A 72,089-nucleotide genomic window follows, 5' to 3' on the forward strand; every position below is an offset into this window, starting at 1 on the left:
CAACTTGGAGTCCCAGCAGCTTCCTGGTAGGAGGATGCTTCAGCCAACTGCTCCATGGGGAGCATGTCCAGCAGGGGTGAGAGGGCGTGGCCTCTTGGGCACAGAGCAGTTTGTTAACCCTTGCCTCTCTAGTGCGGGCTTGGTACACCTCATCCCAGTGATCTATTAGGAAAAAGTATAAATATGTCTAGCTCATGTAAAAAACTAAGGGGTATAAGAATTACCTATATATTTTGCCATGATGTAAACATCAAGAAAGGAGAATTGTTCAGAGTGGTCCAAAGAGGCATGTCTGTCCTCACCAGGGATAATGGGATAATATTGAGAAAAAGGAAATTTGAGATGAGCATCAGGAAGAATTTCCTATCAGCAACATCTATTCTGCAGTAGAATTAACAAGATGACCTTGTCCGCTTTTATTTTATTTGAGTCTGTCTCACTATATAATCTATCTATCCATTCTCCATACACCTCAGTATCACTAATATTCCAAAACTGTAGAGGGTTTTCTATTGTTGAGCATAGTGTTAAAAATGGATAGATTTACATTCCTTTAAAAAGAGCCTGTTCACAATCTTTTCCCAAAATGGCAATCATTCTAAACAGGATGGCTGGCCAGAAAATGACTGTCAGTTCTGTTTGATTTTAAGTGCCCAACTGATGCACTATTGGCAAGTAGAATTAATAGTTAAATTTTGACTTGGCTGCCATCTTATGTAAGGGCAGTACATAGTTGTCCTGCTCCAAGAGCAAACCAGAAATGAAACTGTAACTGATTAACACAGTCTGGTTCCTGGTTCCCCTTTGTTTGGGTTCCACAAGCGGGGAGAGGATAGAACCAGAAGATGTCTGCAGTCTGTGATGTCTGCTCTCCCCAACTCAGCAGTGGTTCTCAGCAGAAGTTAGAGCTCACTGCATCAATACTAATCTCAATGTAAGTTTTGCAGAGCCATGAGTGCAATGACAACCTAAGGAGCCTGTGAGATGTGGATGCTGTTTGGAAACATCACATCTACTCACATAGATGGCCCAGGTGTACATACATTTCCGAGGATCTACAGGGTGTTGCACCTCCTGCCAGTTCCACATAGGGAAGGTTGGAGTGGGGGGATTTGATGTGGGAATAGATGGAAAATCCATGAGTCATAGCTCAGTCTCCTGTTCCCTGTACTGCTTTAGTCCATGCAGCAGATGATTTGACCGAATAGTCTGATGTGTTCATCTGGTGATGTGTTCACCTGATGAACCAGGTACCGACAGCAACAAAACATCAGAAATCATATATATATATATATATATATATATAAAGTATTTTCAAATAATTACTAAGGAAAAGGCATAGCCTTTAAAAGGAGATCATTAAAATGAAAAATAAAAGCTGTATGATGCTTACAGCATTTGAGAGAAGATGGAGTACTTATTGAATAAGCCTGAAAACATACAATAGGCTATATAAAATGCATAAAAATTTAAATCAAGGGGGTACATCACTGACAACAGAATAAATGGATCCCAAAACTGAACATTTATTTAAATGACCTAAAGTAAAAAACACTGTGAAAAGTTTTGGGTTTTTTTAGCCAGTAGCACAAAGGGTGGACAGATATTAGAGAATAACAGTGCTTACTTGGTCCTTTATTTATTTATTTTTACTGTGATGGAGAAGTGTGTGGGGGGTCTGATAGCAGGATGCTTATCTTCTTAAAAGGGTAATTGTAAATCCATTTCATTTTAGATGGCTAATCTGTTTTCATTGTGTCAGTATTGGCAAGTCAGATAACTACCAGGCTCTTGTTCCTCAGCCATCAGATGGCAAGTTAGGAGCTGCAACATAGCCAGATTTTGCAGCACAGAGGAGACAAGTGTAAAGAAGTCCTGTAACAAAATGTACACTTTCTAGGACATACCTTAGACCCTGATTAGTGTTATCAGAAATGGCTCAGGTAAAACCATGTGATGAACATAGATCTGTAAAACAGGAAATGAATGAAACGAAGAACAAAGTTAATATATAATGGCATAATACCCCAATGTTATGGGCAGAGCTGTGCAGAGAATTGAAATTCTGTTTCATGAAAGATTTCGAGATGTCAGAATCTGGCTTTCTTTAGAAACGGAATGAAACCTGAAAATTTCAAAAGTTCCTAAGTAGGAAAAATTTTTAAAAATGTTTTGGATTGATCAAAATGTTTCATTTCAGTTTGAACTTTTTACAAATTTACTATTATAACATGTAATATAAACACAACACAAATTTTAAAATGAAAAGTCATTTTAAAAATGAAAAATCAAAATGTTTCATTCCAAATATGTCAAAGTGGGACATTTCAACACTGTTGGTGTTTTTTTAATAGCTTTTCTACTAAACAAAACTTCAGCAAAATTGACACCCTTTAACAACGTTTTTTTTATTTTGATGGAAATGCATTTTCTAAAAGAAAATGGTTTGGCAACTTTTTTTCCCAATGAGGGCTAGTTATGGGCTAGGTTCAGGGCCAGCTCTAGACCCCAGCGCGCCAAGCACGCGCGTGGGGCGGCATTTTGCCGGCAGGGCGGCAGGCGGCTCTGGCGGACCTTCCACAGTCATGCCTGCGGGAGGTCCACTAGAGCCGCGGGACAGCGGATCTCCCGCAGGCATGACTGCGGAGGGTGCGCTGGTCCCGCGGCTCTGGTGGACCTCCCGCAGGCATGACAGCGGAAGCTCCACCGGAGCCACGGGACTAGTGGACCCTCCGCAGGCACGTCTGCAAGAGGACACCCGGAGCCGAGGGACAGGCGCCCGGCAGCGCGCCCCCTGCAGCGTGCTGCCCTGCTTGGGGCGGCCAAATTCTTAGAGCTGCCCCTGGCTAGATTGTGACAGAAAGGCACAGGTCTCCATTAAGGACACTGTGGAATGGTACTCCCCCACCCACCCATTAGGATTGTGTCTGAGGATCCAGGTTATGGCCCCTTTTCAGTCCTCTGTTCACAGATATAAAAGTGTCATCCAAAGTGAAATTGGCAGAGGGAACTGAGGCGCAGGAAAACAGAAGAGAATAGTGAAGAAGCCAGGACAATGAAGATCAGGGCACAAAACAGCAGTATAAATCAAAGAGAGATCATCTAAACAGGCTAATTAGTACATAAGCTAAAATTTACTATGTAAGAAATGGTAGGTTTAAAATAAGATCTGAAAAATGAATTTTAAAATAATTTGTAACTTCTTTGCTTCTAAATAATTAGAGTTTTTGAACAAAAAGTGTGGGGGAAATAAATCTGGATCACAGTATTATTTATTATGCAGCAGCCTTTGAAAAATGTAAGACACTTTACAGTTGACCTTCCAGACTGCTCCTCAGATAATTCTTGTTCTAGTGTTAGTCTCAATGTTTAGTGTCCTTGTAAAATGTTAAATTGTTTTGTATTTGTTTCATGCATTTATTATTCAGAAAGTTAAGATTATTTTTTAAAATATGCACACAAAGTAATTGATTGAAGACAAGATCTTCAACAATTGGAGCCTAGAATTAGGTCCTACATCCATATTTAGGTATCTAACTAAGTGACCTGATTTTCTAAAGTGAAACCTCCTACTAATGTCTACAAACATTCAGTAGGAAACTGTTGGGTATTCAGCACTTTTGAAAAATCAGGCCATTTATTTAGACACCTGAACATGGCTTGAGGAGCCTAACTCTAGCTGCTGCTGCTTTTTTTTTTTTTTTTAATCTTGGCATTAACCTTCCCTCCCTCCCTTGCTCTATGGCAACCAGGTACTATGGAGATGACGGTCATATCAGATAGACAGATAGATAGATAGATTGATCTAATCTGGCAAGTACTCTCTAGGAACAAAATTCATGCAAGGCCTGCAGGCTTGGGCTTAGAATCTTGGCAAAGCTTCATTTATGGCTTTAAAGCTAAATGCCAGAAATACCTGTTGAAACCAGAAGCTTTAACTGTGAAACATGCAGAATTGCACTTATAGCAACACAAACAGCTCTTTTGAACAACTTTTCCAGCTCTACTAAAAATATGAGAACCATGTGGGAAGGATTTTATACTTCAGACGGATAGATTTGTAGCTGAAGCTAAATCTGTAAGCTCCAAGTTCAGATTTTCTCCTTCGACCCATTTTGATAGGTCAGATTCCCATATTTGGTACCTTTTTTATTTGAAAGATTAATACTGTTTCAAAACTAGGAAGCCAATTCCTCTACCTTGTATTGAGTCATCCTCATTCAGTGTGGGGTTCTGTTGGAATTAGTGGAGGCATTTGTGGAGTTTGTTACTACTAATCAGTGTGACAGAATTGACCCCAGCACAGCAGCCATAGAATGTCACCCTCGGACTGGAGAACTGTTTCAATCTTCAGGGCCAATTCAGCAGCAGTGTGAACAAACAGTGCTGTAAGTTACATGTTGTTGGCAGAAGTATAACGTTAAGTTAGCATATAAAATAAGTGGGTGTCTTACATGTTGAGGGAACAAAAGTGAGGGGTAAGGACAAAAAACAACCACCACTCTTACAGGAGAGTGTAAGATAAAAGACTCAGGATCAGCAGCTGCCAGAAGCATCTGGAGGCAGGAGAAGTGGATTAGCCAAGTCCATTTCTGCTCCATCATAGAACCAGAACTCTGGGAGGACAAGACCCCAACAGTCCTTTCAGGTCATTGCTACCTTCAGAAAGGTGAGAAATTTAGGCCATGTCTACACTACAAAGTTTTGTTGATGCAAGTTACGATTGCATACAACCTGACAGTTAGTATATCACTTGTGCACGTGCATGCCTGTCTCCCTGTATCAGTGCTGAGCGTACTTACTAGAAGTGCTTGTATCAATGCACAGTGAGGTGTATCATAGGTAGGTATCCCAGTGTGCAACCTTTCACTATTCAGTGCACTGTCCTTTGGGTAGTTTTTGCAATGCATGGTGGGGCAGAAATGACTTGAGCAGTAGTGACTGACAGCAAGGGAGTAAACATTCCATAATGCAATTTTCTCCATCACACAGTACAGGGGTAGGCAACCTATGGCACCCGTGCTGAAGGTGGCACACGAGCTGATTTTCAGTGGTACTCGCACTGCCTGGTTCCTGGCCAGCGGTCCAAGGGACTCTGCATTTTAATTTAATTTTAAATGAAGCTTCTTAAACATTTTAAAAACCTTATTTATTTTACATACAACAACAGTTTAGTTATATATTATAGACTTATAGAAAGAGACCTTCTAAAAACGTTAAAATGTATTACTGGCACGCGAAACCTTAAATTAGAATGAATAAATGAAGACTCGGCACACCACTTCTGAAAGTTTGCCAATCCCTGACATAATATAACCCCATAATTTTTGCACTCATTTTCAATTTCCCACAAACCGGCGTGGGACTTGTTGCTGTTCACCTTCTCTGATAGAAGCATGGAGCCATTACAGTTATGCACTATTGTCATGAGCATTGCAAGCACAGGAAGTGCTATCCTCTATTTGCAAAGCCGCAAGAACAACCATGTGCAACATGATGGTTTCATGGTAGTCAGTTTGCTGTGGGATGTACTGAGAACAAATCAAGGTTGTTGGTGGCTTTCACAGAGCAGCTGCAGATGGTGGAATGCCACTTCTGCACCCGAGAAATGAGCATTAACTGGTGGGATCACATTGTAATGCAGCTTTGCGATGATGAGCAGTTGCTGCAGAACTTTCAGCTGCACAAGGCCAAATACCTGTATCTGTGTACCTAGCTTGCCCCAGCCCTCCAACACAGGGACCCTAAATTGAGAACTTCACTGACAGTGAAGAAGTGAGTGGCAATTTCACTTCTGGAAACGTGCAATGCTAGATTGCTACTGATCAGTGGGGAGTCATTTTGGAGTGGAAAAATCTACTGTGGGGGCCATTGTCATGTGCAGGGCCATTAATCATCTCCTGTTACACAGGACTGTGACTCTCAGCAATGAAAGGACATCATGATGAATTTCCATCAATGGTGATCCCAAACTGTGGTGGAGCAATAGCCAGCATGCCCATCCTCATTTTAGCCGGAGACCACCTTGCCCCAGAGTACATCAAAGGAAAGGGCTATTTTTCTATTGTTATGCAAGTGCTGGTGGATCACTGACATCTGTGTTAGCTGGTCAAGAAAGGTGCATAACGCTTGCATCTTTAAGAACACAGGACTGTTAAAAGAAGGTTACAAGCAGGGACCTTCTTCCTGACCAGCGGATTACCACTGGCAATGTTGAAATGCTAATAGTGATCCTGAGAGACCTCCTTATTCCCCTGGCTCATGAAACTGTACGCTACCCACCTTGACAGCAGCAAGGAAAGATTCAGCTACAGGCTCAGCTTGTGTAGAATGACAGTTGAATGTGCTTTTGATAGATTGAAAAGGAGCTGGCATTGTTTACTCACCAGATTGGATCGCAGTGCAAAAAATAACCCAATGGCTATGGCTGCTTGTTGGATGCTGCATAATATTTGTGCCAAGGGGGAAAAGTTGCCACAGGGGTGGAGGTAGAGCGGCTGTCTGCTGAGTGTGAAGCACAGAGAAGCTCAAGGAGCAGTGAGGCTTAGAAAGAGCTCTTTAACAGCAAGCCACAGTAATGTGTTGTGGTGTACTGTGCTCAACCTGGGGTGACAGTTTGAGGGCCTGTTAGAAACTGCGTGGTGCTTGCTGCACATCTGTGCATATATCAATGGCAGCATACCTATGGGTTTGCTGTACGTTTATGACTATTACAGTGTTTGGCATTGAGCCAATGGGTTATGAGTGTACAAGACCACTACTTTCACTGCCAGCAGGCATTATACACCATGTGTTGTAAACTAATAAAGATGAATAACTTTCGAAACAAAAGAGTTTTATTCACTATGAAAACAGCTGCAAAAAATAATCTGAAGAACTTAAAACTACATTTCAACATTAAAAACATTTAGGAACCTTAATAAATAAATCAGAGGAAGGAAGATTGATGTTCATTGTAGCTACAGATACATCAACCATAGCTCTCACAGGTCAGTGTAGCTGAAGCTGTAGTTGTCCATGCTTTCCCCTGGTGTGGAGCAGTAAAGTAGGTGTGCTGGACAGGAGGCCACGAGGAATGCTGAGGGGGTTTTAGAGAGGGACTATGCCACAGTTCTCCACAGACTGCAATGGGAGTCAAGCCCAGGACTGTTGAAACTGGAGATCCACAAGAGTCTGAAGCATCTGAATTTGCTGTTGGAGAAGTCCCATTATGTCCTGGTGGATCTCCCTTTGCCTCTCCTTCGCTTTTTTCCTGTCCTCTCTTTCCTTCTTTATACAGAGTGCAGTATCCACCCTCCAGGCCTTCTGTTCAAGGTCGGATACAGCACTGTCATGCAGGATCTCAAAGAGCATGTGCTCCTGCATTTTCTTTTTTCACCTCCTTATCTGGGTCAGTCATTCAGGTATGTTGAGGGAGTCCCCCTCAAGACCACAATGGCCTCAGCTACAGATAAAACACAAAAAGATAAAGCACATTGTCAGCATAGTAGGAATGAAAAGCAAAACTTAAGGTTCAGAACCTCCCTTCTCTTGCTCCTCTGAAGTGTATAACAAGACATGCTTATTGACACTTTGCTTTGGAGTGCTTGTGCCCAGTGCCACTCTTAGCTCAAGCCCTGGTAGGTATGACCCTTCCCAGGGGTGAGGGAAACAAAGAGGGAATTGCTCAGTTGCAGGACACCATGAGTACAGGGCACTATCGTGGAATACTGGCACCATTTTCCACAGCTGCTGGTGGTTTTAGCTGATATCTCCCTCCTGAGATAAAAGCAGAGTGGGCACAGCTGTTGTTGGTGTCCTGAAGCCGCTCAGGCCTGTATGTTGCTAGTTTGTTTACTGTAATTGTGCCTGCAGAAGTTATCACTGCCTGGTGTGGGAAAGTGTACTGTCACAGAGGAAGAAGTAAGGCTGCCATCCCTAAAAAATCTTTGGGACAGGATTGCACTGTACCTGCATGGACGTTTCATTGAGAATCTCTCTGGAGGATTCAAGGGATATCCCTTTGCATATCAACAAACTGCTTCACATGCCCCAACCCCACCTAACTCTAGAGAGGAATGAAAACAGATAGCAACCCTACATCTCTTGTCTGTACCACTTCTTCTAGCACAAGTAAATTAATGAAAAGTCAAAAGCTGTATCCTGCTCATTTTGGGGGTCCATCCCTATATAACACTTCTGCCTGTCAGAGTTAGCAGCAACAAGGGCCGGGTTCAGTATCTAGGGGTTCCATTTCAATAACACAATGCAAAACCAGCTCGAGCTCCCACCCAGTGACCTGGGACAATTACATACCACCCCCCATGGGCACCTCTAAGGCCTGGTCTACACTAGGACTTTAAGTCGAATTTAGCAGCGTTAATTCGAACTAACCGCTCAACCGTCCACACCAGGAAGCCATTTAATTCGAACTAGAGGGCTCTTTAGTTCGAATTTGGTACTCCACCCCGACAGGTGGAGTAGCGCTAAATTCGACATGGCTAGCTCGAATTAGGCTAGGTGTGGATGCTAATCGAACTTAGTAGCTCCGGGAGCTATCCCACACTGCACCACTCTGTTGACGCTCTGGACAGCACTCCGAGCTTGGATGCTCTGACCAGCCACACAGGAAACAACCCGGGAAAATTTGAATTCCTTTTCCTGTCTGGGCACTTTGAATCTGACGTCCTGGTTGGACATCGGGGCGAGCTCCGCAGCACCTGCAACGATGCAGAGCTCTCCAGCAGAGGAGTCCGGGCAATCCAAGAATAGAAAGAGGTCCCCAGCATGGACAGACCGGGAAGTCATGGATCTGATCGGTGTGTGGGGCGAGGAGTCTGTGCTCTCGGAGCTGCGCTCCAGCAAGCGGAATGCAAAGACCTTCGAGAAGGTCTCCAAAGCCATGATAGACAAAGGATACAGCCAGGATGCGATGCAGTGCCGCGTGAAAGTCAAGGACCTGAGACAAGGTTACCAAAAAGTCAGAGCGGCAAACGGACGCTCCGGAGCACAGCCCCAGACATGCCGCTTCTACGAGGCACTGCATGCCATTCTCGGTGGGTCTGCCACCACTGCCCCACCAGTGACCGTGGACTCTGAGGATGGCATAGTGTACCTGGACAGTTCCTCGGCGATGTTCGCTGATGGGGAAGATGAGGAAGGGTTTGTGAGGACGGCGCAGGCGACAGCGAACACAATACCGCTTGCCCTGACAGCCAGGATCTCTTCATCACCCTCACAGAGATCCCCTACCAACCGTCCCCGCCCGTTAACCCGTACTCAGAATCAGGGGAAGGATCAGGCGGTAAGTGCTATAAACATGGAAACATTTATTTTTTAAAAAACAGGTATAGAAAAAATAGAAATACTATATAAAAAATTGTAAATGTCAAACTATATAAATAGTAGGTCCACACATATAGGGATTGAACAATAATCCTCTTGGGACAGTTCAACAAAGCTCTCAGAGAGCTGCTCGAAAAGCCTCCGCAGGAGGTTCCTGGGGAGAGGTGCCTTATTGGGTGCTCCGTGGAAGCACACTCTTCCGCGCCAGGACATCCTAATGTAGAGAGGAATCATCGCCTCCACCAGCATTGCTGCATATGGTCCTGGTCTGTGCAGGGCTTCCCTTAGCATCCGCTCTCTCTGACTCCGAGTGACCCGCCTCAGGGTGATGTCGTTCTGGACAGGCTGCATCTAAGTAGGGCAATTAGTGTATTGTTACTATTGTTAATGGTTTAAAATTAGGTTGCATAACAACGACCCTCGCTTAACAGCCACGTGCTGGAGGCCACAGAGAACAAGCATACATTGATCTCTCCCGTGCACTGGCGGGAGGGGCTGGAAAAGGCTCAGCTTTTCTGCTTTCCAGATTGCCTTTAGCAGGAGAGCACAGCTATCCACTAACTGATAAGCATTATCTACTTTAAGGCTTACCAGGACTGTCTGCAAGACGGATTCAGCTGTCTCTCCCCGCTTGTCCGCTCTCCTGTGCAATGGCGCCGCCAATGAGAGCGTATTCCGAAATCTCGAACTTGTCCTGAGATCTCGTGGAACTTGGTGCCCTGTATGGTCTTGTTCAGAGAAACTGACTAGACTGTGTTCACTGTTCGCAAACATGTATCTGTTCAAGGAAATCACTTACTGTTTCCCATCACACAGCTTCTGCTCTTTCCCGGACTGCCCCGGCATCCCCCTCGCAGAGGCTGGCTCAGATTAGGCGGCGAAAGAAAAAGACTCGGGACGAGATGTTCGCGGAACTGATGGCCTGCTCCAGAGCCGAGGCGGCCCAGCAGAGCCAGTGGAGGGAGACCCTCTCTCAGCAGCAGCGCTCACACAGCGAACGGGAGGACAGGTGGCGGCAGGAAGACCAGCAGGCGACTCAAACGCTGCTTGGGCTAATGAGGGAGCAAACGGACACGCTCCGGCGCCTTGTTGATGTTCTGCAGGACCGCAGGCAGGAGGACAGAGCCCCCCTGCAGTGTATCTGCAACCGCCCTCCCCCGCCAAGAAGTCCTGCCCCCCCCTCACCGAAAATTACAAGACGGAGGGGCGGTAGGGGCCGTGAGAACTGTCACTGCACCACTGCATAGCGCTAATATACCACACACCTCTCACGCTATAAATTTGTAGAAGTGCTTCCCTTACAGGCTCACCCAGTCCCAAATCCAAGTTTCATCCCCCCACTGTGTATTAGATTATTAAAAGCTGTTTGCTGTTATTCACTGTTTCGGTCACATCTTTCGTGTCAGAGGATTTTTTTGTGTAGGGGGAGGAGGGGATTTATAATTGCACGGTATAGCCTACATTACCAGGGTACAGACTTGGGGCCATGATCAACTGCAGGGCACACACACACTGCAGTCAGTAGGCACCAGGGTCACTCTGTGTGGTGTATGCTGCCCCGGGTCATTCTGTGATGTGTATGCTTGTCCAGGGTCCTAGCGCCTGCCACCCCCTTAATGTTAAGGCACGCTGCCCTTACCATGAACTTCCACCATAGCACCGAGCCTCTCCGCTGCCCTGAGCCCCAACAAGAGCCCTCATCCACGGACAGATACTCACCCTTCCCCCACATCCCTCACCCCTTCCTATGCCCAAACCCACAGCCCAATGCCGTCATCCAAACCCCTATCCAAAGAAGGCACCACTCGCCCCTTCCTGCAAACCCAACCCTTCCTGCAATCCCTCCCCTTCATGCACAACCACTTGCAACCGTCCCCCACCCCAGAGACCTATGTAGGAGCAGGAGGATGTCATTCCTCTATGGAACAAGCGGTCTGTACATCAGTGCACACCGTGCCCAGCACAGTATGCGTCCATGTTTCAACACCTGAACAGAAATGCAAAGTAAAACAAAGATTTATTAATAATGAGTGTAACAATTAATTTGCTTTAAAACGTGCTTTGGAAGTGGGGGAAACTTGGAGAACGGGGTATGTAACCGCAGATCGAAATCGACACATAGAGACACAGGCCCAGGATCAGCTTCTCTTAAAATCAAGTGGAGAGTCATAGGTTACTCTGATCTCCGAGGAAACTTGCTTTCAAAGCCTCCCGGATACACAGCGCTTCCCGCTGGGATATTCTTTCGGCACGGGTGTCTGGCTGAGCGTAAACAGCAGCCAGGCGATTTGCCTCAACCTCCCATCCGGCCAAAAAGGTCTCGCCCTTGCTCTCACAGACATTGTGGAGCACACAGCAAGCAGCAATAACTACGAGGATATTCTTTTCGCTGATGTCCGAGCGAGTCAGTAAGCTCCGCCACCTCCCCTTAAGACGTCCGAAAGCACACTCCACCACCATTCTGCACTTGCTCAGCCGGTAGTTGAAGAGTTCCTTCTCACTGTCCAAGGCACCTGTATAGGGCTTCATGAGCCAGGGCATTAGCGGGTAGGCTGGGTCCCCGAGGAGCACTGTAGGCATCTGCACATCCCCAACCGTTATTTTGTGGTCCGGGAAGAAAGTTCCTGCCTGGAGGCGTCTAAACAGACCAGAGTTCCTGAACACACGCGCGTCATGAACCTTGCCTGCCCACCCAACGAAGATGTTGGTAAAACGTCCCCTATGGTCCACCAGTGCTTGCAGCACCATTGAAAAGTAGCCCTTTCGGTTAATATACTGGCTGGCCTGGTGGGCTGGTGCCAGGATAGGGATGTGAGTCCCATCTATAGCCCCACCGCAGTTTGGGAATCCCATCGCGGCGAAGCCATCTATGACGACCTGGACGTTTCCCAGAGTCACTACCTTTGAGAGCAGTTGCTCAACGATTGCGTGGGCTACTTGCATCACAGCAACCCCCACGGTAGATTTGCCCACGCCAAAGTGGTTCGCTACTGACCGGTAGCTGTCTGGCGTTGCAAGTTTCCAGAGGGCTATGGCCACTCGCTTCTGCACACTCAGGGCTGCTCGCATCCGTGTGTCCTGGCGCTTCAGGGCAGGGGCCAGCAAGTCACAGAGTTCAAGGAAAGTGCCCTTACGCATCCTGAAGTTTCGCAGCCACTGTGATTCATCCCAGACCTGCAGCACTATGCGGTCCCACCAGTCCGTGCTTGTTTCCCGGGCCCAGAATCGCCATTCCACACCATGAACTTGACCCATTGCCACCATGATTTCCACTGCGCGGCGTACCCTGCTTTCTGAGAGGTCTGCGCCACTCTCCTCACCGCGCTGCCGGAGCCTCCTCGCCCGATTTTTCAGCAGCTGACTGTGGAAGAGGTGGACGATAAGGTGCGAGGTGTTGACAACGGCCATAAGTGCAGCGATGATCGCAGCGGGCTCCATGCTCGCAGTGCTGTGGCGTCCGCGCTGTAACCGACCAGAAAAGTGCGCGAACAGATTTCCCGCCGGCGCTTTCATGGAGGGAGGGCGTGATTGACGGTTCGATGACGACAGTTACCCAAAACCACCCTCGACACATTTTTTCCCCCAGCAGGCATTGGGAGCTCTACCCGGCATTCCAATGGGCAGCGGGGACTGCGGGAACTGTGGGATAGCTTCCCACAGTGCACCGCTTCGAAAGTCGATGCCGGCCCTGTTAATGTGGACTCGGAAATTCGAATTAGTGTATTTACTGTGGATACACAAATTCGACTTCATAAGGTCGAATCCACAAATTCGACTTAAGTAGATTCGAAATAGTAGTGTAGACAAGGCCTAAGAGGCAATTCTTTCCCTCTCGCCAGCACAGAGTCTGAGGCCTGGTCTACGCTACAGGTTTATACCGAATTTAGCAGCGTTAAATGGAATTAACCCTGCACCCGTCCATACAACAAAGCCCTTTATATCGATATAAAGAGCTCTTAATATCGATATCTAAACTCCTCCCCAACGAGGGGAGTAGCATTCAAATCGATATTGCCATTTTGGAATAGGGTTAGTGTGGCCGCAATTCGACGGTATTGGCCTCCAGGAGCTATCCCGCAGTGCATCATTGTGACCGCTCTGGACAGCAATCTGGAGTCGGATGCACTGGCCAGGTAGACAGGAAAAGCCCCGCGAACTTTTGAATTTCATTTCCTGTTTGCCCAGCGTGGATAGCTGATCAGCACAGGTGACCACGCAGAGCTCATCAGCGCAGGTAACTATGCAGTCTGAGAATCGAAAAAGAGCTCCAGCATGGACCGCACGAGAGGTACTGGATCTGATTGCTATATGAGGAGAGGATTCCATGCTAACAGAACTCGGTTCCAAAAGACGAAATGAAAAAACATTTGAAAAAATTTTCAAGGCCATGATGGAGAGAGGCCTCAGCAGGGACTCAGTACAGTGCCGTGTGAAAGTTAAGGAGCTCAGACAAGCCTACCAGAAAACCAAAGAAGCAAACGGAAGGTTCGGGGCAGGGCTGCAAACATGCCGCTTCTACGCTGAACTGCATGCAATTCTAGGGGGGTCCGCCACCACTACCCCACCCCTGTCCGTGGATTCTGAGGTGGGGGTAATCTTAGCCTTGCCTGAGGATTCTGCGGACAGGGAAGATGAGGAGGAGGAAGAGGAGGATGAGCTTGCAGAGAGCACACAGCAGCCAGGAGCTTTTTCTCACCCTGTCGGAAGTACCCTCTCAGCCTTCTCAAGCCACTATCCCAGACAATGAAGCCATGGAAGGGACCTCTGGTGAGTGTACCTTTGTAAATACAAAACATGGTTTAAAAGCAAGCGTTTTTTAATGATTAATTTGCCTTGAGGTCTTGGGATGCATTCGCGGCCAGTACAGTTACTGGAAAAGTCTGTTAACATGTCTGGGGATGGAGCGGAAATCCTCCAGGGACATCTCCATGAAGCTCTCCTGGAGGTACTCCAAAAGCCTTTGCAGAAGGTTTCTGGGCAGGGCAGCCTTATTCCGTCCTCCATGGTAGGACACTTGACCATGCCATGCATGTAGCAAGTAATCTGGTATCATTGCATGACAAAGCCTAGCTGCGTATGGTCCCGGTGTTTGCTGGCATTCAAGCAACATCCGTTCTTTATCATGCTGTGTTATCCTCAGGAGAGTGATATCATTCATGGTAACCTGGTTGAAATACAGAAATTTAATTAAGAGGACAGAGATGGTTGGGCTGTTTGCCTGTGGCTTAAAAGAAATCCTTCCTTGCATTTAGCCAAGCGGGGGGGCGGGGTGATTGGCACTGAGCTTTTTCGCGTTTGGCTAGCAGCCATCTTCCATGATACCAGCTACACGGTATCAGCAGCACTTAATGGGCTTTGCTTGCTATATGGGAAAGGAGGGCGCTGGATATATGAAGGCTGCAGAAGCCGAAAGACAATGGCTTACCATGGCCGCATGCAAGCCGAATTCTGATGCCCGGACCTGCGTCTGTGATCTCTAACACCAAAGCTGCAGGCACTCAGTATTAAGAGGCAAAATGCTACCTTGTAGTGAGATTACTTGTGCAATGTAAGGTGAATAGTGTTGTTCACTGTGAAAGAGTATAACCATTGTTCTGTAAAATGTATCTTTTTAAATACTTCTCTCCCTTTCTTCCCTCCCTCCTGCAGCTGCAAATTTTTCAAGTCTCCCTCCTCCATCCCGAAGGTTATCTCAGATAAGGCAGCGAAAAAAGACGCGAGACTAAATGTTCTCAGAAATCATGGAAGTGACCCGCAATGAAAGAGCTCATCTGAATGAGTGGAAGGACGTAGTATCAAAGTACAGGAAAGATGCCAGTGACCACGAGGACAGGAGGGACCAACGTGAGGAGAGGAGAGTCGCTCGAGATGAGAGGTGGCGGCAGGAAGATCAGCGGTGGCGGGATGCAACTCTGGGGCTGCTGCATGATCAAACTGACATGCTCTGGCGTCTGGTGGAGCTTCAGGAACAGCAACAGGATCACAGAGTGCCGCTGCAGCCCCTGTATAATCGCCCTCCCCCCTCACCATGTTCCTTAGTCTCTTCACCCACCAGACGACTAAGAACGCGTGGGGGGAAGCTCCGTGCACCCGCCCATTCCACCCCAGTGGACAGCCCAACCCAAAGGCTGTCATTATTTTGAAATTTTTTTAGTGGCCTTTTCCTTCCCTCCTCTCCTCCTCCCAAACCCCACCCGGGCTACCTTGTCAGTTCTCTCCCTCTTTTTATAATTAATTAATAAAGAATACATGATTTTTAAATGAGAGTGACTTTATTTCCTTAGGAAGCAAGCGGTAATCGAAGGGGGAGAGTGGGTGGCTTACAGGGAATGAGTCAATCAAGGTGAGGGTTCATCAAGGAGAAACAAACACAACAGTCACACCGTACCTTGGGCCGTGATGAAACTGGTTTTCAAAGCTTCTCTGATGTGCACCGCTTCCTGGTGTGCTCTTGTAATCGCCCTGGTGTCTGGCTGCACGTAATCAGCGGCCAGGTGATTTGCCTCAGCCTCTCACCCCACCATAAAGGTCTCCCCCTTACTCTCACAGAGATTGTGGAGCACACAGCAAGCAGCAATAACAATGGGGACATTGGTTTGGCTGAGGTCTGATCGAGTCAGTAATGTGCGCCTGCGCGCCTTTAGACGGACAAATGCACATTCTACCACCATTCTGCACTTGCTCAGCCTGTAGTTGAACAACTCCTGACTACTGTCCAGGCTGCCTGTGTATGACTTCATGAGCCATGGCATCAAGGGGTAGGCTGGGTCCCCTAGGATAACTACAGGCATTTCAACATCCCCAACTTATTTTCTGGTCTGGGAAGTAAATCCCTTGCTGCAGCCATTTAAACAGAGCAGTGTTCCTGAAGACGCGAGCGTCATGAACCCTTCCTCGCCATCCCACGTGGATGTTGGTGAAACGTCCCTTGTGATCCACCAGTTCTTGCAGCACCATGGAAAAGTACCCCTTGCCGTTTATGTAGTGGGTGCCCTGGTGCTCCGGTGTCAAGATAGGGATATGGGTTCCATCTATTGCCCCACCACAGTTAGGGAATCCCATTGCAGCAAAGCCATCCACTATGACCTGCACATTTCCCAAAGTCACAACCTTTTATAGCAGCAGCTTAATGATTGCTTTGGCTACTTGCATCACAGCAGCCCCCACAGTAGATTTGCCCACTCCAAATTGATTCCCGACTGACCGGTAGCTGTCTGGCATTGCAAGCTTCCAGAGGGCTATCGCCACTCGCTTCTCAACTGTGAGGGCTGTTCTCATCTTGGTATTCTGGCGTTTCAGGGCAGGGGCAAGCAAGTCACAAAGTTCCATGAAAGTGCCCTTACGCAGCCACTGGGAATCGTCCCACACCTGCAACACTATGCGGTCCCACCAGTCTGTGCTTGTTTCCTGGGCCCAAGATCGGCGTTCAATGGCTAGAACCTGCCCCATTACCAGCATGATCTCCAAAGCGCAGGGGCCCGCGGTTTGTGAGAATTCTGTGTCCATGTCCTCATCACTCTCATCGCCGCGCTGCCGTAGCCGCCTCCTCCTCGCCTAGTTTTGCAGGTCCTGGTTCAGCATAGACTGCACGAGAATGCACGAGGTGTTTACAATGTCCATGATTGCTGACTTGAGCTGAGCAGAGTCCATGCTTGTCTTGCTATGGCATCTGCCAGTTCACCCAAGGAAAAAGGTGCAAAATGGTTGTCTGCTACTTGCACGGAGGGAGGGGTGAGGCTGTACCCAGAACCACCCGCGACAATGTTTTTTGCCCCATCAGGCACTGGGATCTCAACCCAGAATTCCAATGGGTGGGGGAGACTGCGGGAACTATGGGATAGCTATGGGATAGCTACCCACAGTGCAACGCTCCGGAAATCGACACTAGCCTCGGTACATGGATGCACACCGCCAAATTAATGTGCTTAGTGTGGCCGCGTGCACTCGACTTTATACAATCTGTTTTAAAAAACCGGTTTCTGTAAAATCGGAATAATCCCGTAGTGTAGACATACCATAGTGTAGCAAAAGCCTTTTAATAAAGGAGGGAAACAATGCGGCATTATGTTGGGGAAACACCACAAACAGGATTCATAACACAAACCATGAGCAAAGACTCACCCCCAAGTAAGTTTGGCAATGTCCTTTTTCCCTCAGGGTCTTAAGACCAGCAACCCAAAAGTCACCCCTCTCACAGTTTCTGTCCTTTGGTCAGTGCAGCCCCAGAGTTCAGAAGTTCATCTTCAGAGTTTACCTCCCAGCCTGGGTGGAAGGGTAGGGGGGCACCTTACATGCTTCGCTACATGCTTCAATGGCCAATTGCTGCACCTCTCCATATGGTTCTGCTGCAGCCTTCATCACCAGACACACCACTCCACCAGCTGCCCACTCTTCTCTGCAAGCCACTCACCAATATCTATTCACACACCCCCCCCACACACACACTTAAGACAGCTCTCATTGATTTCAGCTCTTAATAGGGGAGCCTTAGTGCTGGTGCACTGAAAACCACTAGCCCAAAGTAGGTCTAATGCTTAGACTTAGATATCAGTGATTTCAGCTCTGCAGCATGTAACAAGACTTCTAATGGAATCAAAATTAGCTCTATTACACACTGAAGAGAGTCAAAGTGGTATTGGGGCACTCACTGGCAGGTACAAATACCTATCCCCAACCTCTCTCAATTCAGCAGACTTTGGAATCCATGTCCCTTGCCTAGAGAGTACTACTTAGTTGAGAGCAAGTCCCACAGTCATAAAATGCCAAGTACAGTTCTATTGTCCTTGATTCACATAACCAGGATAACAACACTTTATTACTCCTGCCCCAATAACAAAGAGACTGGAGATCCCACAGCAGCATCTGGGCAAGCTGTCCCATCATGCTAGATAGGGTGGGTGTGCCCATGCAAACGAGATCAGCCCCTGAAGTCCTTTTCCACAGTTCACCACCAGATGTCAGGGTAGAGCTCATTCTGACTCTGCTTACACCTATTATTAACAATTAAACTACACACTTACCTGAGGTTTCTTCCCCAGCATCGGGCTCGCCCAGATTTTACTAGCAGAACTGGCTGGAGTGCCAGGTCCTGACTCACAGCATAGCTGGACCCCCAGGTCACCTGTCCCAATTAACCTCCTCCTCGCTGTTCACAACAGGGACCTCTGACTCAGGTTCTTCGGAGGTATCAACGGTGTTGTGCATGGTGGTGCTGGTATCTCTGCCAACTACGGCATGCAGCTTGTTGTAAAAGAGGCAGGTCTGTGGCTTGGCACCAAACTGACAGTTGGCCTCCTCATACGCCTATTGCAGTTCCCTAGCTTTCATGTGGCAATGCTGCTGGTCCCTGTTGTACCGCCCCACCCTGCTTTTTTTTTTTTGCATCCGCTGTTCAATTTCTATGGCTGGTTCATAGCCGCGTCTTCTCCTCCCCACAGGCCCAGGAGATCCAATATCTCCTGTCTACTCCAGGCATATAGCTAAAATCAGGAGCTGGGCAGTTGTGCACAACAATGTAGAGCAGATAGAGGTGGGATCATCAAGCTGGACAACTAGGAAAAGGTATTTCAAAAATTTGCAAGACTTTTAAATGGGGGGAGGACAGATTTCAGTCTAGGTGACCCTTGGGCCGTGGAGTTCACAACTGTGGCCAGATCAGTCAGTGTCGAGCATTGTGGGACAGGTGCTGGAGGACTGTGCAGGTCAATACAGGTAATGCAGTGTGTACATTCATACCCCATCAATCTTCAAACATTGAACTTGGCTCAATGCTGCTTGGGGAGGTGGTGTTACTGTCTTGGTCTAATGGGGCACTTACATCTGTGGGAGACAAATTTAAGTGTAGACACATTCACAACTAGGTCAACCCAGGGTGGTTTACATGGACCTAACTTTGTAGTGTAGACCAGGCCTGAGTACTAGCACCAGCAGCTTCCAGGGACAACAGGGAAAACAAATGTGTCAGGAATCAATAATGGAAATGGAATTTGTGTACTGTTCATTAGGAGACTGACTTGAAAGGGTGGTGTGAGACCTAGGGGACAAACTAGAAAAGGTTATGACATTACAGCAATAATAACTATTGTTAAGTTTACCTATTAGACACTAGGAAACTCTTGTCATATCCGCCCCAGGAGTAACTCCACTGACTTCAACTTGTGTCAGAGAGGCAGCATGGTCCAGCGGTTAGGGTTCTAGCCTGGTACTTGGGTTACCCAACCTCATTTTCATGCTCCACTAAAGACATCCATTGTAACATGAGAAAAATAATAGTTCCCTACCTCACGGGGTTATTGTAAGGATAAATACATTAAAGATTGTGACATGCTCAGACAGGCCAAGATTTAGGGGTAGGTGACCCAGACGACTGTTGGGGGTACTAGGATCGGGGGGCACCAGGATTGGGGTGCTGCTGTAAGATATTCAAAAATTTAATAAATGGGGGGGGCACAAGACGCTCCTCACATGAGGTAGCATTTGGTCTAGGGCCAGCCCTGTGCTCAGATACTACAGTATGGGGGCGGGGGGAAGGAGGGGAGGGATACAAGTATCTAAGAGAGAGAAATTTCATTTGAGTTCCACCAAGGGATGAATTTTGTCCCTAAAATTTCTTGCAAATTCAAGCTGCAAATCCTATTCTATTTGTTCAAAGTACTGGCACTAAGCAGACTAAAAAGTAGTGGGCACTGAACAGATGGATTGAATTAAGAGCAAGTTCAAAGCCAAGTTCAGTCATGTCTGTGAATTGTGAAAAGAAGTATTCATCTCAAATGGCTTTCCTATTTCTTTTTTCCCCACTCTCTTTCTCTCGTCCCTATTTTCTTTCTTGTTTTACAATAAAAATCAATATTTTTACTTAGCTACAAGACACTCTGTCTTGTTCTTAGGAAAGTAAAAACAAGAAGCTAATAATAACTGCATTTATTCAGAGAAAAATAGTGGTTTGGAAAGTCTGCAAGAAAAAACACAAGTAACGTTTATTTCCAAGCATGCTATAAATCAGTAAAAAACCTGTATGTATATTCTGTATATACTAACCCAAAATAGCACCCATCATCTTAAACCTTTGTCACTTAGCATCCCACAACTGTAGATTAGCCATGTGACCAAGCTACTTCTCAACAGGATGGGTGTCAATTGTGTTATATATGCCTGGAGCCCAAGACACTGTCATCTCTGGATCTGTTCTTCTGACTGGACCTCTCTCATTCATTAATGCATCTCATGAACTAAAAACTAGCAAGATGAGGTGGGTCACTTCATGGGCTCTGGTCAAGGGCCAGGGAAGGAGTAGGAAAGAGGTGGGCGGTGGTGGTTGGGGAGGAAGTGTCAATTGGCCCTTGTGAGGTGGGTTTTTTTCCCCTTGGGAAGGGGGAAGAGCATTCCGGGTGTGAGAGGATTAGAGAGGTGAGGTATTCATTTTGTTGAGAGGAGACAGAAAGTTCTGCACAGAGGACAAGACAAAGCATTGGTTGGGAATGTGAGGGAGGGAGAAGCAGCTAAGGAAAGCTATCTTGAGTTTTGGGGTGTTCTAAGGGTTAGCAATTAGGGTGATACCTTCAAATCTAACAGCTTGATAACATGTTTCAAGCGTGTGTATCATGTACACTTGAAAAAAATATGTTCATAAAAATTTCTGTTAGTTCTTGAAAAAGAGCTCTCCCCATTCTTAGTAAATCAGAGAGAAATTCAGTGGTGGACACTCACTGCAAGACAAGTATCAAGACAAGTGTCTCTTCTTCATTCTTTTTCAGACTGAAGGAATAATTAAATTTTATCCCTTTCCTTTCAAATGAAAAAGCTCTTAAATGGAATCCAAATGGAGCAAAAAAAAGTTTGACACACCGGTATTATGACATACTAATATGGTTTCACATAGTATTGTGTAGTCATGGATTATGGGTGTCTGTAATTTTCATGTTACTCTCCTTGTATTGTTTGAAAATCTTCCCCAGCTTCTATATCATGTGCATGCTGCTGTTGGTTGCCTACAACTGTAACACAAACAACAAATTGTTCTTGTTTCTTTTAGACCTGAAATACTAGGAAGAAGGGAAAATTTCCAGTGAAAATAGATGGCTTGTGCATTGGAAGACTGGTCACCCTCATTAATCTAGCTGTTGCTATATGCAATGATTTTGAATTCATGCCATGCTGGAAATGTCAGGCTTGAAATCATTTCCTTTGGTGCCCTTGATGTACCTACAGTGCCAGCTGTAGTTTTTGCCTTTTAATTTCAGACTATGGTTGCAAACCATGTTACAAGGAATAAGCTCAGAAACTATGAAACTGTGTTATGTGTTGGCAGACACAGGCTCCAACAGGAATACCTTATAATAACTCTGATGCTAGGCTGTATTGATGACAAGCCAGATGGGGGTTTTATAACTGGGCTAGATTCAACTGGGTAGATATAGGAATTTTCATCAAACTAGCCTGCACTGTAGAATTAATGCGACTCCTCCCGCCTCTGACATTTTCCTAACAGTGAGCAATGGTTCCAGGGTTATGAAGTAAGTGCAAGATCTTAGAAGCCCACAAAGGTATCATTTATGTAAACAGTGCTGTATTTTTAGTTATTATGGCTTGCAGTTCCATAGTTAAAATCTAGTTTTGCACTTAAAGCAGGGATTTAACCACTGTATGTTGAAGAATACAGAGTATGCTTCCCAAAATTATAGCACTTACTCTTTGGGCCCAAGATTAAATTTGATTATTAGTTTATGAGTTTAAATTAATTAAAACATTGGTCTTGTCAGACTGTTTCTTTCTCTTGCATGAATAATATACACACTTATCAGAGGGGTAGCCGTGTTAGTCTGGATCTGTAAAAGCAGCAAAGAGTCCTGTGGCACCTTATAGACTAACAGACGTTTTGGAGCATGAGCTTTCGTGGGTGAATACCCACTTCATCGGATGCATGTAGTGGAAATCTCATGGGGCAGGTATATATATGCAAGCAAGAAGCAAGCTAGAGATAACGAGGTTAGTTCAATCAGGGAGGATGAGGCCCCCTTCTAACAGCTGAGGTGTGAAAACCAAGAGAGGAGAAACTGGTTTTGTAATTGGCAAGCCATTCACAGTCTTTGTTTAATCCTGAGCTGATGGTGTCAAATTTGCAGATGAACTGAAGCTCAGCAGTTTCTCTTTGAAGTCTGGTCCTGAAGTTTCTTTGCTGCAGGATGGCCACCTTAAGATCTGCTATGGTGTGGCCAGGGAGGTTGAAGTGTTCTCCTACAAGTTTTTGTATATTGCCATTCCTAATATACATACTTCAAACTTTCCTTACACTTAAAACTCACTGAAATTTTAAGCATATATTTGTTTAGTGTTAATGTTCATTTCTCCTCTCCCCTACCCTCCTCCCCAGTTATTCTTCATAATTGAAATGTTCCTCATCCAGAATTAATAACTTTCGCAAGATGGCCAATCCCAAGAGTTCAAAAAAATCATGAGTTAGACCTCAAAAAATCATGATATTGACTTAAAATAATTAGATTTTTAAAAATAATAAAGTTGGGTTCTCTTTATTTGCCTTCTGGCTTTGGAACATTTAGGATTCACATTTTAAAGTTTTCCTCTACAATCCTGAGGGCTTACAGATGAAAGCTTTGCTTCTCAAATACTCACCTTAAAAACATCCAATATCACATATGAGACTCACAATACAAATCACAAAAGTTGCTGCAGAACAGCCTTCTCTCAAAATGGCAGCCGTTTGCATTGTTTTCAATGGGACTGAGTTCATAAATTGCACACAGTTAAGTGGTCATTTTGAGAAGATCCCCTCTCTCCCATTATTTTCAAGAGGGCCTAAAATGATGCCTGCTGCTTTCCCTTTCATTGGGAAAAGACAATGGGAAGCAGTAGTTATTTTGAAAGAGGCCATCTTAACTGAGGGCAAGTCTCGTCTCAGTCCCATTGAGAACAATAGGAGATCGCTGTCATTTGAAAGAGGGCCAGTGTGTTTCTTTGAAGCAGGTACTTACACACAAGCTTCTGCTGAGAAATAAACTTTCAGTTATGAAAATAATGGCAGAAATTACTATGATTTCTAAATATTTCTTTTTAGAAGCTGTTCTTTGCACCAGCTCTACTCAACAGGGAAGGCAGGAGGGGGAAAGTAGGTGGGGGGATTATGTGTAAGGGAATGTGGGGTGCAGGAGGAAGAAGTGCAAGTGATGGGGGGTAGGTAAAATATGTCCCAGTTGCTTTGTGCTAATGTGGTGATTCATTTTGATGGTCCAATATACTTTTGGCCAGTTGTTTTGTGCTGGTTCAAAGTGGCATAAAGCAGCCATAACATACCAATGAATCTGGCATAAAAGATGCATTTTTTGAAAGAATGCTTTAAGGTTGATACTTCATATCTTTAAATCATTAGAAATATTACATGGTAACATTCTTTTTGGGGTTCCTATTTGCTTCATGTATGCAAATTATACCTTACAAATAAGCACAAGGAAATTTGCAGACAAAATACGTTAGGATGGAATTGAAATTGAGTGTACATATCTGTAATTTAGGGTGAAGTACATTACAAGGATGTTGCAATTATCCCTAAATCAAGTGTTACAAACTCAGGAAATTCAGAGTTGAACAAATTCAAAATTACATGGTTAAAGTAAACACATGGTGCCTCTACAGGGCAGCCACTGATCACAGAATCCTAAAAATGTAGGACCAGAAGGAACCTAGATGAGTCATCTAGTCCAATCCCTTGCACTGAGGCAGATCTAAATATTATCTAGACCATTCCTGATTGGTGTTTGTATAAACCATTGTTAGAAACCTCCAATGACAGAGATTCCATAACCTCACTAGGAGATTTGTTCCAGTAATTAACAACCCTTAGAGTTAGGAAGTTTTACCTAATGTCTAACATAAATCTCCCTTGCTGCAATTTGAGTCCATTACCTCTTGTCCCATCCTCAGTGGTTAAGGAGAACAATTTATCACCCATCTCTTTATAACAACCTTTAACATACTTGAAGACTGTTATGTTACCCAAGTCTTCTCTTCCCCAGATTAAACAAACCCACTTTTTTCAATCTTTCCTCATAGGTCATGTTTTCTAGACTCAATCATTGCTGTTGCTCTCCTGTGCACTTTCTCCAGTTTGTCTACATCTTTCCCACAGTATGGTTCCCAGAACTGGACACAATACTTCAGTTGAGGCCTTACCAGCACTGAGTAGAGTGGAAGAATTACTTCTTGCTTATAATACTCATGATAACACATCCTACAATGATACTGGGGGGGGGTTTGCAACAGTATTACATTGTTGACTCATATTTAGTTTGGGATCCATTATAACCCCCAGATCTTTTTCTGAGGTACTCCATCCTAGGCAATCATTTCCCATTTTTTATTTGTGCAATTGATTATTCCTTCCTAAATGTAGTACTTTGCATTTGTCCTTATTGAACTGCATTCTATTTATTTCAGGCCATTTGTACAATTTATCAAGATCACTTTGAATTTTAATCCTGTTCTCCAAAGCACTTGCAACCCCTCCCAGTTTGGTATTATCCACAAACTTTATAAATGTACTCTCTATGCCATTATCCACATAATTTATGAAGCTGTTGGATAGAACTGTACGAAGGACAGATTCCTGTGTGACCCAGCTTGATATGATCTTTAAGCTTGATTGTGAGCCATTGATAACTACTCTTTGAGTGTGCTTTTCCAACCGGTTGGGCATCCACCTTATAGTAGGTTCATCTAGGCTATATTTCTCCAGTTTGTTTTAAAGAAGGTCATGTGAGACAGTATCAAAAACCTTACTAAAGTCAAGGTATATCACATCTCCTGCTTATCCCATATCACAAGACTGTCAAAGAAGGATATTACATTGGTTTGACATGATTTGTTCTTGACAAATCCATGTTGACTGTTACTTATTATCTTCTAGGTGCTTACCCTATCCTTGATCTTCCTCTTGCTTCTCATGTAATTAAATATATAATTTAATACTATTTCTACATTTGTTATAAGATTTGACCAAACATTTCTAATATTAGTACATTTCCAAATGATGCATGTGAAATTGCCACACTATTTCCATATAGCCAATGTACCTCATTGTGCAACAGACTACATTGAATAAGATTGCAGGAATCCAATACATTATTTTTGTATTGTTTTTCCTTAGATTATACAAACAAAGCTACACTATTTATTTCAAACACATCATACTGTTGGCCATACTTTCAAGCCCACTGTTGGCTGATAATGGCAAAAAATAAATGAACAGAAATAGATAAATAGGATATACCGGTAATTACTATTAAAAATATCAAAAATGTTATTAAATAAACCACAGCGATGGAGCAAAAGTAGTTTCCCAATAGATTTGTAGATTTTAAAAAAACCAACCAACCAAAGACCCTACCAAAAATGTAACATGACACTTCACACATAATTCTCCTCCCTCCCCCATCTCCGGGGGAAAGGGTGAGAAAAGAAATGAACCACACATGTGAAGGTGCTCAGATACTACGGAAATGAGATGATATAAGAATCTATTTAAAATACAGTAGAACCAAGCTTCCATTATCAGGTCCTATTTTAGCCTCCTATAATGTTAGCTGGGAAATTTAGGTTGGCGCCACTCATTTAACTGAATAATCTGATAACCCCATCTGATTCCATTTACTTACAAAATGGTATGTGTTTACTTGAACAAAAGAGGACAAAGAGTTCTCTTGCCTTCTTATTTAACTTTAGGTGGAAGAGTGACCTTCCCCTGAAAAGACAGAACCTGTACATCACAGTTACACTACTCACTGCTTCATCCCTCAAATTATTTTTAAATGGGGGAGTAGAGAGGATTGGTTTGACAAAATGAATTTCCCCCATTGGTGGGAAGCAGCCACACTACAGGACCAGCACAGAGCAAATAGATATCTTTCCCCTCATCAAAAAGTACTTCTTTTATATTATACAGATATATATAAAAACACACACACACACACACACTCAATTCTCTATTGAGGGGATTTTCCAACACAGTCTCATACTATCCTTAGGAAGTAAAGAGCAATCATTTCACAGTGCAATTATTACAGTTAATAAAAACACAGTGAGAAAGCACAATGTGATAAATATTTTAAACTCACTGTATTTCCTGCAGGGTATTGAACATTACATTATTTATAGGATACATGTTCTAGAAAAAACAAACGTCTAAATTACAGCTGGGAAAATCCCAAAGTCATTTAGTGTGCTGAGAGGTTTTCTTTTTACTTTATTGCTTTAAAATGTACTAGAGTTCCTTTCTCAAAACTCTTGTAATGAACACCTGCTTCCAAGATTCCACAAGATATATTTTAACTTTGCAGCTGCCAGACAACCTGAATAGGTGACTATCAACATGTGGGTAAAATTCTACCTTACCCTGTTTGAGAGCAGCAATACAGCTGAATCAGGATGTGTGTCTACAATGGGGAGAATTCTCCAGTAATTCTAACCAGCTTTAAACCTACAAGTTCATCCACTACTAAATCAGTCTTAAAACTAGTGGGAACCAAAGTCTAGATCAGAATTAGTGTAGGGACCAGGCCATGGGCCGTCTGGCCTAGTGCTCAGAAGCCAGGAACCAAAGCCAGAGCTGGAGTGAATCAGCATTGTGCCACACACTAGGGCTGGAGTCGGGGTACCATTGGTTCAACACTGGAGTCAGAGTCAAACAGCTCTGCCAATGGTCACGCTGGAGCTGGGAATCAGGGAACAGTGCCAGGGATCAAGCTGCAGTCAGAGTCAGACAGAAGTATCAAGGGTCAAGCAGGAGTCAGGGAACAATGCTAGGGTCAAGCCAGCATCAGGAAATCAAGGTCCAGTAGAGTAGCAGCTCAGAAGTTCACTCAGCTGCTCAAACAATTCCTGTGCCTCCTTCTGGCTGAAGTAGTTTATCTGGGCCTACCAGTGGGGCTTTGTGAGCAGAGCCTCTTGTGGACCAGAGTTGCACCAGCCCCCTTGTCTGCTGGTTGCAGAGAACTGTTGAGTGGTGGTTGTAATTTAGGTAATGCCCAGGGAGTTGTGATCCCCCCCCCAAATTAGGAAGCCAGAACTGTTCCTACAGAACCAGTTACAAAAACAGATAGAAGAATCTAAGCCATTGGGCAACTTACATGGCTCAGTCAACATTACAGGTCCTTTTCCTCTCACACTTTGCTGACACAGGCCTCTTTTTTTATTCAATCAACATTCCCTCGTTGAGGACCATACTAAAACTAATTGTCTAACCAAAGGAACTACACTAAACTCTGAGCGCAATTTAACCCAAGAATTAGAATAAAGGAAAACTCCTGGCTCCCAAATAAATATATTACAAGGCACCTTCCTATTTTTAAGAAAGGGGGGGAAAATGATCCAGGTAACTACAGACCTGTTAGTTTGACATCTGTAGTATGCAAGGTCTTGGAAAAAATTTTGAAGGAGAAATAGTTAAGGACATTGAGGTAACTGGGACAAAATACAACATGTTTTTACAAAAAGTAGATCATGCCAGACCAACCTGATCTCCTTCTTTGAGAAGGTAACAGATTTTTTAGACAAAAGAAATGTAGTGGATCTAATTTACCTCAATTTCAGTAAGGCATTTGATACGATTCCTCATGGGGAATTATTAGCTAAATTGGAAAAGATGGGGATCAATATGAAAATTAAAAGGTGAATAAGGAACTGGTTAAAGGGGAGATGACAACGGGTCATACTGAAAGGTGAACTGTCAGGCTGGGGGGAGGTTACTAGTGGAGTTCCTCAGGGATCAGTTTTGGGACCAATCTTATTTAAGCGTTTTATTACTGACCGGCACAAAAACTGAGAATGTGCTAATAAAGTTTGCGGATGACACAAAGCTGGGAGGTATTGCCAATGCAGGGAAGGACTGGGATATCATACAGGAAGATCTAGATGACCTTGTAAACTGGAGTAATAGTACTAGGATGAAATTTAATAGTGAAAAGTGCAAGGTCATGCATTTAGGGATTAATAACAAGAATTTTTGTTATAAACTGGGGACGCATCAGTTGGAAGTAACAGAAAAGGAGAAGGACCTTGGAGTATTGGTTGATCCCAGGATGACTATGAGCTGCCAGTGTGATATGGCTGTGAAAAAAGCTAATGTGGTCTTGGGATGCATCAGGCAAGGTATTTTGAGTAGAGATAAGGAGGTGTTAGTACCATTATACAAAGCACTGGTGAGACCTCATTTGGATACTGGTCTCCCATATTTAAGAAGGATGAATTCAAACTGGAACAGGTACAAAGAAGGGCTACTGGGATGATCCGAGAAATGGAAAACCTGTCTTATGAAAGGAGATTCAAAGAGCTTGGCTTGTTTAGCCTAACCAAAAGAAGGCTGAGGGGAGATATGATTGCTCTCTATAAATATATCAGAGAGCTAAATACCAGGGAGGGAGAGGAATTATTTAAGCTCAGTACCAATGTGGACACAAGAACAAATGGATATAAACTGGCCATCAGGAAGTTTAGACTTGAAATTAGATGAAAGTTTCAAACCATCAGAGGAGTGAAGTTCTGGAACAGCCTTCCAAGGGGAGTAGTGGGGGCAAAAGACATATCTGGCTTCAAGACTAAGCTTGATAAGTTTATGGAGGGGATGGTATGATGGGATAGCCTAAATTTGGCAACTAATTGATCTTTGACTATTACCATTGGGTAAATATGCCCAATGGCCTGTGATGGGATGTTAGATAGGCTGGGATTTGCGTTACTACAGAGAATTCTTTCTTGGGTGTCTGGCTGGTGAGTCTGAGCCCACATGCTCAGGTTTTAGCTGATTGCCATATTTGGGGTCGGGAAGGAATTTTCCTCCAGGGCAGACTGGCAGAGGCCCTGGAGGTTTTTCACCTTCCTCTGCAGCATGGGGCACGGGTCACTTGCTGGAGGATTCTCTGCACCTTTAAGTTTTTAAACCACAATTTGAGGACTTCTATAGCTCAGACATAAGTTAGGGGTTTGATACAGGAGTGGGTGGGTGAAATTCTGTGGCCTGCATTGTGCAGGAGGTCAGACTAGATCAGGGGTCGGCAACCGGTGGCTCGCGGCTCGCCAGGGTAAGCACCCTGGCGGGCCGGCCCGGTTTGTTTATCTGCCGCGTCGGCAAGTTCGGCCGATCGCGGCTCCCACTGGCCGCGGTTCGCGGTCCCAGGCCAATGCGGGAGGCAGGAAGCGGCGCGAGCCGAGGGATGTTCTGGCCGTGGCTTCCTGCCTCCCGCATTGGCCTGGGACCATGAACCGCGGCCAGTGGGAGCCGCGATCGGCCGAACTTGCCAACACGGCAGATAAACAAACCGGGCCGGCCCGCCAGGGTGCTTACCCTGGCGAGCCGCGAGCCACCGGTTGCCGACCCCTGGACTAGATGATCATATTGGTCCCTTCTGACCTTAAAATCTATGATTCATAATAATTAAGATAACACTACCTTCCTAAATTGAACAATAAACCAGTAATGGTAAACAATCTAGGCAGAAAACCAAAACACCGTTTGGTGCTGCTCAGCACCATTAACAATCTCTGCTCAAGATAGATGGGGAAATGCATAAGTGCTACAGGAACACCTTTCACTTGATTTCATTTATTTATTTGTTTATTTATTTATGATTATAATGATTATACAGAATCCTAAATCATGGTAGTTGCTTTGCAGTATAAACGGGTCATGGTCTTGCAGTCTTAATCTAGTATCAAAATCACCCTCCGCAATTTACTTAATTCAGTGTAAAACTATTATGTCCGTGGAATCATGGCCTCTGCATTAGCCTGTGTGGTAGATGCTTTTTGTTGTGTAGGCAAGCGCCATGAAATGAAATGGAAACCTTCTATTCAGGAACACCAGGCACATTTCAAATTGTAACAGATCAGTTGTTATTTTCTTTGGGATATACAGTATTACTATTATTTGTATTACAATAGAGCTGGCCTTAGAGACCCAGCGATCAGACCTCTGTTGCACTAGGCACGCTACCTATATTGTAAGAAACAGGCCCTGACACAAAGAGTTTATAATCTAAACAGATAAGTCAGACAAAGGGTTGGAGAGATGAAGTATCATTATCCACATCTTGCAAATGAAGAAACAAACAAGTTAAGGGACTTGCCCAACAAGTTCACACAGCAAGTCACAGCCACAGCTGTGGTCCTAGCCAGTGACAGGTAGTGCATTCTCATTTGAATGTAAGCTCCTTGGGGCCAAGGCTGTGAGCCAGGTTCCGCAGCTGCGTTTTGGAGCCCACTGCACTGCACATGTGGCAGATACATTACAGCCCCTTTATGCATTGCTCAGATAGCAGAAAGAACTGTAATCCATCTGATTAGATAATTATGTGGCCCTTGTTACTGTAGTAGTTGAGCAATTAAATCATGAATGGATATTATTCTTACTTTGCACACCAGGAATCTATCACTCATCTGGAAATGAGTCCCGGTCTATTATCCTATCCCCTAAAACTTTCCCTAATCCAACTTTTCCTCTAATCCAACTGCAAATGCCTACAAGAAAACAGGGGAACTCCCTGCTGGTGTATCTGCATCACAGCTGTATCTCCGTCTTCTACTGTCTCAACACAGTAGGATTGTTGTAGAGGGAAAGGGGGTGCGTCACTAGGGTAATCCTTCAGTAGAGTAGGATTCATTAAAGACTCTTTGTTAGTGGCACTAGTTAGAGCTGTCCACAAGCAGCTCTCTGTCAAAGAAGCAGAGGGGCTGGCCCCATCAGGAAACCAAAATCAGCTCCCTGATTGCTCCTCCCCCAACCCCACCACTGCCCTGAGCAGATCTTTGGTGAAGAAGAGAATCACTGTGTGTTCTGTTCAGTTCTGAGCATGTTACTGGGGCCTGATAAACCACTGAAGAGCTGGGCTCAAATGTAAATGAATGTGTCTATCACCATATAGCTCAGTACAATTCGCTACCTATGCCAAAAAAATAAATATAAAGATGCCCAGGATCTACAAGGTGACCTGCAATAGAGAAATTTGTACAAACCCTGCCTACACTGTACCTAGCATTAGCCAATGCCTTATTTCTGAGTACTAAAGGCTAAATCCTCTTGCAACTGAAGTCAACGGGACTTTGGAAGGAACAGTGTGTCCCGAAAGGCATTTACAGATCTGGAACAATAAAATAAAAGAACAAAACCACTAGCCCACTAAGGACTAATAAGTAAGTGCCAAGCATCCAAAATAATTTTAAAAGAAGCCATTTTAGGTAAGTATGAAAAAACATTTTAAACTATGACAATATTATTTTTATAGCTTTAGGAATAGAAGCAGGATAGCCAATTGAACTCCTTTGTTATTCAGAGAGAACGTTCATCTGGACTACCAAACTACAGAAGAGGTTTCAGTGACACGGCCATAAAATTTAATCTCCCTAAGACCTCCTGAATCTGAGTTGTTTTTCCTTGGCATTTGTATTTAAACTCTTTTCAGTATGGGCATGAAATAAGCAGATGCAAGTTCATCCACTACTATAATTTCTGATTCTACCATTAATAAGATATTTAAGCTGCTCCCTGTAGAGCAATAGCTTTGAGTACTCTGATTTTTTAAGAAAATAAAACCTACTACTATACAGTGCCCATGCAGAATGTTTGCCAAGACATAGGAATAATTTCAAAGTTCTTAAATTAACCCCCTTTTACTTTTTGTTAGAATCACTCTATGTGTATTGTATCTGCTATGGACCCATTTTCAAGGAGCTTTTATAGTGAATGGAGCAAAGTTATTCTTCCTATCACGGTGATGTCTGTAGGATGGCTGTCCTTGGTAAGCTCTCTAATATGACAAAACAACAACAAAAAAGGCCATCTGCCTTCGACAGCCCTTCTGATGACAGTTCTGGTAAAGTGTGTTGTTACCATTAGCAGCCAGCTGGCCACTTGCATCATTATATGTTACAAATGCTTCACAGCAAGACAGTGTAACATAAAATGACATAAAAAAAAATCACAGGATGCTCATACTCTCAAAAGCACCAATATAGACTATCGTTGGCTGTGGTTCTCAAGCCAGCTTGTCCAGGTTTGTATTTGCTCATGAGTCTTCATAATCCTAAATTTGGAGAGATTTCTTCTTTTCCAAAATGTACTGGTTCATTTCATGCATAGAATGACTGTGATGAAGAAAAGAATGGTCTAGCACAGGCCTGCACAACTCGTAAAGCGGCGAGGGCCACATTCCTCCAAAGAAAACAGCTGAGGGCCGAAACCTCCCGGCCCCGCAGAAACACCCCGCCCCAGGGCCGCCCAGCCCTGCGGAAACAAACCCTCCTTCCCCAGAGCTGCCCCACCAAAACAGCTGTGGGCCAAAAAGGAAGGTTGGGGGTGGGGAGGTGATACTTTATTTTAAATCAACCAGGGGCTCCCAGCTGAAGAGGTGGCTGGGCGCCCTTGGGGCAAATTAAAGGGCCCGGGGCTCCGGCGGCTGGGGGAACCCGGCAGGGCCAGCTCTAGGTTTTTTGCTGCCCCAAGCAAAAAAAAAATTTGGCTGCCCCCTGTCCCAGCCCTGGGCTCCCCCCTGTACTCCCCTGCTGCCCCAGTCCTGGGCTCTCCCCCCACCCACACCCCCTGCCACCCCAGCTCTGGACTTCCCCCTTTCCTCCCCACCAGTGCCCTCCCCCCACCCCACTGCTGCCCCAGCCCTGGGCTCCTCCCCACCAGTGCCCCCCCTCACCTCCTGCCGCCCCAGCCCTGGGTCACTGGTAACTTGCTCCCAGGGTGGGTCATTCAGCAGGAATTTTGGATGTGCACAAAACATAGGATTGGTTCCCATATGGTTACAGAGCTGCAAAAGTGGAACAATTTTCAGCTTGTGTGATTGGAGGATATCTGGATGCATATTATAACACTGTCCTCCATAAATGAGGAAAAGTTGAGGTGCCCTTATTATTCTTTTGTTCCACTCTTTCTTTCTATGGGGAATTTGCCAATGCAATATCACTGTCTTCCTTTTAAACAAATAAAAAGGCAATGGCTGTTGAAAATAGCAATTCCAGTCTAATAAGCATTTCTTGCTCAATTTTATCCTACTTTTTCTACAGCAAGTTACAGTGGATCAGTATATTTGATTTGGGAGAAATGAAGTAACAGCTGCCCAAACTGAGCTTGAGCACTCCTGAATTTTGAGGTGTTCAAATCTGGAAGGCAGGTGCTGGGGGGGGCTGTGGGCTCCGCGGGGGAGCATGGCAGCAACGTGTCTGGAGCTGCTGGAGCCAGACACACTGGTCTGAGTGGCACGGTAAGGGGGCTAGGGGTTGGAGAAGGGGTTGGGGGTTCTGGGGGGCAGTCAAGGGACAGGGAGCAGGGGGGGTTGGATGGGGCAGAGGTTGGGGGGGCAGTCAGGGGACAGGCAGCAGTTGGATAGGCATGGGAGTCTCAGGGGTTCATCAGGGGACAGGTAGGGGGTGAGGTCCTGAGGGGAAGTTGGGGGGATCTCAGGAGGGGGCAGTTGGGGACAAGGAGAAGGGAGGCTTAGATAGGGGCTGGGGTCCCAAGGGGCAGTTAGGAGCAGGGGCGGCTCCAGGCCCCAGCACGCCAAGCTCGTGCTTGGGGCGGCATGCCGCGGGGGGCGCTCTGCCGGTCGCCAGGAGGGGGGCAGGCGGCTCCGGTGGACCTCCCGCAGGTGTGCCTGCGGAGGGTCCACTGGTCCACCGGAGCCGTGGGACCAGCAGACCCTCCGCAGGCACGTCTGCAGGAGGTCCACCGGAGCCGCGGGACCGGCAACCGGCAGAGCGCCCCCCGTGGCGTGCCGCCGTGCTTGGGGTGGCAAAATTGCTAGAGCCACCCCTGGTTAAGAGCAGGGGTCTCGGGAGGGGGCAATCGAGGGACAAGGAGCAGCAGCATTTAGATAGGGGGTGGGGTCCTGGGAGAGGGGTATCAGGGGACAAGGACCAGCGGTGTTAGATAGGGGGTTGGGGTCCTGGGGGGCAGTTAGGGCAGGGGTCCGTGGAGGGGGCAATCAGCGGCCGCGGCCAGGGATTCAAAGGGCTCTGGCCTGCCCACGGCTGCGGGCAGCCCAGAGCTCTCTGACTCCCGGCGGCGGCTGGGATTTAAAGGGCTCTGCGCTCTCCGTGGCAACCCAGAGCTCTTTGATTCCCTGCCGCCGCTGCGGACAGCGCAGAGCCCTTTGATTCCCTGCCGCGGCTGGGATTCAAAGGGCTCTGGGCTGCCCGCAGAGCGCCGTGTGCGGGGGGATTCAGAATCCCCCCGCAGGCTGCACAGTGAGGCTCCGTGGGCCGCATGTTATGCAGGCCTGGTCTAGCAGGACTTTACATTTTGGCTTTAAATACAAATCAAAGGACTAGTACTCTTAGATCCTGGCTCTCTGTTTCAGAGTTTCCTGTTTCTTTGTGCATCTTAGCTTCCTGTGTTTCCGTGCTGCTGTTATAAAAAGAGGCAATGGTGAATTAATAGATGTTATGAACCTGTGCATAGCAAAGGAGAAGAGACCCTTAAAAACTAAGGGTTAAGGGACACTGTCTTAAAGCAAAGAAAAGGAAATATTGGGTATTTTTAGTTTTCCTAGTCATCTCTTTGGGACACCACCAGATAAAACTAATAGAAATAGCAAAGAAATCCATGCCAACTTGTGATTTTTACATTAGTCTCAACATTGTCAGCTAAGCAGGGAACAGTGAAGAGCTGGGAATTTCTGTAGGAAAATGTCAGGTATAGAAGGAAACCAAAGGAAAATATAAGCAAGAGAATAGGGCAGATGGAGTTGATTTGGAAGGAAAAAAAAATCAGTAAAGCTTTTAACTTTTTGTTACCTTGCTAACATTGCATCTTAATTTCTAGGTTAGACAAGGCCTTGGCTGCTAATGGTGCTTGCCACAGTTCAAATCCTTTGATAAGGGGAACATACCATCCACATTAAATTGTGGCAATTGTGCATCCTGCACTAAAGAAACTATTATTAATCTTAGAGAAATGTCCCTTCCCTAAGCAAACCTATCAAGAATACGGCAAAATCCAGCCTCCAAAACCTCCTGAAAGCTGCAAATTGCAAGTGGAAGTGAATATTTTTGTCCCAAGAGCTATCTGAACAACCAATAGCACTGAAGACTGTGGTCCAATTTAACAATCTGAGGACAAACATCTGAGGAAAAAATCCCATTGACTTCAGCAGGACCGGGATTTGGCTTGAGCAAAATTCCTTTTGAAAACAACTGAGTCGCAACTGCAGCAACGAACTTTAAGAAAATGAAGCTCAGTAAAAACAGCCCCTCCCAAGGAAGTTGTGCAGGGAGCACAGGGAATTAACAGGTGTGTCTGCATTCTGATCACTCCAACACTAATTAGCTTTCTTCTCCCCTTCCTGAAGAAAGCTGATTGGGGTAATTAGGCTGGTGGGCTGGGTAAGCTAAGCAGCCAATTAGCCCAACAGCTTACGACTGATAAAGAGGCATAGGAAGGAAGTGCAATGGACAGGGGAATAGGGCTGGTTGAGCAAGCGGCGGGGATAGTACAGTTGCATGCGGGGCAGGCTCCAGGCACCAGGGCAGCAAGCAAGTGCTTGGGGCGGCCAATGGAAAGGGGTGGCATGTCCGGCTCTTTGGTGGCAGGTCCCTCAGTCCCTCTCGGAGGGAAGGACCTGCCGCCGAATTGCTGCTGAAAGATGAAGCAGCGGCAGTAGAGCTCCCGCTGAAGTGCCATCAATCGTAGCTTCTTTTTTTTTCCACCGTTTGGGGTGGCAAAAACGCTGGAGCCAGCCCTGGTTGCATGGGACTGTGAAGGGGTTGATGGAGGGATCCCAAATAACTAGTCTGGTGAACACACTACTAGCAGAGTCTGAGACAGTTTCTGTGGTGCAAAGGAGGCAGGAGCAGAGTGCATCTTGCTACAGAGAGCTATGTGAAAAATGGTTTAAAATCCTTTTGGAAAAGGGTGAAAGTGAAGTTTGGAAACAGACATTCCCTTAGAGTTATGACTCTGCTACACAAAGGGGAAAGGAAAAGGATGTTCAAGGATCTAAAGAGGATAATGCAGCTATTAGTATCAAAACTATTAGAGTATCAGAGGGGTAGCCGTGTTAGTCTGGTTCTGTAGAAGCAGCAAAGAATCCTGTGGCACCTTATAGACTAACAGATGTTTTTGCAGCATGAGCTTTCGTGGGTGAATACCCACTTCTTCGGATGCATCCGAAGAAGTGGGTATTCACCCACGAAAGCTCATGCTGCAAAAACATCTGTAAAACTATTAGAGTAATGAGTCCGTTTTGTTCCAGAAATAAGAAGTTCTGAAGGGGAAGCAAAGAGATTTTTCTTAATAATGCAAAGGATTTTTCTGAATTAAAAGGATGTTTAAATAGAACTGAAATGGGAGATGTCCCCAGTACTCTGGCCTAGCTGCAGTCCTGTTTTGAATATGTGGCTAACCATCAGTTTCTGAGCAGTACCACTTTTGAACAGAGGGCCACACACTGGTGACTGACTACCCAACCAGTCAAGCTACCCCTATGAGTGTCCAATGAATACCTGATTCATTAGTAAATGCATGGACTGTGGTGGGTATATCAACTTGCTGTTCTTTCTGAACAGAAGCTATGTACCTTAAGGAGCAATATCACTTCATTAGTTATTACTATTATAATTATTATTTCAACAATAATCTCATTCAATCAGCAGAGTAGCAGCAACATCGCCATGGAGTAATCAATTTTAACACATCATCACTTTTTTTCTTTTCAGAAGCATCCCTCAGTGGGGTGGGTACTTTTCAACATAAAAGAAGCACATTCCCTGTTCTTTTACATTCAAACAATGTCTATGGCTATCTCAGAGAGTAATGGCAGATATAATGATGCTGGCTACTCACTGAAAAATAGCTTGACTAGGCAGAGATCTACTTTTATTGTTATTTTTGTTATGTTGTTTATACAGTGCTGTCATTGCTAGTGGACATAGGAAGGAAAAAAAAGAGATCAGAAACCTCAGCTAATAAAGAAAATAAGAACACAACATGTCAAAGAAATATCCAAAGATCCAGACTCCTCTTGGAAACTATCCAAAAATATATTTAAAGGGGCACAGAAAAATACTCTAAGTGGGAGTCACAAAAGCCTTTCAAATAAAAGAATTTTGGAAATACTATAATATTATGGCAGACTGTTTTACATTTTTATTGCTAGTATAATTTGTAAGGAATGCAGAGGTCTCCCTGGGTTTCCCCCAGAAAGCAAATTCCCCTGAGAAAGATTCAGCATGAGATATTGGACATTAGCAGATCACAAACCTGGACTCTCCACCATGTATTCACTGAGGCTCCATTGTAACTTTCTGAATGACCTTTTCAACTGAAAGTTCACCAGGCATCGATGCTGGAAGCTGGCCTTTCGGGATTCCCTTTGCATGAAGCAGAAAGCAAATGTATGGTTGGTTTGCAATGCAGATGGAAGGTGGAACTGTTCTGGTTCCATGGAAGTGCTGGAACTATAATTATCTCTGTCCCTTGCCTGGGCTGCACAAGGTAGTGACAGGTAGCACAGTAGGCTCCTTGTGCTAGGGTCAGGGACAATTTGGCCCATACTCACTATCTGTCAAAATCTGTATTATGTTCACAACTATAAATAACCATTTATTGTTCGTATTACAGTATTAGTGCCACGAGGCCCCAACTGAAATAGAGGCCCCATTGTGCTAGTTGTATACACGTACATATACACAGTAAGAAACAGTCCCTGCCCCAAGGAGCTTGTAATCCTAACACAGGCAATCTAAGAATGTACAGCCAGTTTAGACACAATCTGAATAGTCACACTTCTTGTCTATGGCTGAACCAGAGCCATAACTAGGCATTTTAGCACCCAGGGCAAGCAAGCATGTTTGCATCCCCTACCAGAGGTGTGGAAGGGCATGTGGGGTCACATCCCAGTTCCCCAGATTTTTTGGTTGTGCCCCCACTACCCAGATAGGTCAGGTGGCCCACTGCGGTGAGTCAGGGGATGGAGGTGGTGCTCCCTCCCTGAACCCCACTGTGCAGGGCTAGTCCCACCAAGCCCCGCTGCCTGGCATCATCAGCCTGAGCCACCCACATGGCTTTGCCCCCTGGGCGGCTGCCTTGCTCACCCTGCCCTGGGAATGGCCCTGGCTTGAATCAGACAAAGAACCCAGATCTCTGTCCTGAGGCTCCGTGCAGCCTGTTAACTACAAGAATGTCATCCTTCTCCATTTATCTCCATCACCTCTTATTTCTATTTTTGCATTTCTGGTATTCCTCCTAAATACATATCTTAACTGATACTAAAATAGGTTTTGCTCATCTGGTAGATTTTCCCAAAATCTCATGACTATGGTATGGCTGAAAAAGTTCCTGACTCCCATTCAGCTTTCTCATTACACTTCATAGAATTTTTTAAGTTTCATAGGAAATCAAAGGCTGTGAACACATAAGTTGCAAGCAGGGCTGTGTTTTTTATTCACAGTGATTATCATCATCATCACCACCACTATAGCACATCTTTCAGAAAGATATCACATTCTGATTTGAAGATGTCAAATGATGGAGAACTCATCTCAGCTTTAGGTAAGTTGTTCCAATGGTTAATTATCCTCATTGTTAAACATTTGTAGTCTGAATTTATCTAGTTTCTGCTTTCACCACTGGACTTCATTATGGCTTCTGTCTGCTGGATTAAAGAGACCACTACTATCAGAAATCTTTTCCCCATGTATGTACATATATTTCAAGACCAACTCACCTTCTTTTGGATAACCTATATAGATTGTCCTTCTTGAGTGTCACGCTGTAGTAAGGAAGATTTTCTAGCCCTTGAGTCATTCTCATGGCTTTTTCCCCCAAAACCCTTTTCAATTAGTCAGCAATTGTCACTTTTTGAAAAGTGGACACTAAAACTGAGACACAGTATTCCAGTATTGGTCTTACTAATATCATATACAGAGGTAGTACCACCTCCCCGCTTCTATTTGATATTTTCCTATTTATTCATCCAGCACCACACTAAGAATTCATGTTCACATCGTTATCCACCAGGGTCACTAAGTCTTTAAAGAGTCTTTGCTTTCTAGAATACACTCCCCTATCCTGCCAGTCTGACCTAAATTGTTTGTTCCTTGTTGTATGACCTGGAATTTAACTGTACTAAAATGCATGTTATTCACATGAGGTCAGATAACCAAGTGATCCAGATGGCTGTAAAATTGACTTGTCCTTACCATTATTTACCACCCCACAATTTTTGTGACATCTTCAAATTGTAGTAGCAATGATGTTATATTTTCTTACAGATTGTTGATACAGATATTGAATAGTAGGCACTAAGAACATTTCCAAGTGGGTCCACATAAGTAAGACCGCTATTGGATAATAATTCCTCATTTTACCCTTATTTTTCTGAGATCTATCAGTTAGCTAGTGACATACTCATGAGGGGAAATAATCATTTTTTGTTCCTATGACAACACATATCCCATTTTTATCCACAAACATCCAAAAAGGTGGCCTTTAAGGGCTTGGCTACACTTACAAGTTGCAGCGCTGGTGGAGGCTTTCCAGCGCTGCAATTACACCCCGTCCACACTTGCAGGGCACAACCAGCGCTGCAACTCCCTGGTTGCAGCGCTGGCTGAAAACCCATCCCGGCAGGGGTATAAGGAGTGCAGCGCTGGTGATCCAGCACTGCTCAGCAGGTGTGGACACTCACCAGCGCTTTAATTGTCCTCCAGGGAATAAGGAGGTATCCCAGAATTCCTGTTCAGCCACTCTGTTCATCAGTTTGCACTCTACTGCTCTTGCCTCAGGTGACCCGCCCTTTAAATGCCCCGGGAATTTTAAAAATCTCCTTCCTGTTTGCTGCAGCCAGGTGTGGAGTGCAATCAGTTAATCTTTCCAGGTGACCATGCCTCCACGTGGCAAACGAGCCCCAGCATGGAGCAATGGCGAGCTGATGGACCTCATCAGTGTTTGGGGGGAGGAATCTGTGCAGGCACAGCTGCGCTCCGGCCGTAGGAATTACAATATCTTTGAGCAGATATCAAGGGCCATGCTGGATAGGGGCCATGATCGGGACGCACTACAATGCAGGGTGAAAGTTAAAGAGCTGCGGAGTGCCTATTACAAAGCCGCGAGGGGGAATCACTGATCAGGAAGCTGCCCCACGACCTGCCGTTTTTACAGGGAGATGGATGAGATACTTGGGGGTGACCCCACTGCCAATCCCAGGACAACGATGGACACTTCTGAGCAGGCTGGGGGGACAGGAGGAGGAGGCGGGAGGCGGAGGCGGCGGCGGCGGGGGGGGAGGAAACCGCGAGTGAAGCTACTGGGATGGGGAAGACACCCCAGAGTGGGCATGCAGCCAGTAGCTCTTCTCAAGCCAGGAGGAAAGTACCCAATCGCAGCAGCCAGCAGTTGCAGAAGGACAAGCAGAGGAGCGGTTAACGGTAAGCGGCTTTTTATTTTTCTGGGTGAAATGTTTCTGGAGAGGAAGGGGGTTATGGCTGCATGCATGCCAGCCTCTAGATGTGGAATAGTCCGTTGATGTGGTCTATCACGTCGCTGGTAATCTGCTTCAGTTATCTCAGCAAAAGTTTCAGCCAGAGCGTGGGCAATATGCCTGCGCAGGTTTATAGGCAGAGCCACTGTGTCCCTTGTCCCAGTGACGGTGACGCGTCCGCGCCACTGTGCTGCCAGTGGTGGGGGGACCATTTCTGAACACAGGCAAGCCGCGTAGGGTCCCGGGCGGAATCCACATTGCTCTAAAAGAGCCTCCCGCTGTTCCCTAGTGACTCGCAGCAAGGAGACATCTTCACAGGATTAACTCCTGTGAAAAATGTTGGGAGACTCTTTAGTGAAGAGATAGGGAGATAAGATCACCCCTGCAGCTGCATCTTCACTCAACCCCTCTAGCACTCCAGATTTCCCGAAGCAACCAGCTCCCCTCTATCCCTCAAGCCCCACTTCTCCCTCTGTAAGCTCCCCTCACTCACCATTTCGTGGCTTCTGTTGTGTTATGCGTTTGGGAAAAGAATGCTAAAGTGAGAACTCCCTCAGTGTAAACAATTCATGTCTGGAGATAGTGAATACAATGCTGCCCGTGTTAAATGTTGTCATTTCTGTGTTTCTACAGTGGACCTTGACTACTGGACGGCCCAGATGTTCAACATCACAGAGGCTTCACAAATTGAGACTAAATCCCCGAAAGAGCAAAGAGGACATGCTGACAACTGTTCTTCATCACTCTGCTACAGAGAGAAAGGAATTGAAGGAGTGGAGAGAGAAGGAAAGCAAGATCCGCCAGAGGGAAAGCAGGATCCGCAAGAGAAATGCAGTGGCCAAAAGGAAAAGCACAGAGCAGCTTCTAAGCATCCTGTCGCGCCAAGCGGACTCTGTCGAGTCACTCGTTGCCATGCAAGCAGAGCACTACCGTGCTACTCGGCCCCCCCCGTCCCAAAGCTTTTTGCCTTGTGCCCAATGTCAGCTCAAACCACCTTTCCCCAGCATTCAGGTTCTTACCACCACAGCTGCCTCCAACACCTGTACGCTCACCAACCAGCCCTGATACCTACCACCACCCTTACCCTCTGCACTCAACCCCCATCACCATGCAGTATATGCACCCTGAAGTGCAGGATTCGTTAAACAGCACTCCAGACAGGACATATGCAAACTTGTGACTGTACAGTTCACCAACCCACACCCCTGCCCTCTTGTTTTCATGAAATGTTGTGTGTCTGTCTGTCTGTCAAGGAAGTTTTTTTCTTTTCAATAAAACAATTCTTAGCTTTGAAAACAGTCTTTATTATAGCAGATAGTTAAAGATACCTTAGCCCAGTAAAGAAAGAGGCACTGCAAATCATATTATTATTATTAGGGATAATAGAATAACAGTGTAAACAGTGCAATTCACTCCCATGCAAGGCAGCAAACATTACTGTTGGCTTTCAGCCTCAAATTCTTCCCTCAAGGCATCCCTAATCCTTGTAGCCCTGTGCTGGGCCTCTCTATTAGCCCTGCTCTCTGGCTGTGCATATTCAGCCTCCAGGACTTGAACCTCGGTGGTCCATGCCTGACTGAATGTTTCACCCTTCCCTTCACAAATATTATGGAGGGTACAGCAAGCGCATATAACCGCGGGGATGCTGCTTTCCCCCAAGTCTAGCTTCCCATACAAGCAACGCCAGCGGGCTTTTAAACGCCCAAAAGCACACTCCACAGTCATTCTGCACCGGCTCAGCCTGTAGTTGAACCGGTCCTTGCTCCTGTCAAGCTTCCCTGTATAGGGTTTCATGAGCCAAGGCAGTAACGGGTACACGGGGTCTCCAAGGATCACAGTGGGCATTTCGACATTCCCCTACTGTGATCTTCCTGTCTGGGAAAAAAAGTCCCTGCCTGCATCTTCCTGAACAGGCCACTGTTCCGAAAGATGCGTGCATCATGCACCTTTCCAGCCAGCCTGTGTAAATGTCAATGAAACGCCCGCGGTGATCCACAAGCGCCTGGAGAACCATAGAGAAATACCCTTACGATTAACGTACTCTGATGCCAGGTGGGGGGGGGCAGAATAGGAATATGCGTCCCTCTATCGCCCCTCCACAGTTAGGGAAACCCATTTGTGCAAAGCCATCCACAATGTCCTGCACGCTCCCCAGAGTCACGGTCTTTCTTAGCAGGATGCGATTAATTGCCTTGCAAACTTGCATCAAAACGATTCCCACGGTCGACTTTCCCACACCAAACTGGTTCCCGGACCGACCGGTAGCTGTCTGGAGTTGCCAGCTTCCAGATTGCAATAGCCACCCGCTTTTCCACCGTCAGGGCAGCTCTCAATCTTGTGTCCTTGCGCCGCAGAGTGGGGGCGAGCTCAGCACACAGTCCCATGAAAGTGGCTTTTTCTCATACAAAAGTTCTGCAGCCATGCTCGTCATCCCAGACTTCCATGACGATGTGATCCCACCACTCAGTGCTTGTTTTTCCCGAGCCCAAAAGCGGCGTTCAACGGTGCTGAGCATTTCTGTGAATGCCACAAGCACTTTGGTGTCACACGCGGCAGGAGAATCGATATCGATATCATCGTCAGACTCCTCACTGTCACTTTGGAGCTGAAGGAATAGCTCGACTGCCAAACGTGTTGTGCTAGCGACACTCATCAGCACAGTCCTCAGCAGCTCGGGCTCCATTTCCCACAGAAATCGCGATTCACACACAGAGCAGAAATACACTCACTATGGCGCCAAACGTTGCCAGAAAGACAGAATGCTGGGATGTGAAGCGATGCACCACGGGGCGTTGGAACAAGAAGCGGAATGACCCACACACTTCCTTCCCCTTCCCACAATACTCAGCGCCAAAACAGCGCCAAAACGGGACGAGGTGCTCTGTGGGATAGCTGCCCACAATGCACCTCTCAATACAGCGCTGGAAAGTGCTGCAAGTGTGGCCACACTGCAGCGCTGGTAGCTGTCAGTGTGGCCACACTGCAGCGCTGGCCCTACACAGCTGCATGACCAGCGCTGTAACTCCCAGCGCTGCAACTTGTAAGTGTAGCCAAGCCCTAAGTTAGCATAAATATTTACTCGCAAAATTGATTGATATATCCAAGGCAATAATAATGAGCATTAATAATGGGCACAACCCTGCTCACAACTCATACATTTGCAGCCTTTTTTTTCCCTATGAAACTAAAAACCTTGAAAATAATAAATAAAAGATATCACAAAAAACTCCAGAGTAGACCAGAATACACGTTTGTAACATCCAAGACAATACACCTCTGCAATATCCATACTCAAAGTACTTGGAAAAAAACAACTTTAAAAAGCCACTTTCCTTATAACTAACTGTAGCTTGAACTGTGTTTTTGAGCAAATTTATGCTTTTTTTGTCATGTTTACAATGACATGTTTTGTAGTCTAAGTCATTTTTCTTGGACTCATATTATTTTATGCCATGTAATAGGCCAGACTGACACAGTCTGACACACATTTCAGCTGACATTTTTAATTTCAATAAACCTTGGTGCTGACAAAATGCAGCTAAAAAAAAATTCACTTCGCTAGCCGGACAAAGTTCTGGACTGGCTGTTCACTAGCTGAAACATTCTGATGTGAAGCAACTTTCGCTTTGTTTTTTTCTCCACTAGTCATCGATCCATCACAATCCTGGCATATCCATACTTAGTAGAGCTTTCGAGAGAAGAAATAGATCACTTCACTATTAGGGCTACATACATTAAGGCAGAGTCACTGAAATGGACGCATTGTGTCAAAAGAATGCCCTTAACAGGATATGTGTACTTTATGACAGGATAAAAATAGAGTTACGATTTTATTCTAATTGTGCTGAGTTTCTACATAGAGGGAACAATTCTTTCTGAGAGGCGCACAAACTCTGCGAAGCGTGCCCTAGGGTAAACATTACAATGCCACTGCTGACAGAAAGCATTTCATATTCCCATTGGGAGAGGGTGATTCTTCCTACCAATAGGGAGGCAAATGTGATTCCAAATCACTCAAAAGCCTTTTTCAGAACTAACTGAAAACAGGTTAATCCTTCCAACTAGATTAGCTGAAGGTGAGAGAATATGGCCCGGGAGGAGAAAAGGAGGGACGGCCAAGATCAGGGAAATCAGCCAAATGGAGGGGTGCAAAAAATAATAGAGGTGGAGAAGCAGCCATGAAAGAAAGTATGCTGAAGGAGAATAAATGGTGGGAGAACAATGAGCCATGGGATCTTAAGTGGGAACAATATGGGGGGCTAGGAGTCATGATAGAGACAGAAGAAAGCAATATTTTTACAAGCATGGTTTTCCAAAAATAGCAATAGGGCATTTGAGAGCTGCTGGATAGCTTCCTGGGTATTCTGCACATTATAAGTTACTTTTCTCTGTCTTTTTCCTCTCACTTTCAAAGGAAATATTACCTACAATTCACCAGAATGAAAACATCCCCATCCTCGCGTCTTTGGAAAGCTCTCCCCGTTAAATTTCTTCATACATCGACAACGATTAATCCATTCCAAGCCATACCTTATTCTATTCAGATTCCTACAACGCATGTGTTGCCATGACATTTCAGCACCTCCCATTCCCAGAAGCCATGTCAAGGAATTGTTAACGGCAAATACTGCTTTTATGTGACCACTTAGGTTAAATAGGTACTAATCCAGCTGGATGATCAATGAGCACGGGAACTACCCTGGACAGGTTGACAACATTGGCATTTCTGACCAAAAAAAAGTATCTAGCTATTATAAATGTACATGTGTTTATTTTGATTTAACTAAGAACTAAACATGATGTCTATCCAAGCCTCTAACACACCATTAACATCACAATTAAAATCTCAGCAGCACAAAAATAATTATTTCAACAGGAACTCTGCCAGCCACCTGCAGGATACCCTCAGCTCTCTCAAAACCCCTCTCAAACTGGTGTCTTTTGCAGGGTGCCTGAAAGGTCACCAGATTCAGGCTACTTGAGATGGGGAGCAAGTTCCAGAGTCTCAGAGCTCTCACCGAGAATACCGTGTGAGCCACTTCCACTCTTTTATAATGAGGGGTAATCAGCTTCAGCACTCTTGGGGTATATCTACACTGCAATGTAAGCTCGGGCTCAGACTCAGGCTTGAGTCCCAACCCCCTTCTGTCTACCCCCAAATCTCTTATTCTCAGTCCTGGATCCAGGGTCCTAGGACCCCGCAGGAGTGGAGGGTTCAAGCCTGAGTCAAGCTGGGATCCAGGGTTCAAGCCTTATTGCTTTGCAGTGTGGATGTAGCCTCTCTGAGTTGGGTCCTGGGAGTCCACCAATGGTATCCCACAATCACATGGGCCAACTTCCTTTGTCCTCTTTAGCCCAAGAATTGCCAATCAACTCCAGGAAAATGGAAGCAACCCCCCTTGTTGTAGTGCCTCAGGACAGCAGTTCAGCATTTAACGCTTCCATTGTTTTCTGACTGCCGAGCTGCAAACACACCATCAAAGAGCTTTCTGCATTGGTAGCGGAGACTGACTGGAAGAAGTCCTTTGCAAATTGTGCTGCTTCAGTGCCACAGTAGCAAAGCCAGGTTATGATTAATCTCTGGTGTGAGTCCAGCAAAACTGTGGACTTCAGTAATACTTCTAGGAATGACCACGCATACCAGCAAATAGCAAAGAAGGTGGCAGCATTGGCAATCTTTCAGACCCATGACTAGTGCAGGGAGCAGATTAAGTGGCTTAAGAGCAAGTACTGGAAAACCAGGGACCAGAACCAAAACCAGGGGCAACTCACCAATATCAGACCTGTTTTATGAGGAGTTTGACCCAGTGTTTGGTACTGTGCTAAGCACAGAGCCAACAGTAGTGCACAATGACCTGGTCAGCAAATGTTCTGGACCCACTGCTGGTCATCCAGGTCTGCATGATGATGTAGTCTCACCAGTCTGTGCTTGTGGCTCTGCACCAGAAGCGCTGGCCCATTAGCAGGAGTGAGCAGGTGTACGGAGCATCATAAGCTGTATCAGCCAATTTGAGTCTGCCATGTCTGTGTCCTCCTCCTCTTCCCATCCCATCTCCTGCTCCATCATAAGTTCTGTCTGGTGCCTTTGGTGGTTCATAAAATGTCACCAAAATGTCCACCACTGTCTCGTGAGAGTTCTGCCCATTTCCTGAAACAGGAGTAAAAGTGCAGGTGAGATAAGCTCTTCAAATGGTGACTATTCCATATTGCTGGCTCCAGGTGCTGGGAGCCTGAAATAACTGCTCGGCACAATGTGTTGGCAGGTTGTCCAAACTTCCTGTAACATTCAGGGTGAACAGTTAAGTTTTTCCCACATTGCACCATGGTCAAAGGGCTAGAGCTGCCACATTACCGGAGGTTGTGAGGAAGTCTGGGGTATGGTTTGTTTGACTTAGGTCTGCATGCTGCAATGTGGATCCCCAAAGTGCTGGGTTCAAGCCTGATTTAGAAAATCCTGATTTAGAAAAATCAGTGTAGATGCTCAAGCCTGGGGTTCTCCAACCCAATGTTAGCTGACTCGAGCCTGCTAACCCTGGGCTTATATTGCAATGTAGGCATGCCCTTGCTGACTGAAGTTGTGCCAACATGGCATGGGAGAAAGGCAGTCCCTGCGGAAGGCCCATCTCAGGCCATATGGTATGTATAAAGTATATAAATTAATAGATTTAAATGTATTATTTTTATTTTAGAAGTTCACACTTCTTTCAATGGTACCTTGACTCTTTCTGCTATACTCTCCTTGAATCACAATGTTAAAATGAGCTCTCTATTATGCAACATAGCATAAATCAGTAATGGAATTATCACAAACCATATAATGGGATACTGAACTGAGGAACGTCAAGGAACATGCATAGTGTCTGTCATGATGAGAGATCAAACAATGGCAAATTGAGGTCTCTCTCGATTTCCCCCCCACCCCACACACACACACAAAGCCCCAAGTTTTGGCAGATTAATTCAAATAGTGGCTGAAATATTGGAAAAATAGTGAAATATCACCTGGGGAATTCTAGCTTTTGTAAGTACATTTCCTGATTATGTATTTAGATTTTAACTCACAGAGAACAAAGTTCTGCTTTATTGCTACATTTAACATTACCAGATAAAAGAACCTCAGTGATAAATATTCCTGAGCCTGTGTGTCGCTTCAAGGAAATGGAATAATTTGTCACAGTATGGGACGCTTCAGCAAGATTTGACGGCTTTTATATCAATTTGCTAAATAATCTGATTAAATCATTAGTCCGTATTCATTGTGATATTTAATGGCATGTCTTGGTCAAAGCTGAATGCCACCTGTGAAAACTGTTATTAGGATTTGTGTTTCATTCTGGGTGGAAAATCTTGAAGTGTATTAGGTTATGCACTAATTAAATTAATAATCATTATTTCAAATGCATAGCTAATGGACAATGATAATCAAATAATTTGATATGTGTGTATGTTGTTATAACTATGAAGAACTAACGACAGTTTTTCTAGAATATGTCATTTTCAAGGCAATGAATTCCAGAATGGAAATGAAAGTTTCACCAACAAAACAGCTACTACTATTACTATTAATTAATAAAAAGAAATACAAAGGGACACATTTTGTTCTGACCTACACCCTGTGAGCCAGATCCACATGCCCATTCCAGTGTCTTTTGTCACTGATGCAGCACAAATGGATTAAGAAGCTGCCTTAACAGCTACAGGGGAATCTCCAGAGATAGTAGAGTACAGCTGGTCAGGGGTTTTTTGACAAAAATGTTTTTTCACAGAAAAATGCCAATTCATCAAAAACGAAACTGTTGCCGGGAAAGACTCAGTCTTAATGAATTTCTTATTTGAACAAAAGATTAGAGGAAAAAGGTTTTGAAGTTGTCTAAATGTCCCATTTTGGAATTTTTGAAACAAAATATTCTGGTTTTTTTTTTCCAATTTGAAAGACTGTTTCAAAATTTAACCTAAATGATAGTACACAATTTTAAAAACATTTTTAAAGGGCTGAAATTGAAATAAAGTGTTTCAAAATTATCTAAACAAAATGTTTTGACTGACATGAATTTTTTTTCTTTTGGGGTTCTCAATTTTTATTCTTTTATTTTTTGAGATTTCAACTGTTTGTCCTGGTTCAGGATGGGAACTCTTTCTGAAATCTCAAACATTTTCCTGGGATAGGAAAACTATTTCCCACCCAGCTTTAACATAGAGCAAATTAGAGACACGAAGGGTACTTCCACAGCAATTGCACTCCAGCGATCCCCATCAGCCTAATGGCCCCAGGGGGCTGTTAAAAGCCAGCACAGTGCTGGTCACTATCAGAAACTGGATAGTGGATTAGATGGTCCAAGCCAGCATGGTAATTCCTATATGACTATTAATTAGAGCAGCCATGAGACTGCTCCAGTTTCTAGCAGTACTGGAATTTTTGTGGAATTTTTAAAACATTGGCATCTTCCACCAGGAAAACTGTTCTCTGGGACCCAAAATATATTGTCCAATCCTGCAACTCACTTCTGTTGAAGCCAATGGTTGTATTCAAAGACTTCACATAAGTGTCCAGTAAGCTCCAGGGGCAGTTACAGTATAACATACTTGTGTGATCAAATTCTGTCTTGAATTAAACCCTAAGCAACCCAACTGAAATTACAGACCCAGGTCCTTAGCTGATGTCTATTCCAATAGATCACATTACAACTCTTCCCCTCCTACTTGCATGCTTGTACCAGATAGAAAATCCCCCCAAATGCTTTAGGGAAACTCACTGTGCTCCTTTCCTAATTTAACATGAATAGAAGTGTATGATGGTTTTCAATTTGTGAGCCTCGGTTTATTAAATAAGGATAGTGACATAATACAAAGGTTCCCAGACAACAGTTATAAAACAAATTTAAAATGAAAACCATCCTGTGCACAGAACATCTGCACCTGTAATTGATGTTCTGGAGAATACAGCTTGAAGAAACAAAAGTTAAACAGTATAATTGTTTTCCCAAGGAAAAGTGATAGCAGCCCTTTTCTGAGGTTGTTGAACACAATAGAAACACCTCCAATCCACAGTGAGAATGAAGAGAGGCTGGTTTGGACGTTCTGCTTTCAATAGTAATAATAATATTTAACACTTTTCTGGTACAAAATCATTAACTCTTTTAACCCTTGCAACACCAAGATAAGTATTATATCCCCATTTTACTGTTGATAAAATTGAGGCAGAGAGAATTGCTCCAGGCCTCAGAGTAAGAACCTGTCATAGCCTGGATTAGAACTTGTTCACAGACTAGTGCTCTGAATCAATGTGCTATGCTATGTCACATTAAGAGGAGAATGATGATAAAATATAAATTCCACAGTTGATAAGTCTTAGGCCTTAATATGTATTCTGTAGTTTGTCTGTGCTTTTTTCAATGGGAGATTTTTTACTTTATGTCTATTCTCACAAGAAATGGGAAATCAAAGAAAATTCAGCAGTATAATCTTCAATGTGCTTTGTTAAGAATGCTGATTAATAGAGATTTATAATAATAATAATATTTATTTCTTAAACTAGGCTTTTTTGGGGGGGAACAAAATTCTAGCTTAATTTTCTTCATTAGTGGTTTCACTGAGTTGCTGCTGTGCTTAGCTCTAATACTCATGGGGCTTATTTTGATATGATCCTGTATCAGGTAACTGCCTCAAAGCAAATTGTAAAGGAAAGAAAACCTGAAACTTCCTTCAAAGAACCAATCTGTTAACATCTTAAACAGCTGCTGTGCTGTACTGGGTGTGTTGAGATGAGTTCCTGTCTGCATCCTGTAAAACTTGCCCATACTGGTATTGCCCTGGCCTCTTCTTTTGTCATTCAGTGTTGAACGCATTCTAAACCAATATGCATTTCCTCACCTTTTGGGGGCGAAGCCAGACTTTAAGGCACCTGCTCCCCTACATGGTGTTAACTTCGCTTGTGCCAATCAGAAACGAACACAAACAGGTGTTGGGCCCCGTCCCCTATGACACTTCTATGACGTCATAGTGGGTACTTTATGGCCTACCTGCCATGTGCAGGCAGGGAGAGGAGAAAGAAAAATGAATCCTGTGTATACCCGTGTATCCTGTGTATACCCGTAACCGAGCCTGATCACTCGAAGCCTCTCTCTCAGCTCACGTGTTTCAAACGGAGCTTCTACGTTTGCCGGTCGTTATGCGTTGGTTTGTATTTGTAAGTATCAGTTATTACTAAATGCTGCATCTTTGTTTATAAATATTGTTAGTAGATATTTTAGTCATTGTGTGTTTTAAGTTTCATTAACTCTATTAGCTAATCATACACTGCTCCCTTACCCCTTGTAATTATCCCCAATAAAACTTTTAAATTGATTAAGTTTAGTGTGTGTGTGTGTGTGTGTGTGTCTGCAGTTTGCATCGTGACCCACACTCTCCTTGCATCCCTTACCAATATAGTCTGTTGCCACGTGCAGCCTGGTAAATAACAGGCCTGCATTTTCTTTCGCCCCTGCGAGTCCGTGGCAATCTACATGGCGTCACGAACAGGATGCAAGGGAGTTGGGCCATGCCCGTGGCACGCTGCAGACTGCGCAGATAATGAAACTGAACAGTTCCAACATTTGCAGTTTCACCTTTTTAGTAGCCAAAATTCGACCAATCCAAAAATAGAATGGATCTGTTCCCTTGGCTCGGGCAAAACTCTAAAAGGCTATACTGTGTCTTTAACCCTGGCAGATACTCTGAGGATGTTTCCACCGTCCTGTTTAGCATGATATGCAAGGCCCTTGATCTGTGCTCTGTCCTCCACGGGGGCACAATGTTTGCAGCTAAACAGGCAGCCCCAGGCTCTCCTAAAGATGATAATGAGGAGAAGACAGAAAAGGTAGAGCCCATCACTACCCCCCCCAAGTCCCTCTCAGAAAATTTTGCCACCCCCATATGAAGCTCCTAAAACTCCTCTGTATCCAGCTCTGCCAACAGCCCCAGAATTTACTGAATCTAAAACTGTAGCAGAAGCTTTGCCTATTGCGATAACTAACCTTGATGGAGTTAATCTTTCTTGGCTCAGGTCTCGCTACCTTCCTAGGTTGCTCTTCACCCCCCTCCTTCCCCCCGCTCCGCCTCTCCTCACTTCGGCTCTCTCTTTTTGTTTTAAAAGTTAAAAGTTATAGTTTTTACAGAAACCTCCAAAAAATAAAGCAATTGAAAATGGAACAAAACAAGAAAAAAAAGAAAACAAGGTAAAAACTTTAAATCCAGTAAATTAATTATTTTAACCCTCCAGGAATGCAACAGCTGGAATTATTCCTAACTTTCTTGAAGATATGGTTGCCAAGCAACAGAAGTGCACTCTCTGCTTCTTATCCTAACCACTAACTAATAGTTGTAACATGGGCTTTTCTTATTTCCATATAGCAAAGTTTTAAAATAATGTTAAATATAAAGTAATGCAAAATTTCTTGTTACCGAATTAATACAAAACATTTGGCAAATACTAATATATTTTTATCAAATTTATGCTACAAGTTTTAAATAAGGTAATAATTTATTTATTCAAATGCCTGTATCAGGTAACTGCCTCAAAGCAAATTGTAAAGGAAAGAAAACCTGAAACTTCCTTCAAAGAACCAATCTGTTAACATCTTAAACAGCTGCTGTGCTGTACTGGGTGTACTTACGTGGCCCACATACAGCATGCACAATGTGGAAGATTTCATTGAAAAGAGAAGCATCCCAAACACAAGACAAATCTAATGGATGCTCTGAGTCTTTCTTGGTCCTGAAAACAGCCTGGAACAATGACTCAGAGAGTGGTGAATTCCTCCTCAGTTGGGTGATAACTAGAGCTACTTAGAAATTTTCTGACGGAACATTTTTGTCCCGGAAAGTGCTGATTCATGAAACCAAAATGTTCAATAAGAACAGGAATAAGGCAGATTTCTGACAGAAGCCTGACTGCCTGCTAGCTCACCCACCTCCCTGGTTCCTCAGCAGCTCACCTGGCAGCTGGGGCTTCCCAGCTCCTGGGCAACCTATCTGAAGCCCTTGGACCCTCAGCTCTCAAGCCGGGCAAGCTTCATTGAGTTCAGGCTCCCAGCTCCACAAGCCTACAATGGCCTGTCTGCCAGCAAGCGAGGCCTGGAGTTTTAGAAAAATTCCATTTCATTTTTTCCCATAATGAAATTTTTTGAAAAAATTCCCATTCTACCAGAAATTTTGCATTTCCAATTTTTTTTTCCTGAACCAGAATGAGAATTTTTTTGGAAATGTTAAATTTCCCACAGGGTGGAAATTCTAGTTCCCACCCAGCTCTAGTGCTAACCCTGATGTGTAATGACAACACTTAATAGATGCATTAACTGTACTGCTGGTTGGCAAATCAAATGGGTGAGGAGGTGGGAGTAAAGTCCACAGAGCTGGGACTTGCTACAGCAAAGAATATGCAGATGGATGAATAGAGGAGACAAACAGGGAAGGGAGAGAGCAACACAGAAAGGAGTATGTAGAAGGAAGAGATACAAAGGGGCAGAAATACTGATAATCCTAAAGGGCATATTTTTCTAGAGTCGATTGAATTTTTTCAATTTTTCAAAAATTTCATCATTAAAAAAAAATCAGTAAATTTTTTTGAGATTCCCCTTCTCCCATTATATAGAGCAGGTAGAAATTTTGTGTTTTTAAAAAAAACCCATCAAAATCCAGAATAAAAAGTCAAGATATTTGAAAAATATTCACTTTGCTTTTTACTTGTTTATTCAATCAATAGTCCCGAGGGCATTCTGCACCAACAAAATTAAAATTCTGCACCAAAAAATTAAAAATTCTGCGCACAATATTTTAAAGTTCTGCAAAATTCTGCAAGTTTTATTTGTCAATAAATAAATGCAGAGGCTCCAGCATCACAGTGGGGAGCACAGGCCACTGACTTTATGAAGGTGGCAATCACCCTGGAGCATCCCTACCCCCACCCCTGGGACATGGGATCAGCGGTGAGGCTGCATCCAACCCTGACACAACACAAGGCCTGGGCTCTGCCCCTCTCCACCAGGCAGGCTCAACCAGGCAGGATCCAAGTGTGAAGGGACTCAGTGTGGGGAGATCCAGGTGTGGGGTGAACGGGTTCTGTGTGGGACAATCTGGGTGCAGATCTGGATGCACAGAGGCTCACTGTGCGGGGTTCCAGGTGCAGGGGCAATGGAACTCTGCAGGGGCTTTCCAGTGAAGGTGGTTGGAGCTCAGCAGAGGGATCTGAGTGTGAGGGTCTCAGTGGGGGAGTCTGAGTGCTGGCGGAGTGAGGCTTGGTGTGGTGGGGGGCTGGGTGAAGTTAGTTGGGGATCAGTGGTGTGGATGTCTGGATGTGGGGGCTCAAGGTGTTGCAGGGGGTGGGGCTTATCAGGGTGAGGGTTTGAGTGCAGGAGATCAGTGGGGGTGTCTGGGGTTCAGGGGTGGGGGTCTGGAGGCAGGGGACTCTAGATGCAGGGGTTGAGGTTCAATGATGTGGGGTTCAGGTATGGAGTGCTAGGGAGGTTTTGGGTGTACGGGGAAAGGCTTGGCAGGGGTGTCTGGGTATAGACGGTCCAGATGCACGGGGGTTGGCAGATGGAGGAGCAGTTTCCCATACACTGACCCCTCCCCTTGCAGTTGAGAAGTGATGGGGACAGGAAGCAGGGGAGGATGCTGAGCTTCCTGCAGTTGGGTGAAGTTTCTGGGGGTGGGTCTGACACAGCCTCAGCCACTCCTTGCAGGGGAAGACTAGCAGGCAGGACTAGCAGCTGATCCCCGCTCAGGGGAGGAGCCACTGGCTGGGGTATCCCCAGCGCTGCAGTGATCTACCTCTCTGCCAGCTGCTCCAGGTGCGTGAAATGATGTACCTGTGCTGCTATGGAGTGCTGTGTGATTGCTCTTGCAGCTTCCCTTTGCTTTCATCAGAAAGTCATTTTTCTGTGGGGAAGCAAAGAAATCTGCAGGGGGACATGAATTCTGCACATGTGCAGTGGTGCAGAATTCCCCAACGAGTAAATCAACTCTAATGACTTTACCAAAGTCATTTTGCTGCATGCAAAAATAACATACTGAATAAATAAATAAAAAACTAAAAGTTTAGTTACTGCACAAAGACTATAACCTTAATATTTTGTGCAAGCTGCATCTTGATATCTGTTGGAATTCTGATGTGGACTGAAGTTATTATAAAGTGTTAAATTTATACACTGACTCACAGGCCATAAATAAAAATGTAATTCTGTCCTCTCAGAAGAATAAGTTGACACCTCTGACAAAGAAAAGCAGGTGCAGCCAGTCTGTTAAACATCTAAGTGACATTGTCTATGCCTGCAAATTGCAAATACATAAAAGGAGGTCATATTGTACAAATCTGACCTTATGTAGTCTCTGGGTCAAAGTCTGAGCTCATTTATACCCTGTGGAACCTCTGGGCTGCCCATTGGCATGAAACAGCTCAGAATCTGATCAATAAAAAGACTGCCCTCCCACCCCACCCCCAGTGAATTGCTGGTTTCAGCCTCTTGTGATGTCTTAATCCTAGTTTCCAGCTGTCTATAGAGTTCTAGAGAGAAAATAAGTAGATTTAAAATAAACAAACAAACAAACATTCAGGTTTTCTTCAAACATCACAAAGCAGAAGAAAAAAAAAGGTACAACCCTATTTTTTCCTTTGCTGGTCAAGAAATTCTTTGTAATATTTTTATTCCATGTCTTTTGGTACATTCCAAGTTATTTTTACATTTGCAGTGCTCTGTGCACAACCAAGCATTGAATATCATGAAGTTATGGCATTATTCTGAACCAGTAAATGAATTTGGCCAGTACATTTTATGATACTGGGAGCATTCTCTCTCTTAGGCAGAAGTTTAAAAATGGGCCAGAACCTCAGCCTGCATAAATGGACATGGCTTGAATGACTTCAAAGGAGATGCAAACATTTACACCAGCTGAGGATCTGGCTTAGTGTTCTTAATATTTTTCCTAAAAAGCTTTGCAGAGAGAGTTTCTGTACTTCTCAAAGAATGTGACTCTGTTCCCTTGACTTGGCTTAATGTTACACACATGCTTTCTCACTTAAACTTTGCCTCACTTGGCTCTGTTTTTTTTTATGTTGCCTTTGAAACCATTTCTAATGGAAAAATGCAGCTGTTAGCAAGATTTCCTAAAATGTACATGGAACTAATTTTCCAGGCATTTCTCTCAAGGACTCTGATGTATCTAAAGAAGATATTATGCCAAAAAATTTTTAATGTAACCAAATGAAAAACAAAAGGGACTGACAGAAATCAGCCACTTGTAAGGCCAACATGAAGGAAGAATGGACTCCTAGCAGTTCACGTTTACATGTTTGCAATAAATGTATCATGTCTGAGATTCAGTCAGAAGCAAAAATTATTTTGCATTAGATCAGTGATTTTTGGAGTCTGTGAATTTAAATGAACTAATCATAGACAAAAGTGCATATTAATGGGAAAGAACATTGTTTTCATATGCAGCCTCTCACAGTTGGGTTTTTTTATAGACACAACACGATTAAAACTATTGGACCCACAGTATATGAAATCACTAATGCACAGTAACCAATCATTATACGTGTAGGGCTATAAAGATACAGGGCGAGGCCCTCAGCTGGTATACATCGGCACAGCTCCATAGAAGGCAAAGGTGTTATGTAGATTTATACCAGCTGATGATCGGCCCACAAAATGGTGCCATCTCAGACACAGGTAAAGATTTATTTTCTTCATTCTTTATGTCACACTCAAGTGATCCACAAAGCAGACCCCTGCACTGAAAGAGAGTCTCACTGAAGCCAGGGGGCATTGGCCTGTACAGAGCAGCTTGCAGAATTGGGGCCTTTTTAAAAAACAAACAAACAAACAAAAAAAACACATCACCAGATTCTAATACCCTTACTCATACTGAGTAACTCCTTACTTCATAAGTAGTCCTATGAATTTCAGTAAAACTATTCACGGAGAATCTGGACCTTAATTAACAAGAGAGATGCCACTATCCAGAATCTATAGGAGAAACAAAGGAACGTTCAAGTTATCCCCTTCAAGGAGGCAGTGTGATCTAATTAAGGCTCAGGACTGGGTTCAGATTGAAAGAGCTTGGTTCTGTTCTTTATTCTGAACTGACTCGCTGTGTCACCTTGGGAAAGCCCCTTAAAGTTTCTAACACTGTCGATATTGTGCATAGTATCAGAGGCGTAGCCGTGTTAGTCTGGATCTGTAAAAAGCAACAAAGAGTCCTGTGGCACCTTACAGACTAACTATTGTGCATAGTAATTTACAGCTCTGAAAAGTAAATGCAAATGACTGTGAAAAGCTACCATAACCTAACTGTGGACTCTTACACTTACTTTGGACTACGGTAAATGACTACCCAAAATGCAAAGCCGTGGAGAAGCATAACCTCTGTGCCCCGTTTTCATTATCAGTATAATCTAAAAGTACTTATATGGCTCCCATCACTGTAATACCTGAGCACCTTACAACTTTAACGTATTTATCCTCACAATGCCCCCCTGAGGTAGGGCAGTGCTATTATTGCCATTTCACAGAGGGTAAACTGAGGCACAGAAAGGCTAATTTACTTGCCATGGGTCCCACAGGAAGTCTGTGGTAGAGCAGGAAATAGAATCAGGGCTGGCTGGATCTCCAATGAGGCTCTCTACTATGCCTAACTTGGGGATGCCATGATGGTTGATCAGTTAGGGCAAGATCCTGACGCCATTTTGCAATGGCAAAACTGCCATTGACTTCTATGAAGGTGGGATTTATCCTTGTAGGAAAAACATGTGGTCTTTTAGAAGCAGGAGGAACACCACTGACTGAAGTTAAAGGAGTTACACCAGGACAGGTTTTGGCTATAACCGTTTTTCAAGTCCTTTTAGATACTTGGATGCCTAGATAGAGTAAAAATCCTATATAGGACTGTCAAGGCTGTATCCCCACTCTGTCACCCCGAGTGCAGAAGTGGGGCCTACTTTAAAAATTAATACTTGCCACTCCAGGCTTGTATTAAACTCCCAAGGTTACAGCTTTTCTCTGACCTTGACTTGGTAAACGCTGCCACCACCCAAATGCAACAAAACCCCCTTTGGGCCCTCAAGCCCTTTCACCCTTCCACCCCCCCTCCGGGGAAGAGCTGAGAAAGAAAACAAAGGAAATTAGCTGTGGCTACCAGCTAATCAAACAACGTGCACAAACCTCTTAGGACACCAACAATCCAATCCTGTTCTTAAAAAAGGTAAATTTTATTAAAAACAAAAAGGGAAAAAATACATCTGGAACTTAGGCTTTTTACTAGATCTTAAAAGAAACAATTACAAAATTACAAAAAAACCCAAAACAGCTTTCTTGGGGGTTCAGCTTAAAGGTTACATGCAAACAAAAACATCTGGGGTTAGCACAGAGGAGATCCACAAGCCTTAAAAAAATAAACAGTGTGTGTTCTCCTTGGTATTGACTACTTAAAACCCTCATGTTCATGTGCGGCTCTCATCTATTGGTGAACAGAAACTACGTTCTCTAGTTAATTTTCATAAAGATATTTAGACATTGTGGGGTCTGATTTATCATTGTGCTACTCACTTTCTATCCTGGTGTAATTCCATTGATTTTGATGAGTTATACTGGTGTAAAAGTGGAGGAATGCAGTAGTAAATCAGTTCTATGAAAACAAAGATATTCCCCCATCTATCCCTGATGAGTGAATCATAGACTTGTAGGAGTGGAAGGGACCTTAGCAGGTCATCAAGTGCAGTCCCCTGCACTCGTGGCAGGACTAAGTATTATCTAGACCAGTGGTTCCCAACCTGCAATCCGTGGGCCACTTGCGGACCAATCAGCACACAGCTGCAGCCCATGTGATATCCTCAGGGCTATAAAGCTAGTATATATGTTGTGTGGATGCGGCCCACATAACACATAGAGAGCTGCAGCCCAAAATGGTAAATAAGTTGAGAACCACTGATCTAAACATCCCTGACAGGTTCTTGTCTAACCTGCTTCAAAAACCTCCAATGATGGAGATTCCACAGTCTCCCTAGGCAATTTATTCCAGTGCTTAACCACTCTGACACGAAGTTTTTTCTAATGTCCAACCTAAAGCGCCCTTGCTGCAATTTAAGCCCATTGGTTCGTGTCCTATCATCGGAGGTTAAGGAGAACAATTTTTCTCCCTCCTCCATATAACAACCTTTTATATACTTGAAAATTGTTATCATGTCTCCTCTCAGTCTTCTCTTCTCCAGATTTAACAAACCCAATTTTTTCAATCTTCCCTCATAGGTCAAGTTTTTTAGACCTTTAATAATTTTTGTTGTTCTTCTCTGAACTTGCTTCAATTTATCTACATCTTTCCTGAAATGTGGCACTCAGACCTGGATACAATGCTCCAGTTGAGACCTAAGCAGTGCAGAATAGAGTGGAAGAATTACTTCTCCTGTCTTGCTTACAACACTCCTGCTAACACATCCCAGGATGATGTTTGCTTTTTTTGCAAGTGTTACACTGTTAACTTGTATTTAGCTTGAGATCCACTATGATCTCCAGATCCTTTTCTGCAATACTCCTTCCTAGGCAGTCATTTCCCATTTTGTATGCATGCAACTAATTGTTCCTTCCTCAGTGGAGTCCTTTGCATTTGTCCTTATTGAATTTCATTCTGTTTACTTCAGACCATTTCTCCAGTTTGTCCAGATCATTTTGAATTTTAATCCTATCCTCTCAGTTTGGTATCATCTGCAAACTTCATAAGTGTACTCTCTATGCCATTATCTAAATCATTGATGAGGATATTGACCAGAACCGGACCCAGAACTGATCCCTGTGGGACCCCACTTGATATGCCCTTCCAGCTTGACTGATAACTACTCTCTATGACTGGTTTTTCAATCAGTTATGTACCCACCTTATAGTAGCTCCATCTAGGTTGTATTTCCCTAGTTTGTTTATGAGAAGGTCATACAAGACAATATCAAAAGACTTTGGCAGGCAGCCCATCAGGGTAATCCACTAGTGAGCTGCAAGACATTTTGTTTACATTGACCGTCCGCAGGCACAGCCCCCCGCATCTCCCTGTGGCCGAGGTTTGCCGTTCCTGGCCACTGGGAGCTGCGAGAGGCTGTGCCTGCGGATGGTCAACGTAACCAAAATGTCTTGTGGCCCGCCAGCGGGTTAACCTGATGGGCCACGTGCCGACAGTTGCCGACCCCTGCGTTAGAAAGCATAAAACTATAGAAAGGCATCAAGCCTCAGTTAACCAACTGAAATGAGATGGATGAGAAAAAAATTCCCTATTGAAAAATTGTCCATTATAGAGGACACAGTCGGAGACAGAATTCTCTCTTGGACTAGAAGGACAACTGGCTTGAGCCAGTATGGAAATTACTGGGAAGATGTTTTTTAAAAGATTGCCTTCTATTTTTTTAAAAGAAAGTGAACTTAAAGAAGACAAGTGGAAAAGAGAGAAGGTGCTGATCAGTTCCAAACACTTTACTGAAATGTTGGAATTAAAACACAGAAAACTTGGAACCAGATGACAATATTATCATTTTTTAAAATTGGATACACTCCTTTGACCTTTGTGAGAGACATTCTCTAGCATTGTTTTTAAGCTGACATCTGCATTGTTTGGCTCAACTAATATAATTCAATAACTTTCATTTTAAAAACTATTTTCAGATTATTTCCATTGTACTCCAACCTATCACAATCCTCACTAGGCTTTTATATAGACCATAAACATGTGTTGCATGATACCAAGTCTATGGCCCAGGCCTCTAGCCATAGGCATATCCACTGCAACAATAGAAGTTAACTCTCCCTTCATCAGAAATATCACTTACCAGTGGCATTTCTCCAAAGGCTGCTGCTATCTGTGTTTGCACCAAGTGGGTTTTGCTGTTATCTGCTAACCTCCATATGCAACAGTAATTCAGGGAATAAAATACTGCTCCAAAATAAGTGCTCATATGGGGCTGGCTTGGCACCTTGCAATTCAGCCTAATGGACAACACATAGCTGCACATTCCCAGGAAGCAGGGCAGGGACCGAACTGTGACTCAATCCCTGCTTCTCCGGTGCTTTTTCCAGGCACAGTTTATTTCCCTCTTTGACCCAGCATAGCTGTGCCTGACAGTCAGGGCCGGCTCTAACATTTTTGCCGCCCCAAGCAAAAAAAAAGAGTGCTGCCCGCCCCCACGAGCGCCGCCCGACCCCTCCCCGAGCGTCGCGTCCCGCTGCCCAAGTCCCCGCCCCGCCCAGTGCCGCCCAAGTCCGCGCCCCCTGGAGCGTCACGCCGCCCAAGTCCCCGCCCTCCCCCAGCGCCGCCCAAGTCCCTGCCCCCTCCACAGCACCGCCTGGCTGAACCAAAAAAAAATGAAAACAAATCCTGAGCGCTGCGCTGTCCCAAGCACGTGCTTGGTAGGCTGGTGCCTGGAGCCGGCCCTGCTGACAGTATGTTAGGGACATGCCCGTGTGATGTATTAAGGACTGTATTGGAGTTGCAAGCTATCGCTTTAAGAGCAAGAGAGCGTGTGGGTGGGCAGGAGGTAACCTGGTCTTGCTTCCAGGTTTGGGAGCTCTATACTGCAGAGAAGTGTGCGATCAGAATCAGTCTGCAAAGAACCAACCTAGAACAAGGAGGGATGAGTTGTGCTTCTCTGCCTTAGAACAGCTTGCTTTTTCTCTTTGGATTACTGTCTTATTGTTCTGGATTCTAAGAAATAAAGTTGTGTTATGTTGCAACCTTCCAGTAAGATTATTTGATGTTTTTTATCAACGTAGTATATGCGTGCTGCAAAAGGGCCTGCGCATCCCCATCCCTGCAGACCCTTTCATGCAGTAGCAGTCTGCCATTGTCTGCCTTCCATCTGTAAAAGGTTGAACAATGCAGGCAGGCTGCACAGGGGAACTACAGGATATCCTGCATCCGACGAAGTGGGTATTCACCCACGAAAGCTCATGCTCCAAAACGTCTGTTAGTCTATAAGGTGCCACAAGACTCTTTGCTGCTTTTACAGATCCAGACTAACATGGCTACCCCTCTGATACAGGATATCTTAAGACACCTTAGTGCTGTGTAACCCAGCCTGGCTCACAATTAAGCCCATGGGAGCTGCACACATGCAAACATTTGAAAACTCAACTCTGGCTTTTTTGTGGGTGTTTTCTGTATAAAGTTTGCCACTGTGCATTCCACAGCAATTGATGAGGACAGACATGTACATGGAATTAAGTGGCAAGTTGCAATTTTTATTAAACTTTAATACGGGGGCGGGAGGAGGCACTAGCTGTCTATCACACACACTATCCCGGGTATTTAATTGGCTCCTATGCTTGGGGTACAGAGCTCCTTACTGTATAACCTATAATGTGAGGTAGGCTCTCCTCAGCCTACCTCCAAGGACTCAGCTCTTTCAGACTTCTAGCACCCTCCACCACCCTCGTGAGGGGGACACAGGGTGCAGCAGGGTGAGGACCTCAGCCTACAAAGACCACAATGTCTGACCCTATCACATGAGCACAAGGCCCATCACCAAAATCCCAGGTCTTTGCCTCTGGGGAACTGTTCATTTTATGCTCTGAACCACACTGGAAACTGACCACAAGGGGCACCAGCAACTAGCTTAGTTGCTCCCCACCCAACCACAATGGCAGGTATCACAATACCTGTCCAATCTGTGCCTGTATGTCCTATAGCTGTGCATCAGTGCCTCCGTCTGACAGATGTCCGCCATCATCTCTGAAAACTTCCAGCCCATTGTCATGGATGTCCTTTACTTTCTTACTAGTCTTGCCCACATGGGCTGAGTCTGCAGCCAGCTGTTGCCTGTCAGTGAGTGCAGAAGTGATATGAGCTGAGCCCACTGCATGCATCTTCTGGATGGGAACAGCTTCAGCCCTGCAGCCCAGCTGAAATCCAGCAGCCATCCTAGCTATCCTCTTGTGGGCCCAGTGCACTACAGAGTGCCTACAAATCCAAATATTGCACACGCTCTGTGTAGCTTCTGAAACAAACAAGCTCATTGGGTTAGTTATGTTTTGGCATTCCCTGCTATCTTTTCCTTGGCGCATAAGTCGTGTAACATCTTGATTTCCAGCACCCAATTGCCTGCACCCACTGTGGGCCAAAGACCAGAGCAGTCACCAACATCACTGCTCCTCCCAGCCTGAAAAAATGAGCACTACATTTTAAGCCCACGGGATCTGCAAACACATAAACATTTGAAAACTCAGGTCTTGTGGGACTTTTTGGTGGGTGTTTGTGCTGTAAAGTTTGCCACTGTGCATTCCATAGCAATTCTGCCCTCTAAGAGATCTAGGAAGAGAACCTGGGATCTCTCCTTTTTCTTTTTCTTCCCTGGAATGAAAGTTGATTGGTGGTGAGGGTGAATAAGTTATACTGTGTTTTAAATTTAAACTGAGTCGTGGGCTAACCACATTTCTGCACATGAGATTTGTTTTCACTGGATATATTGATACCTTTGATAAGTGTCAGAGTTACAGTCTTAAGCAGTTTCCAGTTTTACTATTTTTTATGTTGCTGTTATGCTAAACTTAGTTTCAAGTTTTTAAGTCAATTTTGTTTGCTTAACATGTTCCTTTGAAAAGAAAAACTACAGTACCAATGCTGGGATGTTTCCCTCTATCTTATTAAGTCTGATGGAAATGGATGAAATCACGTGCAGGTGGCCACAGAAAGTAACCAGCCCCTAAGGTCTATTTTCAATGTGGGGCAGAATGGTGTTCCTTCTGCTCTGCACTTGCCTGGGCAGAGAGAGAACATATAATGGTGTGGCTAAGATCCCCCTTCACAGGTGTGCCACACACACTCAGCCATGAAAAACACAAACACACAGCACAATGAAAGCATGTTTCTGCTATTTGGGCAACTACTGGAATTGGCTCAAAAATAGCAATAAGGAATATGGGGGCGTTGTTTGATTCAAACATCCCCTAAAAAAACTTTGGGATTTTTATCCAAAGTTTCACTTGTAAACACATAGACGTTCCACCAGAACTGCACGGCTTCCCCCCTTCCCAGCAGTCCTGAGCCAGTCACTCTCCTTGCCCCTTCCTCTTTTATAGAAGCATAGACCACCTATTTTTATTCCATCCTACTGCGGGATTGTTTCCTACCATCCGTACATTTAAAAGTGTTGTGCCCAATTTAGTTGTAATTGTGCTAAGTGCTAGAGCTTCTACCATCTCCACTGGGCGATCACTTTGCAATACACGTTTTTCCTGATAACTCAGCCTAAAGTGTTACCTTTCTTACTTTGATCCCATTAGTTCTATTTATACACGTTAGTTATGTCAATTCTTGTCTGTCATTGGTATTTGCACCTTGCAGATATTTGTAGCTTCTTATCAGACCCAAATATTGCAGTTGTAATGAAATAGCTCATAGCTGTTAAAGATGGAGGAATAGTGGGGGAGAAATATTCCAAACCAATTTTCATTTGCTATGTTCACACCTTGTTTCTAGTCTCTTTTCATGAACATTCAGGTGAGCTAAGATTTGTTTAGATGGGTGGAAATGGCAATGATTTTGGAGCTTATGGGCAAGACTCATTTCAGGTGGCTACAGATGCCATTTTAGCATTTGGTTTGCGGGATTAATGGCGGAGGAGCATAAGCAGCAGTGTAGAAAGAGCGGGCGGTGAAAGAGATACTATGAAGGATGATCAATAAAAAATGAAAGTGGAGTAGGAGGAGGGCAGACAGAGATGGGCCAATGACACCTATCTATGTGAGTTCACAAAGGTTGCAGAGGCAAATCACACTCCCTGGGCCTCCTCTGAGAAAGGACGGCCTGCCAAGATGCCAAGGAGGATAGAGTGGGTATGTCAGCGCCACAGGTTCACTATCCACTCTCACCACATTTTCTATTTTACAGCGCAGGAGTTGGAAGATTGCATAAATAACAGAGCATGGTCACAACCATAAGTGGCATTGTTACCATTGCATTTGCCCAGGTTTGCTGCCAGGACCAGGTTTACATTCTAGTGCATGATGCTTGGCACACCGACATCAGTGAACTCGCTGCTCCCAATCAGCTTGCTAAATCTAAGAAATTGTCTTGCTGGTCCTGTACAAATCTCTTCCTAGTCTCTGATGGAAGCTTGGCAGCTTCGGAGAGGAACCAGCAAACGAGTTGGGAGAACAAAAAAGAGCCAGTACCAGCACTCGGGAGAAGGAGGAGAATTGGCAGCCAGGAAAGGGGGACAGATTGTGCCAGCAATGAAGGCTTTGCTCTGCCTGCCAGTGCTCTGTCTCTAAACTCCAGTTGGCACTTTGTCATTGGACTTTGATTCCAGAAGCGTTGCCCCACCCCGTCACCCTGAGTGCAGAGCCGTGTCCAGGAGCCACAGTCTAGCACTTAATTAATGGCACATAACCCAAAAGGGCAAAAGAGAGTTGCTATTAGCTTAATTTCAAGTTTTATGCTTTTGCCTAAAGGAAAGAGTAATATATTCAATAGAGAACCATAAGCTTAACTATTCTAGCAACTGGAAACATTTGAAAAAATGTTGCATTTTAAAACTTGAAATAACATGTGTAATTGCACATTCATTTTGAATTCGCCCTTTTCCTAAATGTGGGAAGAAGGGGTTGGAGGGAGTTAATCAAAGGATATTACTCCAACGTGAATCTGTCTGTCTAGGTTCTTATACTGAAACATCATCTATCAAGCAAAAGTTTGTATTAGAATATTAGCAAAAAATCATTCTGAACTATGCTAAGGAAAACGGTTTCTGCATGAAATGTGCAGGCCAAAGCACCTGCATGATGAGCTGATTGTTGCCCAAGCACTACTGGGGGAATTATGAGCCCTTTGAATACAGCCTTGCTCCAGGCCTTTAATTAACACACAGTTCTGGCTGAAAGTATAACTGAAAGCTAATTAAAGTTCAGATTTAAACTGAGTTTTCATTGAAAGCTCTGAGTAATACCAAGAGCAATGCAATGTGTGTAGCCCTTGCAGGAACCTTAAGCAGTTGGTAAATGGGCAAAATGAACAACTTGCAGTCTGTTCCCTTCGTGGAGTAGTTCTTGCATCCTTCCTACTGAATGCCAGTGAAAGAGTCCCATTCAGGCCTAGGGGGCCTATCTGCACTATAACTCTGTTTTTATAATGAGACAGTGGCAGGCTCATCTGACTTGAGCTGTGTCTGCACAGCTGACTTTTTGTGTGCATCTGTACATTGTGGGACAATTTCGGTAGCTACTCATTACTGATCAAATTTGGTTAAAAGTTGTAGCATAGACCTGCCTTAGGCCTGGTCTACACTAGGACTTTAATTCGAATTTAGCAGCGTTAATTCGAATTAACCGCGCACCCGTCCACACCAGGAAGCCATTTAATTCGACCTAGAGGGCTCTTTAGTTCGAATTCGGTACTCCACCCCGACGAGGGGAGTAGTGCTAAATTCGACATGGCTATGTCGAATTAGGCTAGGTGTGGATGCAAATCGAACTTACTAGCTCCGGGAGCTATCCCACACTGCACCACTCTGTTGACGCTCTGGACAGCAGTCCGAGCTTGGATGCTCTGACCAGCCACACAGGAAAACTCCCGGGAAAATTTGAATTCCTTTTCCTGTCTGGACAGTTAGAATCTCATTTCGTGGTTGGACATCGGGGCGAGCTCAGCAGCACCGGCAGCGATGCAGAGCTCTCCAGCAGAGGAGTTCATGTAATCTCTGAATAGAAAGAGGGACCCAGCATAGACTGACTGGGAACTCTTGGATCTGATCGGTGTGTGGGGCGAGGAGTCTGTGCTTTCAGAGCTGCGCTCCAAAAAACGGAATGCAAAGACCTACGAGAAGGTATCCAAAGCCATGAGAGACAGAGGATACAGCCGGGATGCAACGCAGCGCCGCGTGAAAATCAAGGACCCCAGACAAGGCTACCAAAAAATCAAAGCGGCAAACGGACGTTACGGAGACTGCCACCACTGCCCCACCAGTGACCATGGACTCTGACGATGGGACAGTGTCGACGGCCAGTTCCTCGGCGATGTTCGCGGATGGGGAAGATGAGGAAGGGTTTGTGGACGACGAGGCAGGCGACAGCGCATACAAAGCTGGTTTCCCTGACAGCCAGGATCTCTTCATCACCGTCACGGAGATCCCCTACCAACCGTCCCCGGCCATTAACCCGGATCCTGAATCAGGGGAAGGAGCAGTCGGTAAGTGCTTTAACCATGTAAACTTTTATTCTTAATATAACAGGAATCTGAAGTATGTGAAAAGGAAGTCTCTCTATATATGGGGATAGAACAGAAATCCTCCTGGGAGATCTCCACGAAGCTCTCCTGGAGGTAATCGAAAAGCCTCCGCAGGAGGTTCCTGGGGAGAGCTGCCTTATTGGGTGCTCCATGGTAGCACACTTTTCCGCGCGAGGCTTTCATGAGGTACTCAGGGAGCATTGCCTCCCCGAGCACGGCTGCATAGGCCCCTGGTTTGTGCTGGCTTTCACGCAGCATGCGCTCTCTATCTCCTTCAGTGACCGTCCTCAGGGTGATCTCGCTCGGAGACTCCTGCATCTAATTAGGGGAATTACTGTAATGTTACGCCTGGTCCAAAGTATTTTTAAAAAATCTCCGGACAGACGGCATAGCAGAGACTCAGCACGCTGCTGCGTGACGAGCGTAACGGAAAGCCAAAGAATCAAATGGACGCTCATGGAGGGAGGGGGGACTGAGGACGCAAGGTATCCCACAGTTCCTGCTGTCTCCAAAAAGCATTTGCATTCTTGGCTGAGCTCCAAATGCTTCTAGGGTCAAAAACAGTGTCCGCGGTGGGTCAGGGCATAGCTCGGCAATTTACGCAGCCCCCCCACCCACTCCCAGAAGTGAAAGGGAAAACAATCCTCTCTTGACTCTTTTACATGTCACCCTATCTTTACTGAATGCTGCAGATAGACACGATGGTGCAGAACTCAACACCAACATCCTTGCTCCCCCTCCCCCCCCGCCATGGGTGGCTGATGGTACAAAATGACTGGTACCCATCCTCATCATCAGCCTATTGGTACATGTGGCAGTGCAAAAGGGCTGGTAACCATGCTGACTAGCATCAGTAAGGTCGATCAAGGGTGCCTGTCCCTAATTTTTGATGGCAGATGGTGCAATATGGCTGGTAACCGTCCTCATCATAGCAACAGGGGGCTGAGCTTCATCAGCCCCCAACCCTTCATGTGTAAAGAAAAGATTCAATTGCCCCTGGACTAGCAGCAGGATGCTGGGCTCCTCTCCTCCACACTCCTTAATGTCCTATGTGGACTATCATAGCAACTGGAGGCTGCCTTCCACTCATTTCTCACTAACAAGTCACTGTGTCTTATTCCTGCATTCTTTATTACTTTATCACACAAGTGGGGGGACAATGCTATGGTAGCCCAGGAAGGCTGGGGAAGAATGGAATGAACAGGTCGGGTTGTTGCAGGAGCACCCCCTGTGAATAGCATACACCTCATAATCTATGCAGGATCTGACACAGAGCAGCTGTGCTCTCTGGTTCTCTGATACAGTGGTTCTCTAGTACACTTGCCCATATTCTAGGCAGGAATGATTCTATTTTTAGAAACCAAAAAGGAGGGATTGACTCAGGGAGTCATTCCCAATTTTGGCTTTTGCGCCCCTGGCTAAGAGCAGCCAGGGGCACTTATGACAGCAGCAAATGGTGCAGTGCAAAAGTAACCATGCCCATCTTATTACCAATTTATGGTATGGTAGATGGTACAGTATGGCTGGTAACCATCTCTGCTGTCATGCAAAAGCAAAAGCATGCTGCTGTGTAGCGCTGCTGGACCACCTCTGTCAGCGGCATCTAGTACACGTACGGTGACAGGCACAAAAGGCAAAACAGGCTCCATGGTTTCCACGCTGTGGTGTCTGCCAGGGCAATCCAGGGAAAACGGGCTTGAAATGATTGTCTGCTGTAGCTTTCCCGGAGGAAGGGATGACTGACGACATTTACCCAGAACCACCCGCGAAAATGGTTTTTGCCCCATCAGGCACTGGGATCTCAACCCAGAATTCACAGAGACAGACTAGACTGTGTTCATTGTTCGCAAAAATTTATCTTTGCAAGGAATTCACTCCCTTTTTCCCATCACACAGCTTCGACTGTCTTTAGACCCGCCACAGCATCCCCCTCACAGAGGCTGGCAAAGATTAGGCGGCGAAAGAAAAAGACACAGGACGAGATGTTCGCTGAACTTATGGGGTGCACCCGAGACGAGGCGGACCAGCAGAGCCAGTGGAGGGAGACCCTCTCTCTGTACCAGCGCTCACACAGCGAACGGGAGGAGAGGTGGCGTGAGGAAGAGAAGCAGGCGACTGAAACAATGCTTGGACTAGTGAGGGAGCAAACGGACACACTCAGGCGCCTTGTGGATGTTCTGCAGGACTGCAGGAGGACAGAGCCCCCCTGCAGTGTATCTGCAACCGCCCTCCCCCGCCACAAAGTCCCATCCCCCCCTCACCGAAAATAATCAGGAGGAGGGGCGGCCGGGGACGTGAATACTGTCAATGCACCACAGCACAGTGCTCAAGTACCCAAAAGCTCTCATACCCTAAATTTTGAGAAGTCCTTTCCTTCCCGCCTCACCCAAGCCCCCATCCCAGTTTCATCCCCTAACTGTCTAGTTGATAATAAAAAATACTTTTCTGTTAATTACTGTTTCCGTCATGTTCTTTTAGAGGAGACTGTGTTTGAAGGGGGGGAAGGGGGTTGGTAATTTGACAGGACAATCACCTTTACCAGGGTACAGACATGGGGGCAGGATCAGCAGCAGGTCACACACACACTGCAGTCAGTACGCACCCTGGTCGGTATGGGAGGTGGTTTGCAGGTTCTGTGTGGGTGGAGGGGTACGTGACTTTGTAGCGGGGGAGGGGGGTTACAGATCTCATGCAATGGTCCCTGTCCTGGACCACAGAGCCACGCAGCAGAGGAATCTGTATCCATCCTCCCCCGCCAAAAGGCCACATAGCCCCCGCACACAGAGTCCCAAAAAGGAGGGATGGCAGGCTCCATTGAAACATCCAGTCCGGCACTGCAGACCGCTCTGGGAGCAGGAGCCTGTCATTCCTCGAGTTTACAGGCGGTCTTTACATCACTGCACACCCTACCCAGCACAGTCCGTGTCCCAGTTTCAACCCTGTAACGCAAAGTCATCAATAAAGAAACCTTTGTAAAGTTACAGTGGAACATGTATTTTATTTTTAAACGTGTGTTGGAAGTTGGGGAAGCGGGGTGGGCGGGGTATGTAACTGCAGATGCTAGTCAACAGTCACTTGGTAAAGAAACAGGGGCAGGTTCAGCTTCTCTGTAAAGAAACTGAACAGTCACAGGTCACGCTGCTCACTGCTCGCTGGTACTTGAAGAGTTCCTTGTCGCTGTGCAAGGCGCCTGCACAGAGCTTCACGAGCCAGGGCATTAGCGGGTAGGCTGGGTCCCCGACGATCATTATAGGCATCTGCACATCCCCAAGACTTATTCTGTGGTCCGGGAAGAAACTACCTTCCTGCAGGCGTCTAAACAGACCAGAGTTCCTGAAAACACACACGTCATGAACTTTGCCTGGCCACCCGACATTGATGTTGGTAAAACGTCCCCCATGGTCCACCAGTGCTCGCAGCACCATTGAAAAGTAGCCCTATTTCTCAGCAGCTGACTGTGGAAGAGGTGGACGATAAGGTGCGAGGAGTTGACAACGGCCATAACTGCAGCGGGATCCGTGCTCGCAGTGCTGTGGCGCCCGCGCTGTCACTGAGCAGAAAAGTGCACGAACAGATTGCCCGCAGGCGCTTTCAGGGAGGGAGGGCGTGATTGACGGTTCAATGATGACAGTTACCCAAAACCACCCTTGACACATTTTTCCCCCAGCATGCATTGGGGGGAAATCCCAGGATTCCAATGGGCAGCGGGGAGTGCGGGAACTGTGGGATAGCTTCCCACAGTGCACCGCTTCCAAAGTCGACACTGGCCCCGTTACTGTGGACTCACACAGTCGAACTAGTGTATTTAGTGTGGATACACCACTTCGACTTCATAAGGTCGATTCCACAAATTCGAATTAAGTTGATTCGAAATAGTCTTGTAGTGTAGACATACCCTTAGATCAGTCAGCTTCCCACTGCTATTACTCTGAGGCCTGCACTGTGCAGGAGGTCAGACTAGATTATCATAATGGTCCCTTCTGACCTTCCAGTCTATGAGTCTATCGTTTATTATTATTTGTATCACTGTAGCACCTAGGAGCCTAGTTACACCCCAGTGTGCCAGGTGCTGTACAAACACAGACAGCTAGTACTGCCCATTAGAAATACTAGACACAGAAAACTCTTCTGCAGTTCCTAGTAACTAGGGGGACCAGAGCTGTGGCAGCAGTTGTGTATGAGGATTACAAGCTTGATTGGTAGCATGTGTGTTTAGATTTAAAGGATGGGATGAGTGCTTATGGTGCTTCAGGGCTGGTGGGGAAGGAAGAAGAGGAAAAAAGCATATCAGTGTGCATGTGCAAACTTGCATGGCTGTTGTGAAGGGGAAATAGATCTGCAATATATTGGTGGGCAGGAGGAAGTGTGTAGGCAGGAGACTAGTCTGCTGTCTGTCCCCAAGAGATAGTGGATCCACTAGTATTGCGCAGTGTCCTTTGTGGCAGAGAATGAACACGACTCAGTTGTATTGAATACAAAGAGGACTGGGCACCACTGGTCAGGACTTTGTAGTTCTCTCTGGCTCTCTAGCTCATTAACTAAATCCTGCCTATGCTACCTATGCTCATAGAGCCTGTTTACATCCTAGTCTGAACCAGGTAATCATGGAAAGTGTTACTGATTACAACGCACATGGAAGAGAATCAAATATCAGGTTTCCTCTTTCCCCTGCCCCAAAGCACGAAACACAGAATGGCTGGTGAGCATTGCTTGAGCAGAAGCACATATCACAAGGCTAGCTCTGTTCGTTGCATTCTTTACATACAGACTTATAATTCAGTTCTGCCATGATAGAAGTCAATGGCAAAACACCCACCGTCTTCAATGGGAAAAGGAAGCTCAAGAAATCTCACAATAACTGTTAGGAATAGAAAAAAGAAATTGCAAAACAAGACAGACATATGGTCCAAGTTGTACAAGGTGGGCTTAGATAGAAACATGAAATAATAACCTTCAAAATACATGGGATATATTTTTCCAGTGGTAAAAAATGTATCCAGATCATTTCCCACGGTAATATGTACAGACTTTAGCACAAAGTTTTCTATGCATGGGATA

The 72,089-nt window shown here is 45.0% G+C and overlaps 1 long non-coding RNA gene across 2 annotated transcripts; it reads right to left on the reverse strand.

The window, feature by feature from the left end:
• Nucleotides 1-6,916: 6,916 nt before the first annotated feature.
• LOC123362046 lies at nucleotides 6,917-50,736 on the reverse strand. Of its 2 annotated transcripts, none has more exons than XR_006576327.1 (3): nucleotides 50,676-50,736; nucleotides 46,578-46,953; nucleotides 6,917-7,444 (listed from the first exon to the last, which is right to left on the reverse strand). It is a non-coding gene; the product is annotated as an uncharacterized LOC123362046 (long non-coding RNA). The 2 variants fall into 2 exon arrangements; XR_006576328.1 differs by lacking the exon at nucleotides 6,917-7,444 and adding an exon at nucleotides 38,922-38,978.
• Nucleotides 50,737-72,089: the final 21,353 nt, after the last annotated feature.

The sequence above is a fragment of the Mauremys mutica genome, chromosome 1, assembly GCF_020497125.1.
Source record: "Mauremys mutica isolate MM-2020 ecotype Southern chromosome 1, ASM2049712v1, whole genome shotgun sequence".
NCBI lineage: Eukaryota > Metazoa > Chordata > Testudines > Geoemydidae > Mauremys > Mauremys mutica.